General features: G+C 39.8%; 2 protein-coding genes across 4 annotated transcripts; one reads left to right on the top strand and one right to left on the bottom strand.

Annotated features, from left to right (window-relative positions):
• Positions 1-25,412: 25,412 nt before the first annotated feature.
• ivns1abpa (influenza virus NS1A binding protein a) lies at positions 25,413-37,789 on the top strand. Of its 2 annotated transcripts, none has more exons than XM_030082886.1 (15): positions 25,413-25,590; positions 29,478-29,762; positions 29,941-30,071; positions 30,168-30,337; positions 30,428-30,503; positions 30,615-30,788; positions 31,749-31,874; positions 33,587-33,697; positions 34,269-34,410; positions 34,601-34,825; positions 34,914-35,035; positions 35,378-35,504; positions 35,612-35,743; positions 35,835-36,008; positions 36,115-37,789. In XM_030082886.1, the coding sequence occupies exons 3-15, from the start codon at positions 29,961-29,963 to the stop codon at positions 36,372-36,374; spliced, it is 1,950 nt and encodes a 649-aa protein (XP_029938746.1). In that variant the 5' UTR covers positions 25,413-25,590; positions 29,478-29,762; positions 29,941-29,960; the 3' UTR covers positions 36,375-37,789. The 2 variants fall into 2 exon arrangements, with proteins under 2 accessions (XP_029938746.1, XP_029938747.1); XM_030082887.1 differs by lacking the exon at positions 25,413-25,590 and adding an exon at positions 29,098-29,206.
• A 2,812-nt stretch (positions 37,790-40,601) lies between these two features.
• On the bottom strand, positions 40,602-64,231 carry swt1 (SWT1 RNA endoribonuclease homolog). Of its 2 annotated transcripts, none has more exons than XM_030083725.1 (17): positions 64,130-64,231; positions 63,606-63,669; positions 63,143-63,216; positions 61,984-63,019; positions 61,691-61,820; positions 61,412-61,510; positions 61,086-61,274; positions 58,476-58,569; positions 57,785-58,026; positions 57,228-57,376; positions 56,837-56,975; positions 54,965-55,104; positions 54,527-54,711; positions 54,181-54,327; positions 49,737-49,803; positions 49,576-49,643; positions 40,602-42,308 (listed from the first exon to the last, which is right to left on the bottom strand). In XM_030083725.1, the coding sequence occupies exons 2-17, from the start codon at positions 63,663-63,665 to the stop codon at positions 42,215-42,217; spliced, it is 2,913 nt and encodes a 970-aa protein (XP_029939585.1). In that variant the 5' UTR covers positions 63,666-63,669; positions 64,130-64,231; the 3' UTR covers positions 40,602-42,214. The 2 variants fall into 2 exon arrangements, with proteins under 2 accessions (XP_029939585.1, XP_029939586.1); XM_030083726.1 differs by having other exon boundaries at positions 64,097-64,189.
• Between the last annotated feature and the right edge of the window lie 3,177 nt (positions 64,232-67,408).

Here is a 67,408-nt window from a genome sequence, read left to right as displayed (position 1 = left end):
CAGGAAATCACCGTCTGCCCCCTGCCATCAGGAAGACACAGAATGCAATCAGAGAACCCTCCCACCTCGGACATGGCCTATTTGAAGACTTAGGCAGACGTTACAGAGCACTGAAATCAAAAACAGATAGAATCAGAAGAAGATTCTTTATACTGAATTCAGTTGAAATAATAATGAAATAATGTTTCTTTATTGATTGTTCCAGAAAAAAATCCACTCAGTCAAAAATAACTTACAAAAACAATAACTGTGTCAACTGAAACATACATCAAATATAAATCAAACAATTAAAAAATACTTTGGTTCTTCACTGACCAATCTTTCCACTTGGTCTGCCTTGACTATGTTGGTGACAATAAGGATATTTCAACACTAGAGGGCGCTACTCTATAACTGACATAACATTGCAGTTCAACACATCTATTGAATAAACATCTATTGGCAAAAAATACGAAAAAGAAAACACATTTGACGTTCATTTGAATTTCATTCATGTTTTTAAAGGACATTTGCTTTGTAACTTCAACTCAGATTTTTTTTTTTTTTTTTTTTTTTTTTTTTGCTGGGTTTGTTTGTTTATTCGACATGGACGGTGTGGATGGAAACATTCAAATAAGAGTCCAAACCTCACAAACCCAGATTTGCTCCGATGATGTAGGGAGGTTGCATCTGCGCCAGACGATTTTGCATAGTAAACAAATAAAGCTGCTCTTGCTTATTGTAAATGCACATGGTAAATTAATCCAGACAGGCAATGATTGCACAACATGTTCCTCGTTATAAAGAAATAATAAGTGACAACAGGAGTACGAGATATATCCTGCTCAGAAGAAGTACATAAAGGGGAAAAGAAGGAAGAATACAGATAAAACTGTTCCATCATTCATTCACTCACATTTTCATGACAGCTGTCTTTTGCCAGGAGGCACTGCATGTCCCACATGTGCTATTATTTAACAGATACACAATCTCAATCTGGTGCAGCCAAGAACTGTTTTTTTAAGATAATCACCTGATAAAATTCTGACAAGGTTAAGATTTTCATTGTCAAAGATTTATTGTCTATTTCACTTGAATTTATCTCTGTCAACAAGTTCAGATCAGCTAAACCATTAAAAAAAGCAACAACTTTCATGACCTTGTAGACAACAACACTGAAAATGATTAAAGGGATGGGACAATTAATTATTCAAGTATTATTTATGTATCAGTTTTTCTTCATATGGAAAATTGGTTTGAAAAACAAAATAGCTGCAAGTGAAAGATTTTCTTAATATTACACTAGAACAGATCATATCAAGTGACCTTTTGTACATTGGCACAACACAGTCCTGAGGTAACCATCCAGCCGCCACAACTCTAATCTGAAGAAAGGGAGTCAATGATTTACTCAGTGGAGATGGATGTTATGCTGTCTTTGCACCCGTTATACTTCTTGACCTCTCTGACCTCAGGTAACTTTTTCCAAGTGCATACTGCATGTTGCTGCAAGAAACATTAGACTTATTGTCTGTTAAAGATGGAAAAAACTGTTAACATCTGATTGAAACTTGTTATATTAAAAATTAAAATGCTGCAGGACACATTTTTGCAATGGGTTTGTTTGTTTGTTTGTTTGTTTATTTATTGGTTTGTTTGATTCTATCATACAAAGTTGAGGGACTTTACAGGAGCACATATTTCTGAGGCTGTCACATAAAAAATTAACCAACTGTGATGAAGCCTAACAATGAGGTTGCGTAATTCTCCACAAGTTCCCAACAAGTCAAACTTTAACAAGAAAACAAACTAACACTCATTTCCTCTCCTCCTACATATTTTTGGGATAATGTGGTTTATTGAGTGAAAGTATGGAGAAAAAAAGTCACGTCATGTATTTGCACCGTTGCTCTGTATTACAATATAATGATACAAATTATTAATCCTGCTCTACGAATATCATTGACATGTACAATTCATTTTATTGTCAGTGACTTATATTGTGACTGTTTAGGTCAATGAAGTGTCACCTTTCATAGATCATTCATAAATCAATCACAGAAACCACATCATGTCAAGGTGTTTCCTGTACGTACATGTGAGTTCATCCGTGGTATAATTCTCTGTGTTTGCCGGATGGATGTGAGCTGACGCTAAGCGCAGGCTCACAGGACAACCATAACTGTGGCGCATAAACAGCAACTCCACCGTCACCCAAACAACATCCACATGACACATATGCTCTGCCCTTCCAGCAATTCAACCAGAAAAGCCCCCCCTGGGGCCTTGTGCTCTGTTGGCCATCAGAACTAATCCCCAGGTTTACTGCCCCTCATCTCTGTAGAGTCCCTCTTTTGTTGCGAACGCAATTCACCCAGCCAATGAGGCTCACTGGTGTTGCACATACACACCTACGTACATACCCTTTTGTGATCCTGCTCCATTCGTTTTATCTCTTTATCTGACTCTGGGTCTCTCTCTTTCATAAACATACTCAGTACAGTAAAGACATGGGTAACCACGCGAATACAAGCATTTGTGTGAAGAAACAATAGCTCTCATTCCCTCACTCTCTCTGTTTTCCAGTCATGTCACTAGTGTGTCACTAGTGTGTAATGAGTGTAACGATAATACTTCTCAGACTTTTGTCAACCATCATTTCAAGTTTCATCTGGGGTTTATTTTGATCTGTGAAAAAGGTAAAATGTGGAAAGACAACACATCCAAAATGACATTATATTTTCTAACTTAAATATCGCTGGCTATAAATCTCTAAAGCCTGTACAACTCCAGGTCAATATTAAGTCATGTGACTCTGGAGAAGTGAAACAGTCTGCACTCTGGCACAATGGAAAAACAAATAAGTGAAGGAAGCTTTTCCATTAAAATAAAAAAAAAAAAAACCAAGTGCCAGCTGAAGCTGAAAGGTGCATGTCCAGAGGTTAAAATCCAGTTTAAATATTGTTGAAGTCACTGACTCATTTAAAATGTGCACTGCACTAAGAATCTGAGAAGGCAGCAGTAATCCCTATGTTCTTTTCAGAAATATGTTCTTACTACTGAAATCATGAGGTAAAATTCTGAGACCCTTTAGTAGTTGTTCTCTTTATGACCGAAGTCATGTAGAAACAAAAATGCACACAAGCTTCAAGTTTTCTGCTAGGGTTTTACAAGGGGAGGACTTTGGTGTTATGATAAACACACTAAAAATCAAACTTCAGAGTACATCAGATTTTGAGTCACTTGCAAAAACCAAAGAAGAATGAGTTCTACTTTCAGTTAGACATGTCAGTGCATTAAAATGGTGAATGCTGTGGCTGTGCACAATTAATTGTAGCTAAAAGAATGCTTTCTAAACATGAATCACTTTGGCTGTGCAATCCAAACTAAACAGCCAAAAACAGTGTTAAACATCATCTGTGAGGCCACATCAACAGTGTGCCAGTGTGCCTTTTTTTTAAAATGGAGTTAAGTTATTTAGGTGCTTAAATCATTATCACCCCCCCCCCCCCCCCCCCCCCCCCCCCCAAAGAAAAAAAAAGCCACCACGACCACCACCACCAAAAATTAAATGCATTACAGGTTTCCGTAACAGCTGTCTCAGCTGAGCAGAAATTCCATGTAGGCACAAGTGACTGATAACTATGGAATTTACCTGAAAAAACCCCTCCAGCAACTTTTCATATCCAACAGACTAAAAAACCAGTGTGCAGTTTTGTTCACTGATTTCTTTGTTGGATGTTCCTCTCCAGGTCTCTGGTGCTTTTCAGTCTGCACATTCCTCCCTTCAATAACCGCAGTTAATGCTGATTGCATAGTTAAGGCCTCATTCAGGGTGTTTTTTTCACAGGCGGGAACACAGACTCTGCGAGAACACTGTGAGTACGTGCTGCTGTGCATGTGAGTATAGGGGTGTGCCAGAACGTGAACAGCGATGCAAACAACAAAACAAGGTTGAGAGAAGTCACAGACAAGGACAAGTGCTTATTGTGACCGTGTTACTGCAGCACAAAGTTTATGTTTGTCAGGAACGGAATTAGTCCACTCAGTGTGGAGTTTGTATAGAGTTGAACTGAAAATAATATCTTCAGTAGGTATTGTTTTCATCATTCAAAAAATGACATCTCACTTAGTAATCAAATATATTACTGAAGTGATTTTGTTAAAAAAAAAAAAAAAAAAAAATCTCAGTTCTACCACTCTGTTTCATTGCTGATTCAAACTATCAAACTAAAAATAAGACGTTTATATAAAGTACATTTTTGGACAGAAAAATGAAGCATTTACGTAAAGTCTGTGAACAGTGGCAGCTTGACCTAATGAATCAGGGAAATGTGCTTACAAGTGTTGGTGGACTTGTAAAAAGGAAAAAAACAAACAAAAAACATCAATTCAATAAATCTCAAAGAAAAATCTGCAAAGCAGGGAAGCTTATGCAAGTGTGACTCCAAAACTTTGAGGGCATCTAAATACTGACGCTGCACTCAGGTCAGTGTAGGAGATTTGTGTTAGTTGTTGTTGTACCTCGGTAATTACCAGTGTTTCAACACTGAAAAATGGACTGGTCCAACTCAAATAACCAACTTCTCTGTGTCTGCTGCACATATTGGAGATGAAGGGAACAGAAACACAAGAAATACAGTGATTTTATTTTGTTCATTATTCGGTGCATCTTTATTTCCTTCCCCTTTACCTGTTTATCACATACTCTGCTTTATGCGGTGCTTATTTTTCCCATCAACAGTGAGCCAACATGACAATAACAATGTTATGAGTGAGAGAGCTGGTGGAATGAATGATTTGATGATAGTGGCAAATGAGACATTTGGGTTAAAGAAAAAACTGTTCTAGATAGAGAATAGTGTGGGAACAGGGAAGTCTTGGTATCTGTTATTCTTCCTTTATCGCTTTTTTAGTAAATCCAAATAACGGCATTGAAATGTCCCTCACTTTTTCACAACCACAGTAAATGAGACCGATCCAAACGTGCACCAGCATATTGTGAGAAAAGTAGGTTATTTAGTTTCCAGTACATTTCCTCTCTCAAAGCATTTCCCTTGTCTTATCCATGAGCAACAACTTTAAGGTTATCTCAGGTCATTTCTAGAATTTTTTTTTTTCACACAACACCCTCAAGCATGGTACATCTAGCTACGTGTTTGGGAAAGGTTTGTGGACAATCATGAAAATAGTTAATATCAATAACAATACTGTCAAAATAGTTAATCTCATCATGTGAGCTTCACATTTATTCCTATTCATTCTAACAGTGTGCTATGTAATGCTTCTTGTGTTTTCCCCTCTAAGTATTTCAGTCGAAGTCTTTACTGAATTTGCTTATGGGGACAAACTTTGCTATGGACTTGCACATAAAACTGTGAGGAACATTTATGGACAGCAACAACAATCTAGAAAGACTATTATGGATAACAAAGCAGGGAGTTAAAAAAAAAGCTGTCATTTGGCACTGTTATGTCCCCAAACTAGTTTTGCTTTTTCATCAAATCTGTGGCTTCATGAACAACTATTGGACTGTAAGTTCAGTTACAGCAGTTTTAAATGTGCTTTCCTCTTCTGAAGGCTACTCATGTAAGGTAAGAAAGGCACCTGAACGTGGTTTTCTAAACTATAGCTTAACATAAGTAGAATAGCGTCTGTAGATGCAACAAAATTCTAGATACTGAACATTTAATCTATCCAGTTGACATGGATGAAAAATAAATCACATTTACTTTTAAGTAATCAATCAATTCATGTCTAATAAATACAAAAGATGTAAGTAAAGAGCAGTGAGCAGAAAAACCAGTACATCAAACAGGAAACAAACTAAATTATTTAAAGGTTGAAAAGCATATGCCACCCACACAGTAATGTAGTGGTTGGCACGCTCACAGCAGAACACTTGATAAATCAATCAATCAAACTTTATTTATAATGCACTTTTCATATAAAAAAAACACAAAGCATGTTACAGTATTAAAAACAACAAACAGTATATTAATAAAATAACACATAACCACACCTTCACCCTTCACTCTAGGCTAATTTGTGCTCGTGAATTGCCCATATGTGTGAATGTGAGTGTGCGTTTATCTGTCTATCTGTGTTTGTTTTCTGATGGACTAGTGACCTGTCCTAAATGTACCCTGCCGTCACATGTGGTCAGCTGGGATCGGCTCTAGCTCCTGGACCAGAAAGACCAGTTTACAGGATGGGTCAATGAATTTTAAGCATGTGACCTGCAGTAAATGTAAAACTTGTTCCATGATAAAATGTTTTGTCTCTTGGTGTTCAGAGAGCTGGTCTCCACACAGGTTAAATATACTGCTCCAAAACTGCATTTAGGTTGAGAAAGAAGTTCACAAAACCACATCAGTTACAAAAAAGCAAATAATAAAAAAAAATACATTCATGAATGGAAAAAAAACCCCCATCACAGCAAAAACTGGTGTTCTGTCCAGCATGGCCTTCCTGTCAGGTGATAAAGCTGTTTTATGTCTGCGCTGTGTCTTTGACACCATAACCTAGTTTATTCACACAAAAATAGCTAGACCCGCTTTATGGTATTTATCTCTGGAAAACTATTAACTCAGTGACTAGTTAAATATTGCTGCCCTGAAATGCTCTCAGAACTCTGTCAAACAATATAAAGTTAATAGAAAATCCCAGTGTGGCCTATTTAGGTTTGTTTGTGTGTGTGTGTGTGTGTGTGTGTGTGTGTGTGTGTGGGGGGGGGGGGGGGGGGGGGGGGGGGGGGGGGAACGCGCTACTTTCTGTTAACAAGTGTGGTACATGCCCAACTTTCCACAGTTTGGAAAATCCCAACCTTTGGCAGTTCTGTCTCTTCTTCATTCACCTCTTCAACAACAGATTCTTCAGTTCTGTAAGCATTTCAAACCAGATCAGCGTCACTCTTTTATTACAGTGTGTGGCATTTATTACTGTCACACTTTGTCAATTCATCTGAAATAGGATGAAATATTGAAAAATTAACTTATTTTTCAAGAATAAAATTTTTTCTGTCATATGACTTCTCAGCGCTCCACACCGAACTTATTACTTCTATTTAGTTTCTGATGCGGGGAATCAGGAATCAGGGAAGATCAGGGAAAAAAACATGCACAACAAACTTCTGTCACAATTATTCTTAAAAATGTTTTTAGGAATCTTAAATCAAGAAAAACACTCAAACACTTTGGAGGTGATCACGAACAAGAAACTGCCTGGGTTAAGAATACCGAACCTTTTCACAAGAAGGGCCAAGGTCATCTCTATTTTTCGAGGCAGATGAGGTCCTTCAACATCTGCAGAACTATACTGCAGGTGTTCCTTGAGTCTGTGGTGGCAAGCACAATTTCCTTAGCTGTTGCTTGCTGGGGCAGCAGGGTGAAGGTGGCTGACACCAACAGGTTCAAAGATCTCGATAAAACAGGCCAGTAAGATGCTGGGGTGGAGACGGACTCTGTTCAGGTGGTCTCAGAAAGGAGCATCTGTTCCAAACCGAGGTCCGTCCTGAACAATGACTCCGATCTCCTCCATGATGTCCTGGTCGACATCAGGAGCTCCTTCAGCGGCAGACTCAAAGCACCCAAAATAATATTTAATATTAGTTTCATTTTTGTCCTGTCTTTAAATTTTATATAATAAATTTTCTTTTCCTTTTATTTTGTGTGATGTTTTTTGTTATGGACGCTTGAAGGAATTTGTTTTCTGGGATTATTGGATCCAGGGAAATGCACCTGTCCAGACCTCACATTTATAATGTATGAGAGGTGTATCAACAAGGTCACTGCAGGCTTTTCCAATCCCACTGCCTCTGTAGGTCAGCCAGCGTGCATGTGCCACTGTTTGTATTCACTGTGTGTGCGTATGCAGGCTGTTTTGAGAGGGATGCTTAACATGGTGATGATGGGTAGGATGGGTGACCTAAATCATGTTTTTTTTTTTTTTTAATATTGTTGTTCTTGAAAGAAGGAAATCTACTGAAAACTACAAGCAGTGCAAGGAATTGTTGACACAAGTTATGTCTGTTGCAATAACACAGGCTATGCTGCCTTTCAGCTCTGTGACCTTGGTCATCGAATGGAGGAAAGGATTTATTTGTAGGTGTATGTGTGTGTGTGTGTGTGTGTGTGTGTGTGTGTGTGTGTGTGTGTGTGTGTGTGTGTGTGTGTGTGTGTGTGTGTGTGTGTGTGTGTGTGTGTGTGTGTGTGCGCGCATGAAATACGTTACTAGACATGTGATAAAAGGACCTCTTAAAGGTAGAGTACCCGTATTATGCATGGTCACATTTGATGTAATTCCCCTTGTTATCTCTGTGACACATTTTTCGCAGCTTTATGTGAAACTTCTTGGAGTTGTTAGTGTCTGCACTGCCTTGAAATTATTTAAACCGCAGTCTTCTTAAAAAAAAATAGAGCATTGCAAATACATGAAGCTCAAATTCCATGAAAATTCTTCAGACAATGATTTTAATAGAAAATTAAGTGACCTCAAATCTGTGAACAAATGACTACAACAGCAATATGATTCATTACCTTCAGGTAACCTCATGCCTGTTGACTTTTTTGTTTCTATAATACATATTTCCCTTGTGCTAATTCAGTGTGACAGAAGTGAATTGTGTTGCTGTGGTTAGCGCTCTCACCTCGCAAGCTGCAGTTTGACTTTGAGCCATACAATGTGTCGTTTGCATGCTTTACCTGTGCAACCAGCTTTGTTTTTCTTGTTGTTGGTTTTTGTTTGTTTTGTGTTTTGTAAAGTCATCATTATTATAGTGATGAATTTACAGTTGAAAAAAAGCATACATTTTCATCTAAAACTTCTGTAAAAGTTGAACTGATGTGAAAAGTGTGAACTGGTCTCATTTAAGTTTTTTGCTGTCAAATTCATCAGACTGTATCGATCTATAAAACCTCCTTTGGATCTAATTCTTTGATTTTTCTCTTTGTAACGAACAGGTCGTTCATTATGGGCAACACGACACTGCACTTTACACTGAGCACTTTTTCTCAGATTTTAGATATGGTTTAGAATTCAGTTTATTTATTTGGGTGATTTGTTCAGTTGGGTTTTGTTTTTCTTTAGATTATTACCATGGGTTTTGGAGTGGATGATTTGAACATAGTTTTAGGGAGCTAATATAATGTTTCTTTACACTTATGGAGTTTTTATGGTTTTGCACTTAAGGTGAATGTATTTAAAGTGCCTGAAGACATTCACTCAGTAGTTGTAGTTGGTCATTGCTGGGTTCTGCGCTACTGCTGGAGAAGCCAAGCGCCTTTGAAATCCTCCAAGGCACTTTTGTCACTTTTGTCACTTTATATTTTTTTGGCACGTGAAAATAAAAAAAGAAGTGGACCACTCAACCTTGGCCCATCTCCTCCTGCTGCTCTCCACCCTTCGCGCTCCTGCTTACACTCTTTAAATGAGAAATGCAATTAAATCTCCAGGTGTATTTTCAAAGTTTTGCCTCCACTGGGAGATAACACCTTCAATAACATTTGAGTTTGTTTACAGGCACAGAATACCTGTTTGAACTGGATGCAAATTAGATGAGTGGAATACTTCATTGCTTCTATTTATTGTTGTATTGTCAGAAGCAATATTATCTTTCCACTTATCAGACTCCATCATACACATACACAATCCAAATTATTGAACTTGGAATGATAATCAATAATTACAATTAATATAATAAGTAGATATAACAGTGTGAGGGGCTTTAATTGCTTTTGTTCACAATCATTATTAATTTGTTGCAAACTATCTACATACTGCATAGCCTCTTGTACACAGCCAATTTGTTTCAGGTCTGTTTGTGCCTGAACTTCTTTTTGAGGTGTATTCTAAAGCCAACATACAGAGAGAAAAAGTTTGCTGTGACATTGTGAAGTCTGGGAGTGGATGCTGCTGAGGAGACTAGTATCAGAGACGATGAAACGGTTTAATTATGCGTATCACTCTGTGGGATTCGGATCAACAACACCCAGTGCAACTGAACTGGTATACAGTGGTCAGCTTTCCCATGAAAAACAGTGGAACATTGATTTGTACTGAAAAATCAAAATGTGGTGGTGATAAAGCAGCTAATAATTTGACCTCACATAAATTAGAAACTTATTATTTTGGAAGCATCTACAGAGAAGAGATTACAGGTTTCATGGACTGCGGACTGCACTGACGTCAAAAGATATCAGCTCAGAAACTGCAACGTGTCCTCAGCCGCACAGTGTTTATCAATTCAACATGAAAACTGCTTGTTTAGGGCTTCAGAAAGGGCAAGAAAAGGAATCCAAGGAGTGAAATGAATTTGTTTTTAGCCAAAACACAGGATCACTGTTAAAATATCAACATTGCCCTTCATTCCTGGAACGTGACAATGAGATAAACATTCAAGGAATTTAACCAGAACGAGGCTGTTTTTTCAAGGAAACCGTTCTATTCATCGATGACTTTTTCTTTTGTATCACACATGGTATTGAAATGTAATTTCATTGTTGGTGTTCTGCTAACACACACACAGATGCATACATTTGTAATGATTCCATTTCTAAAGTGAATATCATCCTCTTTCATGGCAGAATAGAACTGCTGTGAGAAATGGTTAACAAAACAACCCCACATATCACAGAAATAACACAAAAGTAGCTTCAAAAACACAATAACACAATTTTCACAAGACAGACCCACTCTCTTTCCTGTCTTCATATACTAAATGTTAGGGGAGGAATATCATCAGTGATGATTTGGCTGTCTAATTCAAACAGGAAACATCAATGTCAATTTGTATCTCTTCAGTTAATATGACTGAATGTCAGGCATCTCTTAAGAGCTCCAGCTGAGCTGAAGGGGGAAAACGTGTGTTGTTTTACTGTAATGCTCACATTTTGCTGAACGTTAGGCAACAAACAAACAAACACATCCATGCATTCACGTTGCAGTCTCTGCAAATTTGCTCGTTTTTATCCATGCACTAAATGTCATGGCCCTTCCTGCTCTGGTGGAGTATTTATCTTATCAGCTGCTTGTTCAGTTAATCATCATGTCACTTAAAATTAACACCAAGTTACGAAAAAGCTTTACAATTATTAAGACATAAAAGCCAATGTTATAATGTTTAGCTATTGTCTTTTACAAATACAAAAAGATTACAAATACAAAGACATACAAAGAGATAACAATAAATAACAAGTCTGGGCAATAACAACTGAAATGTATTATTTACTCCAGGGAGCTAAACATGATTCATTCAACACCTCCATATCACTATTCTTCTCCACATTTTTCAATTGTTTTTCCACAACAGAATTCAAAATTCACACATAAATGTCTCCCTAAATCTGCAACTGCAGTAGATCTCTCTACCTGCATTTAGAAAACAGAGCCACATCACAACATCGAGCAAAAACTGTGACTCTGCATGTAACAATGCAGCTGCTGCTCAGTCTGAAATTTACCATTCTACGTATATAGCTCAAATGTGACTGTGCTGCTTGTGTCATATAGATAAATACAGATATGAGAAATAACAATAATGAAGTTTTAGTGGTGCAATTAAGTTGTAAAATATAGTGCAATCAAGAGTTCTTAAACATTAACAGCTTTTTAACAGCTTTGTAATTTTAGAGAAGTTGCTCTTATGAAATTGAGGAAGCAGTATTGCTTCTGATGGTGTAATCTATGGACAGCTCCCAAAGCTGGTTTGAGTCGTCAGCAGCTTTGGCTGTGTCTGTGAGTGTGACTGGGGTCAAAATGATGTCTGAGTTCCTTTCTGAAGTGTGCTGGTTAAAGGTTTACTGGTAAACTTAATGACTGCCAACAGCCACCGTGTGCTTGCATGCAGATGTGTGTGATTGTGTTTGCCGTCCACTCACATGTGACCATTTTGACTGCTTGGAGTTTGATCCTTTGCGTTATCTAGGTCACATTGCATGTTAACCCGTTTTAGGGTCAAACCCTCAAAAGAGCAAACAACAAAGAAATCCAATTGCAACATCGGTATCTCTGCGTTAAGCCCCAGCAGTTCAGTATAAACTTGCTCACTTAAACAAAGGGAAATTTACTTTGCACAACTCTCTGTGTGACTAACTGTGTATATGCTGCAATCTTAATTCTTTTGTAAATGTGTTAAGTCTGTCTTCACAGTCACTGAATTGTATTGGTCAAGCAGATTATATGTATAGACAGATTTTAAGTGAACCATTGACGAGGCAACTCAGATAAGAGCAAATGTTCAGTACTGACGACAAGAAAAGTTCAAATGTCAAGGTGTTTGGAAACAGCCATGTGATGATGATGGTACTGTCAACCACATTCTGAAAAAACAACAATCATAATAACAAAAAGATTACAAATGTGAATACTTGTACTTTTTAATAAACAGAATATTTACTGAAACTTTGAGTACTAAGCTTGTTAGAGCTCAACATGTAAATCACAGGGTGTGAGACTAGTAATTGATATGCAACTATAAAAATATTTCTTGCAGCATTTTACCACATGCCACTGTCACCATGTGATCTAATTATTAGATATTATAGTCTCTTAAGTGCAACCACAGGAGAAAAGGACAAAACTGGTTTCTCAGTTGTTGGAGTTTAAAATGACATACCACAGTGAAGCTCAGTAGTTTAAAATAAACCAAAAATAGTAAGACAGCTAAAGTAATAATAATGTACACTTCACAATTTGATACCTTGAGAAGAATAGGACTGGATACTGTATGTTCAGATTTTGTACAGTTCCAAAAGAATTATGTGCACTAGAATCCCAAATGCTCACAAAAGTTGCTGTTCATATGAGAACTGGAGTCCTTTTGTTTCTACTGCATTTAAAAAAGAAGAAGATTCATTCTTGTTCATAAATATGTATTTCATTGGTCATATTTGGGACCACATTATGGTGAAGTTGTTGACAGTCTTACTTCACTGCAGGATGACCCTAGTTTGATTCTGAGCCCAGGCTGTTTATGCCTACAATTTGCATTTTCTCCCTGCGTACATTTTACGTTCCTCCAAACACTCTGAGTTCCTCTCACAGTCCGAACATGTTTTTAGATCACTGGTGGCTCTAAACTGTTGATAGAAGTAAGTGTGTTTGTCTTACTGTGTCCAGCATGTATTCTACTGTTTACTCATCTTATAGTGTTCAGCTTCCCCGCAACCTTGTGTTGAAAATAATGCACAATTGATGGATAGATTGATGGGCGCTTTGGCGCTGTTCCAGTATTGAGTTGAACCTCCTTGGTGACATCTGATATCATGCAAAATTAAGTATTTGTTTTAAATTACATTTTTCTTTTATTTGATTGCGTGTATCACAGGAACACTTGCTCCTGGCTTTGAATAATATGCATAGGGTATGAGTTCAGTTGAAATAATACCACCTGAACTGTGATGACGTAAAGAGAGAGGAGCTTGGATGGAGACAGCATTGGCGCAAAATACTACCTGACAAAGTACAGACTAAGCGGAATGCCTGGTGTTTTTATATGTGGTTCAGTGTTTTGGCCAATGTGAGAAGACAAAAAAATAGAGTTAAGTAGTTGCAGCATGTCAAATATGCCATCATGAGTAAATAAATAGATTTGAATGTGCTCAAACTGGTTTCTGCAGTAATAAGATCGACAAGGTGACATGCCAATGTGCTTGCTTCTGCACTGTTACAAGCAAAACTCTGCAAACAGATTTCTCCTGCTGCAACAATTATGTTATACTTCCACTGTAGCAAACCACAGTGTGCTACAGCGGAAGTACCCACCCCAAAGCTACCACCACCAAAATAGCTGTCTCGGAGTTATGCCATGCTCTGAGACAGCTATTTATATATAACACCATGACTTGTGAGTTTTGTATTCTTGAGAACAAATATATGTGCTGAAACTGCTCTTAATTTTAAGAATATCTATATATGAAGACTCAATAATGTTGAAAATTTCCTTAGCTGGAAACTGAACAGACTATTGACTGAGTCACAGATCCTGCAGAGTTTTCACATTCAGTTCAAAAAACACATTTTTTAAGCAACACGTAAAGAGTTCATCTTCCTGACAGCCTGATGGTTTGCAGAGCTGGTTCATGGCTCTGCTATCTTCTACTGGATAGCAGAAGTTGGGGTGGTTGGGGCCTGTGGCCACGGTGACAGCTTTCTAGGTGAGCTGGATGCTGTTCAGGTCTGTTGAGGAGGGGAGACGGGTGCCACCCCATAACACCACATGCAAAAAAGACAACCAGGGTTGCAGAAGTAGTCCCAAAAATACAATGAATCTGAGGGCCTGGAGAAAGGTGAGAAAGCAACAAGCTTCTTTATTAGACGAGACAAGTCATACTCTCTTTTGTTTGAGAACTCCATCACCAGGCAATTCTGAGTGGGAAGGACTAAAAACTTTACTGTTTTTACTTTACTGTTACTTCACTGTCACTGTCACAGTGACATTGCGAACTATTTTGTCTACACATTCCAGCAAAATGAATATCATCCTTCATACAGGCTCCTTTGACATATAGAGGAAGACTGGTTCTGAGGTCCTGAATAACAACTTTTGAGAGCTAATGGAAACACTGAAGTACTGTAAGTCTCAAAATGTTTTCATTCAGCCCCCATTCCACCGTGGGGAAAGGACACAGTTGCTTTTGACACAGGTGTACTTAATATAATTCTTGACATACTTGAAAAATGGCTGGGAAATTATAGTGCATGAAAATATTTTCTAAGTCTTACTTTCAAGATGAAGATTATCCTGTGTGAAAAGATAATTTTAAATCTGAATGTATGTAATTCGCTTGTGGGGTTCCTCAAGGTTCCATCTTCGGGTGTCATTTATTTAACATCTACATGCTCCCTCTGGCTCAGATCATCTAACATTACACCTTCTCCTATCATAATTATGCAGATGACACACAGCTCTATGTATCAGTGTCAGTGAATGATCACAGCCCCTCATACCTGCTGAGTAAGTGCTTAAATAGTAAATACTGAATGACTGTGTCATTCAATGAACGTTTTCAACCTGAATTCAGAGGTAATGGAATTAGCTGTTTTTGGCCACAGAGACAAAAGGTTAAAGGTCAGCTCTAACCTTAACTCAGTGTTACTTAAGGCAAGAAATCAAGCCAGAAACCTGGGCATAATTATGGAGTCAGATATAATATTGAACAACCACATTAAGACAATCACAATATCAGCTTACTGTGATCTGAAAAATACTGCAAGAATTAAATTATATCTGTCTGTACAAGATGCCAAGAAATGTGTCATTGTGTTTATTTTCAGTAGGTTGGATTTTATTGTAATATGTGTGCTTACATGTCCCATTTAAAAACAGTCTGCTTCCAAACTGTAACTCATTCAAAAATGACTCCAAAAATTTACTTCTTACGTATAAATCTTTGAATGGTCCTGAGCCTAAATAAATATTAGAAACATCCTGGCCCCTCAGGTCTTCCAGAAGAGATTTACTAGTGCATTGCGAGTCAAAAGCAAACAAGATGGAGAAAACTTTTAGTTCCTACACTCCTGTGGAACAAACTTCTTGAACACCGAATGACTGCTAACACACTCACATCTTTAAAAACCTAATTTAACACACTATTATTTGGTCATTCTTTTCAAAAAGTAATAAAAGTTACTCATTTTTTACCTTTATTTCAGTACAAGTTTTACTTTATTGATCCTCCTACATTTCTATGGATTTATTTATTTTGTTTTAATGTATTTTTTGTTTTAATGTATTTTCAGCCTTTGTGATTTGCCTTATGTCTGAATGGTGCCGTATAAATAAACTTGCCTTGCCTTTAATAATACCTTTCACCTGAGGCAAAATAATGTGGTAATATGCGGTAAAGAAAATCTTACTCTATTTGAATGCAGAGGTCAAAAGACAAAACGATGCAAATTAATATAAAAAAGAAAAAGGCTTGACAGTTTCAGGTGAGGGTCAGAAGGAGAGTTGTGTAATGTGACTTGGCTAATGGTTCACACCCTAAAGCTTTTGTAAGCCAATATAACACATTAAAATTTAACATTAATAATAATAATTTCAAACATTTACAACAGTGAATTTGTGACCATATGACCTGTAAATAATCATTATTTGGGGTATTCTGGTTAAAATAAAAATTCAGGTTTTTCTTCTTTTTGTAGATCCTAATAAACTGAGGCTAATGAAAAAAACATTGCTCACTGCATAGAGAACGTTTTGGGTTTTTTTTTTACATATAACCAGCGCCTTTAAATGTGTCATGTAGAGAGCTATAAAGCTAAAGTGATTTTTTTAATTAACTGTTTTTACTTTTTTGCGTTGTTCCACAATCCACATACCTTAATTACACAATTTAGAAATGTGGAGGAACTTTAAGATGTATCTGTTTGAAATACGCATCTCCATGCATTGAAATGCATTGTGCAATAGAGCTAAATTCAGATTTCAACAGTATAAAAGAAATCCTCTGGTATGAACATTTGTTCAAAGTAATTAGAATTCATTACTGACTGCATTCAGAAATTACTTCATTGAATATGTACTGGAGTTACTTCACTAATTATTGCAAACATAACTAGACAGAGGACAGACACAGTAGCTCTGCAAGCAGAATCCCTACCAATACCACTCCCAAACAAACCTGAATCATTTTTAATACCATACTAATTTCATAATGTGCGGTATGGTAACCTTCAATAAGGTCACTGATTACTTTACAATACACTGTCGGAAGATTATTTATGCACAACTTTTAGTATGTTATCAGTTACAAAAATAACACTGAATATTTTTCATTAAATGTTGAAAAAATGGAACTGAAGTGTTGGGTATATACTTTAACACATATATGAAATAAAGAATAATCAGGATTCTTAGAGTTGAGGACAGTCCAAGTTGATTAAAAAAAAAGAAAAAAAAAAGTGATTCCCCACAGGCAAAAAAGTAGGTCACAGAATGTGTGCCAATCACCCCAGCTTTTCAGCCGGCCCCAGCGCGCTCTTTAATCTAACTTTTTTTTTTTTTACTTACTGACTTTTGTCATCAGACTGTCACACACATGACAAGGTTAACTTTAAGAGATTATCTGCATGTAATCTTATCAGAGGACTGTGCAACTCTACACTTGCTTGGCTCTGTTCCCTCTACTCCCCCCCCCCCCTCCAGTATCCCAAAGGGTAAGTAAGCATTGTGTTGATAGCAAGAAAACAGTTTGCTCACTGAACAATCATACTTTTGATGCTTTAACTATGATTTCTCAGGCTGCCACAAAGATCAGAAGGAAGTGAGAGTGTAGTAAGAAGACATGTCATGAAAGCTGTATTGAAGAATAAAGTTCTTCTAACTTCTGATGGTTAATTAATGCAGCCTAAAGAAGATCTTTTTTACAGGCTTACTTTACAGGTTTTTAAAACAAGACAGTGCAACTTTATTTGTGTACCACGTTTCATTAACAAAGCAAAGTGTTTTACATCGTCAAACAGGAAGAGCAAATATTGACCAAAGATAACAACAACTGAGAATAAAGGCAATAAAATTTGAAAACATAAACTCAGTACTAAAAACATTAAAATATTGAAAAAAAAAACCCCTGGAAAACAGACTAAGAAGCCAATGTAATACAACAACTAAAGATCCAGTACAGCTTAAAATGAGTGATTGTTTTACTGCAGCAAAATGAAAGGTCATCAGCCTAGTTTAAAAAGCCCTCAGAGCTAAAGGTTTCTGCAGAGTTTGTTTCAAATATTTGGTGCATAAAAGCAGCCCCTGCTTGTTTTGTTCTGACTATGAGAACAGAAAACAGGTTCAAACAGACCTAAGAGGTCTGTATGATTTGCACCATGCCAGAAGATCAGACACAGATTTATAAGGCCTAAACCATTCACAGCTTCACACAGTATTTTGAAATCCATTTTCTGACTGACAGCAGCCAGCACAAGTACATGAGAACTGGAGTCATATGATCAATGGATGTAAACAATGAAGTGGCAAGTTTGTCATGTGTGTCGCTTGTTTATTCAAAAGTGCACAGGACCTTTACACAACTCAAAATTGTGTAAAGTAGAGCTCAATGAATACAGAATAATATTGACTTAAATACCATCTAAAGGTCATAACTACAACTACAGGACGGTACATGTAAATGAAAAAGGAATACACACAGTGCAGTAACACAAATGTTCTCATTAATTTTCCATCCATCCATCCATCCATCTTCTATACTGCTTTATACAGGGCTGCAGGGTCCGCAGTCCAATCACAGCTACCAGCTAGTGACGGCGAGGACAGAGCACAAACTGGACAGGTTCTCATTAATAACCAAGTAATAGTTTACAATCAAGACTAATACATAATTTTAGCAAACAGGCAATTCATCCAACTCCATGGAGCTCATGCTCATGTGGTACTGTGTCCACAGAGTAAGGGTTGTGGTGATAACAAAAAAATAGTTTGCTCAGTTAAGTACAGCCCACCAGTCAAATTGTCAGAAGAATCAGGAAGTTAAACAGATGTACTGTTGAAACAAGTTATTTTATGTTACAGGATTACAAGTAATCAAGACAACAAGAGCTAATTTGACGTAGATATTGAAAAAATAAATAGAATTAAATAGTTTGTTGAGCTATATGTCCATATGTTTCCACCACTGGATACATTGCAGCATCAACACTCACTTTTTATATCACTTAAACCTTCTGCTTCCATCCAAGCGCGTTCACACAGCAGATCCAGCAGCAGTGAAAGCCACGTGCTACTGCAAGGCCCAGATACCTAAAATATTCATAGTGTCCTTGTCGGAACACATTCATGCAGCTTCACTGAACAAATCTTTGTAAAATGAGGGGGATGCCAGAGTCTACAAGATGACTCATCCAAACGATGGCTACTGCCTTTGTGCTGGAATTAGAGGAAGGCAGCACCCAATCAGACAATCCTTAAACTTTGATTAAAAAAACATCTCAAAACAAAATATACATTTCACATGAGCATTTCATGTGTGATGCATCTATCACTACACATGTTATTTACAAGCACAGAAAGAAAAGAAACCACACTGACTAGAAGAATAGAAAACTGAGGAAAATATGAATATTACACACAATAAATTATGATATACAAATTCAGTTTTCCCTTTTTTAGTGACGCTCTGAATGTTACAAAATGCCAGATGTTAACACAGGTATACAATTTTCAATTGAAACAAGTTGACCATTGTCTTAAAAAGTAAAAATAAAGTGTGATTTTTAGCACTGGTGCTAATGTTGTGATATCCATTCCTTTTAAAATATGTGTGTAGCCCAGTGCAAAATATAAAAATACAGCACCTCAGCACCTAATGTGAATCAAGACTTCAAACAAAACCAAGACCAAATGACAGATTCGTCCCAAAAGGAGAATGAAATCATTTGTTAGGTTAATCTATGATGAGCCACGAATATCCAGAGATCAGCCGATACTTTGAGGCGTTATGATAAAAAACCGAAAGGGCTTGGAAGCTTGAAGATAGATCAATTTCTTCTTCCTGTCACAAAGTTAAACGGTTCGATAGTCTGCTGAGAACATAAGACATTTAAAAGGGGGAGGGTGTGCTCATTCTGGGATTTTTTTTTGAGAACTTTATTGATCAAAGAACAAAGAAGGAACAAACTGTTCAATCATAAATAACATCATGATGAAATTTGACAGAGAAGTCCTCACAATCATAATAAAGCTCTATAAGCTTTTTCAAACTTCTTTAAAAAGATTAACTAAAAAGGAATTAGAATAATATGTATACAGATATTTGTAAAAAAAATTCTAAAATGAAAAATGTTTAATATTTTTTGTCACTAATTTCAGAAAGTTAAACCCATTTATGATATCGGCTCATGAAAACTTGGACCCAGTACCCAGGAAATCTTTCATTTCTTGATGTTTTGATGATGATGGCTTACAGATAATGAAAACCCAAAGTTCAGCATCTCAGAAAATTAGAATATCTCATAAGACCAAAAAAAAAAAAAAAAAAAAAAAAATGTAAGGCTTCTGAAAAATATGTTAATTTCTAAATGTCCAATGCTGTAAGGTGGCACAGTGATTAGCATTCTTGTCTCACAACAAGGAGGTCCTGGGTTCAAGTACTAGTTGGGTTCCAAGGGACTTTCTGTGTGGAGTTTACATGTTCGTGTGTATGTGTGTGGGTATGCTGGCTTCCTCCCACGGTCCAAAAACATACATGTGAGGTTAAATGGTGGCCCTAAATTACCCCTTGGTGTGAGCATGTGCCTGTGCCTGTCTCTCTGTGTGTTGGCCCTGTGATGGCCTGGTGGCCTGTCTAGGGCGTGCCCTTCCCCACGAGGAACTGGGATTGTCTCCAGCAGCACCTCATGATCCTGAAAAGCACTGTCAAGCAGACAAAGTTTCCAGAACTCTAGCAGAGTTTTGAGGACTTTGGGACTGAATCATTGAAGAGAAATGGATGACATGCCGCAGCCAGTTAACCCAACTCTTTGCAGCTTCGTCCACTCTGAGCCACCATGGAAGCTCAGAGTTCCTCTAACAGCGCTAGATACCACTGGGACCTTACAACTCCACCTGCATCCTGCATCAGCTGAATACAGCTCCACCTACCTGGATGAGTAATATCTTAACACCACAGGACTCTGGATTTTTGTTGGTTGCTCATTTAGACATCCAGTGAAGTCCCCCCCCCCCCCCCCCCCCCCCCCCCCCCGCCCATACTCAAATGATCAGGCATTGAAGAAACTTAATTCATAATATTTTATTCTGCGGGCTTGGTGTTAAGTGCTGTGTTAACATTGTTTACACACACAACAACACTGCGGCTTCCGTAGCTCTCGTCACACTACTGCCGAGACATATAGACATAGATATCTAGATGTAGGTGTCTAGATACGCGTGGACGCATCTGCATATATGACATATCTCACGACACCGGGCTGTCGTGGAGGAGAGGTGTGAGCGGACTAAATATTGGTGAAACTAATGAGTTTTTGGACGATTAAAGCCGTTTTAGGAGCGGCTATATACATGCCCAATTGGCTAACAGTATATGGATGTGCGCCACTCGATATTGGATCTAACTTTCTCCCGAAGCACTATTTGGATCAGAAAAGCCTTCTGGGTGAGTATATTGTTGTACTTCATTCCATAAACAACGTGAAAACTGTTTAAACCGAACTTATCCTTTAAATCTGAGTTTCTCTATTAAATTAATTAACAACAGTTAAAGGATTCAAGGCCTTTTAATCCATGGCAGAGGGGATACATGGGCTACATTATAAATATGAACATACCAGTATACAGAAAATATTAAAAATATTTCTTGTTGCTGCCCCACAAGTTTCAAAGAAGTGTTTGTTTGAATGCAATGACACTTGCTTTCAGTTTTTCACTTTCTTTTTGAAAGACATGACTGACAGTCTTGTGCAAGTTCAAGAAGGAATGCATCGGTGTTTGCATGCTGCAACTAGCTGGACTTGTTTTGTTTAAAAGCTCCTTGGTAATATGACCCTCCATCAGTTGTTTGTTTTTGGTTTTTCTCTGTGCTTATGTTTCCTCTACAGTCCATGCAAATGTGTACTCAGCTACACAAAAAATAAAATAGAGGCAAAATATGATGCAGTTTTCGTACTTGGCACAAAGCCATACATTTTTCTTCATCATGAGCCTGCAATAACTTCTTTCACCTTGCCAGGAATGTCATCCACTCATGGTTGGAAGCACAATGTGTTGTGACAACAATACCAGCACAAGAGTTGTTATGAAGAGATTACTTTGTGTTAATAAAACTTAATCTGTGTTTATTGGACCTCTGGCTGCTATTTTCAACATGGCTTCCAACTCAGAGGTCACTAAGCATTCAGGGCCTTATAAATCATGATATATCAACAGGTGTCACTGAGTTACATCTGTTTTCATAATTTCCCATTCAGTACAACTTCACACATTGATTAATCGACACTCACAATGCAGACACTAAGACACGACCATGTTAGCACTGAGTCAAGTCTTATCCTTCCTAATCTAATTACTGACGTGCAGAGGTAGTATTAAGCTTCATTCAATCCCAGCAAATGAATGGGTTGTTCCCTCCCCTCTGTGACGTCGGTGGAGTAGTAGAGAGGGTTTATCTTGGATGTACCTTCTTAATGGACCGCGTATGACTTACGTATTGGTACCGGTTCCAACTTGCTGTCATGACTCATGAGTAGAACATGAACAATTGCAATGAAATCGGGCAGAGGTGGAGACTGAATGGGTGAATTATTTAGAAAGTCAGAGAATGTAAACCAGAAAAATTGGATATCTATTCTAATGTCACAAGCAAAGGACAAAGTAAAAATGCTGGCGGCACATTGGAGCAATGTCTGAAAGGACTCATGTTAGCCTTTTTGTCAATAAGTACCCAGCCTGCTGAGATGTCCCAAACAAGTGACTGAGTTGTACATTACTCTTTAGTAGTCCTGCTCTGCAGTATAGACTTTGAACCCAGTAAGTGTACTATATGTCATTTGATACAATGCTTATAATATCATCTTTCCATTTTTAGATTTTGCCCCTGATGTTTTCATTATTGAACTGCATTTTTTTAATATGCACAGACCATAGAAAATATAAAAAAAATGCATTAATTTTTTAATTAAGCATTACATTTTCTGTGGAGGGACTACAGTTTTTTTTTATTTAATATTAATTAATTATTGTCAGATTAATGCATTTAACATGGAATGTATCATTCTGTGTAAGTGTTCATCCATTACAGTGAAACCATTAAAAAAACTGAAAAACAACAGCTGTTGAAAACCTCATCAGTATATCATCTTAGTGCAAAAATACAGTGCCTGGTGAAGAGCTGTCACACAATCACAAGAATCAGTCTTTACTAAAAAATGCTCAACACTGAAACAATATACCACTTCACTTAACACTTGATATTATCACTCTTGGCAGATTAAGGACTTGAGGGACAAGGTGGGTACAGTCACAACAATTCTCATGTTGTCCTTTAATTTTTAAAGGGATTTCGTGTGTTGAGATGGGCCACAGCATATCCGTTGTATGACCCATGAGCTTGCCCCCTGTGAACCAGATTTTCCCTTGGATTTTGTCCCTTGGCCCTGCATCACTTGTTCGATCACTTGTGAAATCTGCCACTGCTGCCTTGGGTGTTACTGGGTCTGAAAGCCCTGGCTTTTCTTTCAGCTCTTGTGGGGCTTGTGTGTGTGTTCCTTGGGGTGTACGGTACTTGCAATGGGTTTGTGGTGGAAATCGGAAGGCAGTGCTTTCTGCCTCTTTCGTTTCCCTTTCCTCAAGACCACAATGCTTCTGTTGCTGGATATCAGTGGTGGTTAGCACCTTTGATTATCCAGTGACTTATCCGAACGAACGCTATCTGTGGACCCCAACTGAAGTAACCTACGCATGCATATCCATTGAATGTTCACATTCATGCTTCACATGATGAGAGGGTTTTTTTCAATATACGTAGTATACCTCACCAGAAAGAGCTGTGTCAGTCTTCACACCCGACACATTGCTGATGGCCACAGTTTGTGCACTTTCTGTTCCTCCTCTCTGCCAGACTACTTTCTATTGTTAGAACACCTACATATTTGGTGACCAGGGCAGTGCCATTCACACTCCCACTACACCACTGCACTCTACGCTGTTTGTGATTTTACTCCCCTCTTGTTGTGTTGTGATCTTTCAATCCCTTGTCCAGCTCCATTCACACTAGAATGACGAGGTTTTGTGTCTGTCAGCCTTGTCTAATCTAGTATATGTAAGTGTTTTTTGTACATTCTAGAATGTTCTCTGTCTTTCTGACCTGTCCTATTTTACACATTGTTGTCACAGTTGTCAGTTGTTGCTTTTGTTAGAAAAGATAAAAGACGCTAATGATAACCTTGGTTGTTCTGAGACATAAACTTCAGGAGACGTGAAACTGAAATGTCTTTTGAAAAAAATGTCCCATGTCGCCATTGGGGTGGGCAACAAACAGCTCACATGAGAATGTGTTGCACAGTTTCATAAGTTATATATTGGGGGTTATAATTATCTGCTATGAGTAAATTAAGGTGATGGAGTACAGTGGAAAAGTCAACGTCAAGTCAAGTCAAAGTCAGTCTCCAATAATTTTGTACTGATAGTGGCACAGATTTACCAAAAGTATCATATTTCGAGCTTTACTTTATGTCAGTATTTCAGCATATTGGCCAATTGGCACTTTAGAGCCATCTACGCTTGAGAACCTTTCAATGTGGAGATTCCATGTTCTCCTTGTGGGTTCCTCAGGAAGGTCAGCTGTAACCAGATTTAATGACTTATACCGGATAAACCACTACAGAAAAAAAGATGCACGGAAACGAACAGGTGCGCCAAAAATGTTCCTAAGCAACCCAGTCCATGGAGTGACTTTTTTTCCAAAAGTGTAAATATGACCAAGAAAGATTAGTTTTTATCCCACAGTGCGATTACTTTCTGTGCCTATTTTAGTCATTGGGATCACACTGTTTGATTTGTGGACAAAACAAAAAACTGAGACAAATCAGAGAGATCAGTGAAAGCTACCGAAATAAGTACCATGTACATTCACATCCATAAATTTTCATTACAACTTTATGAGGTGCTGCAACTGATGCCAGCTTGGGCCCACACTGACTGTATTACTACGTTATGGCTTCAATAGTGCTTTATTCAACTCAAGCTTGGTTGAAGCCAATTCCATCTAACTATGGATAAATAGGCAGGGTGAAACCTTGGACAAGAGTGACAGTGAGAGAGATCCATCCATCCATAGCCCTGTTTGTAATGTCAAAATCATGTTTTTGGACTGTGGGAGCAAATGAACAGACACGGAGAACATGCAAATTCCTCACAGAGAGGCCCCCAACAGGCCACTGATCTGGGAGGGACTCAAGAGAAGGACTGGTAACTGCTACCACTGTGCATCAGACCGTAATTATCACAATGGAGCAAATACATTCAACTTTTTAGTTTATCAAAAGTCTATTTTTGTATTAGTAAGGTCATTGGTGGCCTCCAGGTTAAAGAAGCAGACCTGGGACTGGACATTTACAAGTTTGAATCCCACAGCGGACAGGCTCCATGAGCCCAAATGCTGCTGGGGACTGAATCAGGAATGACAGGGATCTCAAGCATTCCACAGAAGATCCTTTTTCATTACTTTCGCTTTATTTGGTTTCTAATTTCCGCCCTGGCATGTATCACGGGCTGCAACTGCACAATTCCTGGAATACGTTTGATTAACCTGTTCTTCTGACTCTCTCACCATGACTCAATCACACTGTGTCTGCCACACAAGCTCACGCTCATCACGTTTATTAGACACGCCATGGCCACGCCCAGCGTGACGTCAGCAGCAGCGTGGCGCTCTCGCGGCTTTTTGTCGGTCGCGCGCCGCCCATTGGCAGCCTCCTCCTCCTCCGTCCACTAGTCAGAGCTGGTCCAGACTGACTGGAGAGAGGACGTGCCGATCCTACTCACTGAGAACAGCTCTCCTCCCCCCACAAGCCGTGCCTGTAGCCGCGTCTTTTTTCTTACCCGAACCAACCAACTCTGAATTCGCACTAAATATGTCTAATATCATCTGTTGTCAAACGCCTCAGGTAAGATGTTTTTTCGATGTCTTATTGGCAATTTTACAGTGCGGGAGATGCTGCCTGGTAGCTTTATCGAGTGATGAGGCGCCAACGTGTGTGGAAGCCATAAAATCAGTTGAAGTGGATGGTCGTGTATTTAACTCTCCCGTTATATTGATTATTTGGTTTACAGGGTGAATGGGCGCTATTGTGTTTGCTTAGCTCTAGTAGAGACCGCTGGAAATGTCTAGGCTGCTTTCTTGTCTTGACATTCCCGCGGACAATATCTAACCTCTGGGCCGTTTCCCTCGTCACATTACAACAAATCAACATCCATGCCGGCAGTGCACGGAACTCCTCTTTTTCCACTTTCGGATTGGACTCAGGCTGATGAGTGCGTCCACGTTGCGTCGGTAGTAAGTGAATAAGCCGGAATGACTAGTCTCATGGCTCCCGCTAAGCAGCAGGTTGTCTAGCTATGGGGCTAACAGGCGCTAGCTTCCGATCCATCTCTGCTTCGTTTCCTCAAATCTTCACTGTTGGGATGAGACGGTATTGTTTTCAAGCCGTGGCGGGAGCTGGGTGAAGCCGATTATATGCTTTTTAGATGGGTGTTTCTTGTGATCTCCTGACCTACTTTCTACTGACTGGGGGTGCACAGTCTCGATATGGCTTACTGGCACATAGCCAGACATAATGGTATCCGCTATGTATCTCTCACCAGAGGAGGCGACATGGAGAGGAACGACATGGCATTGCAGCGAATAGGCGTACATAAAATACCCTAACTGACTTACCAGCTGGGGGATGGTAGTGTGGGTACATGCTGTCCTCTACTAACCCCACATTAAGGTGACATATTTTCCATTGTTGGTCAAAGATGAATAGATGGGATACTGCTGTCCACTTTCTTTTTTTTTCCCCCCCATCTGTACATGATGATTTTATGCAGCCGATCCACAGCTATGTAGATTTCTTGAAGGCGCTTGAGCGTGTGGAGTCTCCTACATGGCTTAATTCCCTGGTGTTTGACCTACTGTACTGTTAATCCTAGTCTGAAGCCGACAACCACGTGGAAATTTTTCCGGTTCACACATTGTAGCCCGATCGAATAGAAATGACAATAGAAATAAATAAATAAAGATTCAAGAGCCTCTTTACGTCGTGTCCTTGGATTATCTCTGAAGGTTGTCATCGGATTGCTATGTAAAAAAAAAAAAAAAAATCCGAAAACGTTCCTTCATTAATTGGTATATTTCTTGCTTGACAGAGAGAAAGAGGTGTCGCCTTGATTTTCATTTTGTGGAGTATGTCTTATAAGGCTTCTGTGATATTATGTTCGTAGGGTGAATCTTTGTATATTTGTGGCGCTAGTGTCAGTGTCCTTCTTTACTGACCATTTTTAATTGTCACACCCTTCACAAGGTGTTGAATTTGAGCTGTAAATTTCCATCCAGCTAAACTGTGTAAAATACTCAGCAGTGCCTTTCTTCGCCACTGGAGGGGTGTCTACCAAGCATTGATTGTTCAGACCTGCTCATTTGTGCCAGTTTAATCAGATGGAAAATTGTGAGAGAGAATACATTCAGAGCCACACTCTGTGAAAAAGTTGTGAAGAGCCTCAGCCTTTGTCTATTAAGGCATTGTTCTCTCCTCTTTGTTCGCTGTTGTCAAGTGCATGCCCATACATCCACATTCACATTCCTTTCAGACTCCCTAGGCTTTTGTCAATACACGAAAGGAGTACTATTTCTACGTGGATCTAGATTCTGGACACATATGTTTTCTTATTGTCAATCCAGGCTTTATTAGAGATGACTGCTAACCATAGCCACAAATCATGTGATATGATTCATGTGTCCACTATCTATAGATTTTTTTTTTTTTTTTTTGCCTCGTTAATGTACAGGATGAAGTGGTATTTAATATGGATGGATGGTTGTGATGGCACACAGAGCATATCTGGGTCTAAAGGTGTGGTTTCCCAGACATTGCTTTTGGTTAATTGGAGAAAACGAGGGAATGAGGCAATGGGCCAGTGTGGTGGGCCCACTCATGAGGAGGAGTGGAGCATTTGAGCATCCACAAGAAGTCTTCTGCCAGATGTTGCATAATGTCTTGAAACTGGGTCAGTGTTCCCTCGGTCCTTACGCAGACAGGGTGAATTGAAGCTTTGTTGTATGTATTCTGGCATGTGGTATTGTGCTTGTGAGTTCAGCAGTAAAAATCCCTGGCACACTTCCTGCCTGTCTTGTCTTGGTAGTTTTTTATAATTTGTTAATTTCTTTATAACTGAAATCCAGTTCATCACATCTTATGTTCAATCTTTAACTTTTATATGTCTGCACGCTTTGGCCCATGTTCAAAAAGTTAATGGTTAAAAACTGAAACTGAAATTCCTTTTATTTTTTTATTCCCCAACAACTGTGCTTACAGTAAATCACTGTATTTGAGTAGTATTATGTTAGAATGCTGAATACATGGGGTGTTTTTTATTTGAAGAGTGAATATAATGTTGGATAGCAGTTTGACATTTCATAAGTGCAATTTAAACCCTTTAAAAATGTTGTTTACTGTGAAAGAGTGAACTCAGATAGCTGGTGTTATGATTTTGTTGTTCGGCCATGTATTTGACATAGTTTGTTTTGGTCATAAGATAATCTGTGGTAGAGGGTAACAGAAAGTGCATGCGGTCTTCAAAGAATACTTTCTCTGGATTCTTTCCGTGATAGAAATAAATAAACCAATTGAATAAACTTGAGCTAAAATCATTACCTTTAGCTTTGAACATGCTTGTCTATGCTTCTCTCAAACTACCTGATAGTGGACAGTCTTATTTTTTCACAAATTCTCAAAGACTAGTCTATAGTTACAGCTTGAAATGCATTTGCACCTGGTGTATCAAATCTGGGCAAGCATCCGTCACCAAGAGGAACACAGTCTTCAAAATCTTGTAATAAAATCTTTGTTGCCTTGTGGCTTAAAGTGTGGATACAATTACAGAGAATGGGACAGCTGCTGTGGCTTGTCTTGTTTCTAACCATGTGGGCGAATCATAAAACTGCTGGAGTAGCAGTGCCATTTATTTACTGAGCGCTGGTCCACACATGGGACCGTAGTGTTGTGGTCCTTCATGGGATAACACCAGGTTTGCTGATTTCATACTTTTGGAATTTGTGAAAATAAGTGAGATTTGTGATGTTGTAAGAGTGAATTTATGTCATAGTTGCTTTGTTCTGCAAAGTGTTCTTTTTTTTGGTGCAGAATACATTATCTGTAATAGGGGGACAACAGCTATAATATAGGCTTCATAGCATGAATAATTGTCCAATCACAAGTTCGTAGTTTAGTTATATAAGAAAACTAGACCCTCAACAAGTCCCACCCACAGGCTGGCTTTGGAAGACTACTACCAGTTGTTCCCTCCTGCATTTCCCTTATAGGTCAGTGCTTGAATGAAAGGCTTCCCAAAGGGAGGAGCCAGCTGAAGAGGCTTTTCACATAAGAGAGTTGAAGTGGCCTTACTTCAACAGTGAGTAGAGTTGGTGCTGGAGGCATGACATGGATTAGACTCTTGTTTGGCCTTGTGGAATATAGCAGCAGAAGCAGGTGTGGAGACTTAACGAGCTAAAAGAAGAGTGTTGTAAGTCAGCTCCACCAGTGACATGGGCATGGGTGATACTATTTCTTTTTCTTCTTCTGATTTTGCTCATCAGTTCCATCGGAATAATGCAGTTATAAATATAAAGACCTGTCTCTTTGAATTTTGTATTACGTTTACATATTTAACATACTGCAGTTAGTAACTGTTGGTGTGTGTCAGTACTCGGGCTAACATGTGCTAAAAGTAATCACAGTTAAAGTGTGTACTCAAATTAACATCTTGTTTTCCTTTTCTCCTTTTGTCTTTTTAGATTATGATGTCTGATCAAGACAGAATAAGTACAACTCTATAGCCAACGGGATCCCGAGGACTTGATTACAGTCGCTTCAAGCCTGATAGTTTGTCCGTGCGGCTGCTCCCCAACTCCCTTCCGATCACGCCACAGTAGTCAACTGGCATTTCTTCTGACAACTTCCCATCCTTTACCTGGGCGAAGAAGGCTTAGTTCCATTGTGACCTCTGTCTGCTTTGCCTGCTGCCAACATTTGATTCCACTTCTACAGCAATTTTGCTATCTTGGATTATACACTATTAGGTAAGTCTATGACTGATGCACAACATCTATTATAATACACTGTCCATCATATGCATAATCTCTTCTTTTGGTTATGAATGAACGTAAACTGTTTTCACAGTCGCAGTTGAAAACATGCTGGACAGTGAGCAGAAGATGTGTGATATTAATTCACTTGAAATTGCTGTCTTTTTTTTAGAAAAAATCAAACCTACTAAGATGATTCCAAACGGTTATTTGATCTTCGAGGATGAAAGTTTCCTTGATTCCACTGTGGCCAAAATGAATGCTCTGAGAAAGAGTGGTCAGTTCTGCGATGTTCGACTGCAGGTACAGACTTCTGAGATACATTTTCCACCAATCAGGGACAGACCTTCCAACTCTGACCAATCAATTCGATTGACTTTTTTTGTTTTATTTGCACAGGTTTGTGGGCATGAGCTGATGGCTCACCGTGCTGTTCTGGCTTGCTGCAGTCCCTACTTGTTTGAGATCTTCAGCAGTGATATCGAGCCTCATGGGGTCTCGCATGTCACTTTTGAGGACTTGGACCCAGAGGCTGTGGAGATCTTGCTCAACTATGCCTATACTGCACAGTCAGTAGCTTTCAACCTTTGGACAATGATCTGATCTGTAAAATTGTGTTGTGAACATGCCTGACGGTCTCTTTCTTTTATGTAATTCAGACTGAAAGCAGACAAGGAGTTAGTGAAGGAAGTTTACTCTGCAGCCAAAAGGTTCAAGATGGAGAGAGTGAAGCAGGTATGTTTTGAAACATTGTTCATTTTGTCCCACTGAACTTCAAAGTCTTGCTCAACAGTCAGGAGTGTTGTTATGGTTGACAAGGTTCATTCTTTTCCTTTCACTTCTCAGATTTGCGGTGACTATCTGCTGTCTAAAATGGATTCCCAGAATGCCATCTCCTTTCGAAACTTTGCAAGTTCCATGGGAGATGGCAGAGTTTTGGCCAAAGTCGATTTGTTCATCCAAGATCATCTGCTGGAAGTTTCTGAACAGGAGGACTTCCTTAAACTTCCCCGCCTTAAGGTATGTGCTAAAATTTCCTCGTCCATCATACTATCTTTAAATATCTCTGAAGTATTGATTGTATGAAAGCCAAAAATTGTACTTATCCAAATGAGTTTAAGACCTTAAGGAAAAACTGACAGCACGAAATGATTTGTGAGGACTGAAGCAAGTTATTGAGATTAAATAGCACACTGGATTAGTTTGTATTTTTACTTTACTGACTTGGCAGTGAGATTAAGCATACTTACCTAAGTATGAAGGCTTCTTCTAGCCCCTTTTAGATTTCCTTGCAGTTAAAGCCTGCTGAGAATGTATTTATGGCAGAGGACTTAAATCATAGTAATAGCAGTGGCGAGGGTTCAGCAGGTCACAGTGTGGAGTTGCTTCCACAGACTGACATACCCTCTGCACTGAAGTACCCTCTAAGGTTTCACAAGCATTGGATTATCTGTTTTCGTGCTGGGGTGAAATAAATTGCATGATCTGCTTGATTTGAGATTCTGTATAAGCTCAAAAAAGTGCTAACATGAGTAAAGTGCATGTTTCAGTCATCTGATAGCATTACATTCAAATCAACTCAAATTTTATGTACATTAATTAAAGTTTCCTAAATGTATGGCCTTTGCAGTTGAAGTTAACCTATTAAAGCCTTTGTTCTTTGGAGAAGCTTGTAGTTTGTATTTTTAAGGTGTTTTAATATGCAAAAGATCTTTTTAATTATTAATTTGCCTTCATTTGATTAAAAATATCAAGTAATTTAACTTTTCTTGACTTGTTTTGATGCCACATAATGACTCCGGCCTGCCAAATGGCAAAATAAGTATTTGTACAAAAACAAATTAATGACTCAAATGCCCCTGAAATACAGGCATATTAGTAATCAACCACTAAAAACAAGTTTGCCATGGAAGCATTAAATGCAATTCTATTCGTGCTGTGCTTGAATCTAACCATGGTTTTTACTCTTTGTGTTTACAGTTAGAAGTAATGCTAGAAGACAACCTGACCCTGCCCAGCAACGGCAGACTTTACTCCAAGGTGCTCAACTGGGTGCAGCGAAGCCTGTGGGAGAATGGAGACCAACTGGAACGATTGATGGAGGAGGTCAGTACCAGGGCATGGATTCTGAACTCCTAGGCCAATCTTCATTCTCATGACACCCCTTCCCCACCCTCTAACTCCTCCTGTTTTTGACATTAAGAAGTCGCTAAGGGGGTTGAAGTAGAAATGGCATGCCATTGTCATGCTTCTGTGTCAGGATTGTACTTTTTTTTTTCCTCTGTGTTGAAGTTTTTGCAGTAAGAAACTCTGTACCCCTGACCCATACTACAAATTAGAGGTGAGCCAACATGAGCTTCTGTTTGCGCTCGTTTTTGTTTCCACTGCTCTCTTTGGGTATGTGATTGGTTTACTTGAGCCCCATCAGAGCACTACAGTGGTCCTCTTCTCTGAAACAGAAAACACTGAGGGTTCTCAAAGGTCTGACTCTTGATTCTGCTTTCTCATTGCCGCTTTGCTATTTGAACAGGTGCATATTTGTCGCTCCAGCACTAACAGGCACCCCTCCCCATTGATTTATCTCTCCTGTAGGTTTATTAGCAGCAGCAGGAGACCAGACTGAGGAGCCAGGACTGAGCCACCAGGGTAATGAGTCAGAGAAAAGAGAGGAGAGGAGCACTACTGCCTCTCAGCAGCCCCCCTTTGCAGCCAACCAACACTGTGCCCCCATCTGTCTTTGCCACTCATAAACATAAACATCATATTTGCATTCACCAAAGTTCATTGCTCCCAAAAATTAAGAGATCGAGTTAAATTCCTTGTTGCAGCATAAAGTACAATCTCATACATGCCCACCTAACTATTTGCACACCCAGCAATTTATCAGATTAGACATCTGATTGAATTTGTATTTGCTGGGAGTAGCTTACTATCCAGACACTTTGGTGTCCTGTCGCTCTTTTGCTGGGAGCCACAACAAAAATCAATGCATTTTCTCAACGTGTTTGATTAGATTTAATCTAATTTATAACAACATAGATATATATACTCGCATCACCCACTCAGACAAATTTGTGGTAATTTACTTGAGACTAGCTGTCCCAAACAACCAATTGGGTTTTTTTTTCCCCCTTATGCAGCAGTCCAAGAATCGCAGAGACTTACCAGTTTGCGATTTTCCAATCCTACAATTTAGGAATGACATTTTTACTTACTACATTTTATTTGATAGTTTATTGAATGGTGAAGAAACCAGGAGGAGAAACATGGTGCCAATGTATCTTGCTGGATGCAGTCCATTACGTGATGACTTTTCAAGCCTTAGCTGGTTGTTGGTATAACAGCATTGCTGTTGTCATCTGGATCTGACTGCCACCACGATGACCAGCTTCTTCAGCTAGAGGACTGTTTCCAAGCAGCAGCAGCAGCAGCAGCAGAGAAGACAAGGGGGCCAAACGCAGCTCCACCTCCTCTTCATTCTTCACAGAAGATCTTTCCAGATGCAGCCTCTCAATTTTCAACAGCTCCCTCTTTTCACTGAAGCAAATTAAGGAGACTCTCGGCGGATTCTGCCTTTTTGGGCTCAAATGCTTAACCCACTCTACGCAGCAGCGGCGGTTGCAGGAGCAGCATGCGTCTTTTGAAGGAAGCTGTCCATATTATTCAAGAGGAGATCCAGGCCTTCGTCCCCTCCCCCTCTTCCTCTTCACAGCACTGCCTCCCCCTTCCTCCCCTCCTCCTCTTCCCCATTATGCTGGGGCTCTGTGTGTTGCCATGGAGACAGCCACATGGGTGTGTTGTTGCTGTTTGTCTTTCAGGTGCAAACGCTGTACTACTCACCTGACCATAAGCTGGTGGATGGAGGGCTGGTGATTGAGGGGCACAATGAGGTGTTTGGTGGCGAGGAAGACCACCTTCAGTTTGTGCAGGTACTCAGCAGCTTGTGCCTGGCTTCATTTGTAGCTTCTCTTTTCTTCATTTTTTTTTTTTTTTTGGTCCTTTAGACTGAGCCTGGCCTTGCATAGAAATCCAGAATCTCACAGCCTGGCTAGACTTCCATGAAGTGCATCCGCCTCTTTCAATACCATAACGTAACCACACTATGAAGACTCATGTCGGGTGGTTAGCAAGACATGGGTTATTTGCCTGACATTGCTGTTGAGTGTACGTTAACCCTCTCGTTTTGAGTTAAACTTCTCCAGCCACGTGGGCAGTGATGCTGCCTCTGCTTTTTTTGCCTCCGTTTTGAGCTGTGACTGAATTGTGTGCCGTCAGATCTGATCGCATCTCAGTCTCTGACCACAGTTTGCGGTGCTGTGTTTTTGGCTTTGTACGGCGTGACATGTCAGTACATGTTTGAACAAGATGAGAGTTCATTGTGTCGTGTGCCCACTAGATCAGTTGGATTGCCACATAGGTTGAGATTTATTTGGTTGCTGTTGGCCATCGGTGGGCCTGTGGTGCAAGCTTGGCTCCTGCAGCTGCGCTATGCTCTTGCAGAAGAAACCTGTACGCGAGAGCACCCAGCGACAGATGAGCTGCAGCTCTTCAGGGAGCCTATCGCCCTCCAACCAAGCAGCAAATGCCCCAAAGCACACTGCCAGGAGGGAATGGAAGTACATCGCCTCTGAAAAGACCACAAGTAAGTGATAAGAAGGTGCTGAAAAAAAAAATCTTTTCAGGGTGTCATGGGAAGTAGAACTAATTGGATATTAACCATGGATATGGCCACTATCCATTTTTTTTTAGTTTAAGGGTGACATATGTAGTTTCATTTTAATGTTTCGACAATTTTATCCCATGTGACCAACAACGTCTAATTTTAACTCCAGACAACACCTACCTGTGTCTGGCTGTCCTGGACGGTGTGCTGTGTGTGATCTTCCTGCATGGACGCAGCAGCCCCCAGACCTCTCCCTCTGCTACACCTTGTCTGATGAAGAGCCTCAGCTTCGAGGCCCAGCCAGAAGAGCTTGAAGAGCAGCCGCTGTCACCCATGCACTACGCTCGCTCTGGCTTGGGCACTGCAGCCCTGAATGGGAGGCTCATTGCAGCAGGTTAGCATCAAGCAGGACTATAACGGATACATGTTAATGGATACATGTTGATTTCTGTAATCTAATCCTGAGCCTTCGAATCTTGTAGGTGGCTACAACAGAGAGGAGTGTCTGAGGACTGTGGAGTGTTACAACCCCAATGAGGACCACTGGACCTTCATTGCACCCATGCGGACTCCAAGGGCTCGTTTCCAGATGGCTGTGCTTATGGTGAACTTGACTAGTCAGATTTATTCACTCTGCATTAAACGAACACTCAGAATTTTAGAATTTGCGTAATCCAGCACTTGTTTGAACAGGTCTTCCTGTTTAAATAGTTGGTTGTAAAAATTCTGTTCTTTTAAGCAGGACGTGATACTTTCAAATTTGCATGAAAATGAAAATAATTTGCTAGTGATGTTGCATTGACAGATATTTGTTGGTTTAAGACTGTTGTTACAGAAAGAAGGCACTCAGTAAATCCATAAATATAAGTGTTTATACATTTTTGAGTTTGAAGCAAGGTTTTCCTGTTTTCTTTTTTTAAATTTTCTTGTTTTCTACCCTCGTCAGGGTCAGCTGTACGTGATTGGAGGTTCGAATGGTCATTCTGACGAGCTGAGCTGTGGAGAGATGTACGATCCACACGCTGATGAGTGGGTTCAAGTGCCAGAGCTGAGGACCAACCGCTGCAACGCAGGTCAGTCCGTCCACCCTTTGCAATGGAAGCCAGCACTTGATGGACAAATGTAATAATCGTCTCATGAAAGAGTTGGCTTACTCAGTCTCGCCATCTTTATTTTTCAGGTGTCTGCTCCTTGAACAACAAACTCTACGTTGTGGGAGGGTCGGACCCCTGTGGGCAGAAGGGCCTGAAGAACTGTGATGCTTTTGACCCTGTGACCAAAACCTGGGCCAACTGTGCCTCCCTAAACATCAGTATGTGTCCAGTTTAAAATGACTATAAACACAGTGTTCGCAGCCTGAAAGGAATCACAAAAGCTTTATTTGTTACTTGAATTGTTTTCAGGGAGGCACCAGGCAGCAGTGTGCGAGTTGGATGGCTTCATGTACGTGATTGGAGGGGCGGAGCTGTGGAACTGCCTGAACACTGTGGAGCGCTACAACCCTGAAAACAACACCTGGACTCTCATTGCCCCCATGAATGTGGCTCGCAGAGGCGCCGCGGTAACTGTCCATGCAGGTGAGTCCAGAGGAAGGTTCGGTGTGTTGATGAGTTCAAATTGCTGATTTGCAGAATGTGACGTCAACGTTATTTACGTCACCGTCTGTCTCTCACTGTTTTGCAGGAAAACTGTTTGTTGTTGGCGGTTTCGATGGATCCCACGCTCTCCGCTGCGTGGAGGTCTACGACCCCGCCCGCAACGAGTGGCGAATGCTGGGCAGCATGACATCATCACGGAGCAACGCGGGCGTGGCCATGCTGGACGGTACCATCTACGCAGTGGGCGGCTTCGACGGCAATGAGTTTCTGAACACCGTGGAGGTCTACAACCCCGAGACAGACGAGTGGAACGACTGCAGCAAGGCCTCCCCCCTCTCCGACTGAGGCTGAAGACGGGGGAGGGCGCAGGAGGGAGCGTGGGAAGGGTGTTGGGGAGTTTCACAGTGCTTCACCATTTTCCAAACTAACAGGCTTAGTGACGTAATCGTGTTTCGTGATGTTCTGTGTGTGTATGAGCGGATACGTGTGGGTGGGGACTGGGCTACGACGGGCTGAGGGGTCTTCAGTGAAGACTGGCTTATCTTTGGAGGGGTGGGTAGGGACGAGTTGCCCAAAGCAACATGACGCCTTTGCATATTGCATACAATTTTTCCCCCCCCCCCCCGTGCTGTACATATTTTGTTTCTTCTTTCTTTTTTTGTCATATGCCAACATTTACGACACATTTAGTGCTTTTCATTTAGAGTTTTGAAGTTTGTCATTTGAAGGGGTTTCTAGCGTTGACTGTAAATAAAGGACGGACTAACGTCGCCCATAGCGTTCTGAAATCTTGTTTTGCTTCCAGCAGGACGTCTCCATATTGAACACTTGAAACCAGGTGTAAATGAGATCGATCAAACCTGTCACGTGACCGCATCACGTGGACAGAGGAGGCGCTGCGATAGGGTGATTTATGCAAAACTTTAACTCGTAAAATAAAATCACACACGACTTATATGAAATCGGTGTCTGGTCAAGCCGGCATGGTTGTGAAAACTAGTGACAGAGACCAAAACGTGTTTTGAAACCAGGCTTTAATATGTTCATTTGCACTCTCAAATTTGGCATTTTTGACTGGGTTCCGATGGGACTCGGGTTCATTTTTGAAACCAAATTCATCCCTCCCTTCCTCCTTCCCGCTGGAATTTCCCTGGAATTGCAGCTTTTCTGCACTTCCACACTGACTTCACTTTTTACCACAGGAGGTTGGCGCCTGGTTTCTAGATGAGCTGCCACTACTGGTCACTGGAATAGTGGCAATATGAAGTGCTGATAATTAAAATGTTTAAGGATATTTCTGAGGTGGAAATTTCTTTTGCTCACAAATTTAAGGTCAATGGATTAAAGCCTTACTCAGTGTTAGAGTTGATTCATGGCGTTTTCTTTTTCACACACTGGATTGCTTATTGAATCCTAAACGATGGCCTTTTTTATATTTTTATACACTGCTGGTTTACCAGCAAAAAGAAAAGTAGTAGCAGAAAGCTTAAGTCAATGAATATAACCAGTGCCAGATTTAGGTTTTTTTTGTTTTGTTTTATTTTTTGGTGCACAAATCACACACGCACAACCATGCTTCTGCTAACCAAACTTTTATTGTGATTTAACTACTTGATGTATGTAGAAATGCAGTTTTCTGAAGATCCTTTTTTTTGTGTGTGTTTTAAAGTGTCAGGCATTGGCAGACTGGAAGGAATGTAGAGCAAGATAATTATCACATTTGTTACATTTCTTTTGATTATTAAATCATTTAAATCTGACTTGTGTTCTGTGTTCTCTGTGGGAGCGTTCAGTAAGTTACACTGGGAAATAAAGTCATACTTAGTATTTGATAAAAGTTCAGATTGCAGTAATGGTAGGTCATCAGTAGCTAAAATGATCGATCTTTCTCATTTGACCCTTGACACACACTTGGTTTTTGTAGTCGTTGTATTCAAATAGACTAACATGTGCCCCATGAATCATATTTATGAACTGTAAACAGATGCAGCACACTACTGAGATAAAAGCCACAAAGATGCAAAGAAGCCTTACGAAAAGGAGGCCAGCAAGTATCACGCAGGAAATGCCACAACAAAAAATGCAAAGGCCACAGTGGGTGTGTAGTGTGCAGCAGTCGCAAGAACAGGCAGTTTCAACACGCTGACCAACAGTGCTGAATTCTGAAAGCATATTATTCACAATCATCAAAAAACACAGTTTTACCTGCATTTCAATAAAGTCTCCCATGATCAAAATAGTCCGCCAGAAAATACCGTCCCCTAGAAACAAGCCTCTCAACACCTGTTGAAACGATCTCAACTCTAAGTCTCTCCAGATTTAACCCCAAAATGCTCAACCTCAACTTTCAGTCTTGTTCAAACCTCATTCAGGGTGACTTGAATTATAAAGAGAAGTAAAAGCTTATGTCCAGGCACATTTCAGGAAGAGCAGAACCAGGCCAAACGACACTCAAAATCATTCACCGCCAACTCATGCTGACTCTGCTGCGGCAGTGAAGTCAGCTCTGCATGCTGGCCGCTGCTAAGCTTTCATTACCACCATTTTCCTCAGGGACTTCCCACTAATCCAGAGTTGTTTTTTCTCTCTCTCTCTCCGTGCTCCTCTAAGTGTCTTTTCGAGCAGATTAAACTAAGCTGGTTAACAGACCTCACCAGGAAGGGAGGTCGACAGTCACTAAGGGCTCTGCTAGTGTTGAATGGACGGGCAGACTAAGCAGGCTGCATCTGCATGACCTCAGGTACCAGTGACTGTCTGCCCACACTCATTCACAAGTTAGACTCGAATAATCTCCGCTGACACACCTGACAGGAGCCACTTCAAAATAAATTAATCATAATAGCACTTATGAGCCCCACTGTGGTGTAGTGGTTCGTTGTCTCATCTGTATATTCAGCTTGTATGACTGTTCAAGGAGCACGTGAAAATTCAGAGCTCCTTCGAGTTGACAAGGGAAGCACTTGGAGGAAAAATGCAGATCTTGATCTTATGTCTCTGTAGTGGTTAAACCAGCCCTTCCTGTGAGGGAGCATGCTGAGCTTAAAGAACAAAAGTGAAAACATTTATTGAAGCTCGAGAATGAACGGAACAGTTGGTAGTCACGCCAGAACACAACAATTATTTTTTCAGTTGGAATCCTTAAAAAACTACTTTGGTGGAGTTCTAGCTTTAACAAAATGGTAAGAGAAATAGTTTGCTGGTTTCTTTTTAGCTTTAAGTACATGTGTCTGTGCAGTCTCGTGTCAGGTCCCCTGTGATTGGCAAGGGACAAAAACCTGTATAAACAAACAAAGAAACAATCAAACAAACAAAAAAAAAAACACCCAAAAAAACAACCTAGAGATATGCTTTAAACATTTTGGACTTCCTGTTCACGTGCACAAATAACCAACATAGCCTGAATTTAAATGAAATGGGTCCATTTCATCTTCGGGGGGAATGAAGGACACCAGGATTAAAAGCTGCTTCACATTACTTGATTATTAGAAGAAAGGATTCCTGGTGATCAAAGTAACAACTTCTGTTTTTAGAAGGCAGATGGCAAATGAAAAAAAAAAAAATCTAAATTTAATAATGGAAACAATGAATATTCAGTGCTCACTTCCATATAGTCTTTGATAAGTTTCACTGTAAGCACAGGAGTTACATCTGCAACAGAAAGTTGGCATCTGGATACAACAACAAAGCTGCATGTGCACAAGACAGGAAGTTGTGCTCATGCTGGGTGTTGGATATCTGTCACTTGGGGGACGTCTGATGCCTCAATCTGTCTGTGTCACACCAGCAGCAGGTGTAGGTTCATCCTGTCTGCTGGCGTCACCTGCGTTTAATCTCTTTAATCACACACACACACACACACAATCAGGCCATCCAACATAGCACACAGAGCAGCTTCTCCTGATAACCGGAAGATCCATGGAGGCCAAACAAATACTTTATTCCTGAAACTTTTGATTGCACTTGAACTCAGAAAATCTGAAAACTTTACTTCAACAGTTTTCAACTGTACTGTCAGTGTTTCCAGTTGCTGATATGATGAATGTGGATATAAAAAAAAGGCTGGTGAGAGAATATTCCTGAAAATTCCACAATCATTTGACTTAACCCAATCTTGACTGAACAGCATGAAAATTAGTGAATTAGCAAGACAGTTTCTGATGCCATCAGTGAAACCCTATCTTGAGGATTTAATAAACCTGCAGTGACATTGTGTAACATGTTTCTGACTGCAGCAGACTGGGGAAAAAAAGAAATGTGACTTACTGTAAGCTGAATTTAGATCATTAAATACCTGTGACAAACCTGAAATTGGTGTTAAAGACTTTGCCACAAATATTGGATATACTGAGAGGTGTCACTGAAGTTTTGTTTCAATGAAGGAAAAAAAATCATCTGCATGTGTTTAGAAAGTCTGAGCTTCATTTTCCACCTTGAGGTTTTTGTCAGGAACATTTTTGATTAAAGAAAAAACAAACATGAGGATAGCGATTGTCTAAAAGGGTCTGAGCTGATTGGATCGACTCCTTGGAGTCTTTCTGGTGTTTTCGTCACAATAAGTCAACACAACCCACAGCTGGTTGATCTCACACTTTATTTTTGCAGGATAAGAAACAAAATGGGTGTGATGTGTTAAATAAGGAGCTTTTTAATCAAGTAATTTTTAATTCTATTGCACATTTTTGCTAATAAATTACCTGAAAAACAATGCTTGTCCAATGTGCAATTAAGAAAACACAATAGTAAAAGGGCATCAAACTGAAATGTGTTCATCCCCTTTTGACAGAGCTGGGCTTTATGTTCACAGACACGTGAACATCATTGTTTGTTTACATGGCCTTCACCCACAAGTAAATACATACCAATGTCACCAACACCCTGCTGCTGCTCAGAACTGAACTGAGGCCAAACCATCAATGAATCTCAAACAATGGTAACTAAAAAAACACAGACAAGCAAAACAAACAAAACAAAACTGCCAGTCACCAACCTGTGATTTGAGGCATTAATGAAGTGCTACACATTCATCTGGTCCAAAATATTATTAGGAAAATATCAGAAACTCTGTTTCTTAAGATAATATACATGTTCAAATATTGAAAACCACCTCCAGCTGTTCAATGTGATTCAAACAAATGATAATATAACATTTATGAACATAAATTTCTAACAATGAATACCACCTCAGGTATAAAAATGAAGTATCCCTGCTCATCTGTTTTTATTCTCAAAACAAACAAATAACTGTTTAAGTGATTCTTGTTGAATACGACATACTATAAAACATCAACTGTTCCATAGTTTCTGAATGGTAGATGATATGTGCAAGCAGGTCAACAGACTTTATGAACATCCTTCAACCCACATGTCAGTCACATAAGAAAGTTGTCAAACTTTGACATTTCAACTTCAAACTGCAATTAAATAATGAAAAATCAATATTCATCCTTTTCCCCCCCATGTTTTAACCCAAATATATATCAAATATATCATCACTATTAGAACTTAGGTGCCGTATTTGTTCATATATAATGAACTACTATTTTTTTTAACTGTTGAAAAATACAGTATAACTTAAAATGGAGACACAAAATTGATCACAAATCGCATCACCAACTGACCCTCCTGAATATGAAGTGAGAGGTTTGAGGGGCATAAAAGGTAACGTACCAATGTCAAACTGAAATATAAAAAAAGCTGTGTTGGAACTGTTAAATATGCCATTTATATAACTTCCATCACAATCTTTTTTTTTGGTTTGTTTTTTTCACCTAATCCCATTTTATCATAAATTATTACAAAATAATGCCAAATTTCTGAAAAGAGTCGTCACCGAGGTAAGTTTTACTAAACTTAAATCAGCTGTCATCGTGAAGTCTATGGTAGAAATTGTGTAAACAGTCAATGTTCCAAACGTAGCAAAAACATGTCCAACAAAGAAAATGCCACAGATATGGATGAATCTGAGGAACTTCAACATTTTCTCAATAAACACAGGCACGCGCACACATGCTCCCCTTTTAGAACCTGGAGAAAGAAACGCAGCTTAAGTCGTCTCAATGTAGCCTACAACTAAACAAATATAATTTATGGAACATAAGGGTTAACTGTATGCTTTTATTTCAGTTGTAGGATCGCTTATTTCAAAGCATCTGTGAAGACGAGCAGAGCTGATGCTGCAGTTAGTGCTACGTGGTGAAGGTGAGCGCGTTGGCCTGGATGCAGCAGTTCAGGGCGTCCTGTAGATCCATCAGCTGCCTCCCTCCGAGCTGGAGCTTCTCCCTGTCAACACAACAAAAGATCAATCTAGGACCGGAGGGGGAGAACAACAGAAGGAGCACAACTGTATATAGACTTAAAGCAGTCTGAAGTTCGCTTAAGGCTCTGTCAACACAGACTCTTTGTTAAATATTATCCTGCTGGTGGAAATATTTCAACTAAACAAGCACCACAGGCAAGTCAAACTAAATGTAGTCTCAAACTGAAAGGTTTTTTTTTTCCTTCAAAAAGATAAAAACTAGGTACAGTTGAATTAGAAATTGTACATCTATATGCACCTAATATGTTGCAGATCACAGGAATTAAATTAGTCAATATCCACTGAGGCAGAAAGGGGATGTACCATTCTCCAGTGCACGGGGGGGGGGGGGGGGGGGGGTTCCATGATGTGTCTGACACAAAGTGCAGCAGTGTAAAGACAATGTCCACACATGGACAGAAATGTGGTTTGACACTAAGCACCTTTTAACTATTTCCTTGATAACTGCTGTTTGCTCTGCACTCTCCAGAAAAATGGTAGAAAAAAAAGTGGTATGCAGTAAAACACATGTTGGAGGGTTTAAACAAATGTCAAAGTCATTGCTCCTAAGGGCAATTTAGGCTCAGCAATTAACCTCATCTGCATGTTTTTGGACCGAGGAGGAAACCGGAGTACCCGGAACAAACCCGCGCACACACGGGGAGACAAAGTGCACTGTTATTCTGGAGAAGAAATCCTCACAGCACTAATACAGTTTTTGTTTTCTCAAGTGTTTGTATTTACCACAAACTATAGCATTATCACAACATCTAATGTATGGGACAAAATCATGCTGTCTTAGTGGGAGTTTATAACGTAATTGCACCATATTTTGTGGATGAGCCCAGACTTTTCCACACAGATGTGTTAACTGCACTTATGTGCAGAATATATTCAGCAGACATTCACAGAAAACAAAAGAGCCTCTGTCTAAACGGCAGCCTGGTTTTCAATGGCTGCTATTTATGCAAACCCTGCTGAACTATATTTTTCTCTCAAAACCACCACATACATTCTGACAGATACAAATGCACAGGAACAAATTTAAACAAAAGCCTTCAGTGTCAGCACAAACTGCCAACCGTCACCACTCCACCCCCCTCCACCCCCACCACACCATTTTCCAAACCCCAAACTTAACCCTGGGAGTAACCACAAATTAATCTAAAAACAAGGTTTTCTTTTTCCACAGGAACCCCCACAAAATTCGACTGAAATGTAATAACTATTTTTTTTTTCTATTACGACTTGCATATCACTGTCAGAAAGAGAAGTTCCTATACTGTTAAAGTGCGTACAGATTTAAACCACACTCCAGTAAAACACACATCAACAGACACACACACACACACAAATTAGAACTGGTGTTGATTTGGCAACAGCTGCTTAGCAGTGGAGACACTGAGGGAGCTTGTTGCTTGTTTGTTTCCTCTGCTTTGTTTCCACTGAATTGTTACGTAACAGCAGGAAGAAGCGAGGGAGAAGAATCTGCTTGTTGTCGATGCTGCTTGTTTTCACCCGACATCTATCCATCCACTTCCTGTTCCCCAGTCGGGCACACAGCTGCGTGTTTTTAATACTTGTGGAGACGGCGAGTTGCATCACTCAGTGTTCTTTCATGCCGGGTTCAGGCTCTTTTCAGGATGTGTTGGTCTGTCACAACTGACCTGTTTTTACATTCCTACCCTGTGCACAGAGGGACTCTGAACCTCTTTCCTGTCAAACTCGGGACTCGGTAGAGCAACATGCTCATCACGTCACGGAGCAACAAACTCTTGTGTGAAGATTCAAACTAGTCACAAAGTCGGTGACGCACTTGAGTCGTGCCCTGAATGACACCAGACTGACGGTGTGTACACAAAGAGTTAGGGCTGGCGCGCAGCTTGGTTACATAACAGCCTACATATGTTTGACAGGTAATTAATGACTTTCCCCAGAGAACCCTAACGATTTGCATTCGTCTAAATATCGGGTCACATGAAGTGGACGGATGACATAATTGATCACCGCTCTCCACCGGCCAATCATGCCATTAGCTTTAAGAGGCGGCTGAGCAAAAATGTTGCTGCAGGCATGGCATCATGTGAAGCAAATAATGGAAAAACATGTGCAGGAGGGATATTATCTACTGAGGAAGAGAAAGTATGAGGAAGCAGAGGAATCCCAGGTGACCTGTGAGCAGTCAGACAACATCAAGGCCACAGAGTCAGAGGTGGAGGAAGCCAGAAGTCAGAAGGCAGTGCAACCTGCACACTTCTCATGGTGAAAAAGTTAGTCAGTATCATCCAGTCAATGATCACGTCAAACTTTGCACGGAAATACTACTGTGAGGAGGAGGCTTTGCTTGAACGCCAAAGGCTTTAGTCAGTCCGCTTTTCTCCTTTAAAAAAAAAAAAAAAAAAAAACATCTGGAGGCAAAACACTGACCATTAAGAGTGTGCTGACTGGGTCGTGACAGAACGCCAGATAATTCTGTGTTTGCACAAAAACACTTTGTTTTTTAAAAGCTTTGAGATATTACCACAGAATCAAAAATTAAAGAAAATAGTTCATATGACTTCCCCTCCAGTGAGTGGCTAGTTTAGTGTCAGTTTGTCTTATGATTGGATGAGAAAGATCCGTTTTTCCACATGTAATGCAGTATTTTCATCAGTTCAGCTTTGGAATACAATGAACAGAAACTCAACAAATGTACGGCCTCTGGCTTTCTTTCATTAGATAACATGTCCTCTCCTCTGGATTTATAAAATAGTGGAGTCATGCTTACCACTAATCATTCTATTTCACTGAGTTACATAAAATTTTCTGTTAATATGACATCTAAAACTGCCAAAACGAGTGAGTACTAAATATAATCAGCTCGTGTTTCAGACAAGTGACTCAGTCAGTGAATTATGCAGGAGCTGATATGCAAGTTAAACATTGAAGCCAACGTGAACCCACATTCACATATATAAAATATAAGAGACAAGTCATCAGAACTACCTTGGAAGCTTCCTCACCGACTGTCCCATGTGAAAATAGCCCAGGAGCAGTAAAAACCACAAACTCGCATAAATAAACTGATTTTGTTATTTATAAAAACAAGGACGCCGATGTTTTGAAACAGCCTCTGGGAAATCACAAACAATTAGAGAGGCACAGATAGTTTTTCCACACTGATGGATAACACTGTTTGGAGTGTGTGTTTTCAGAATTTCTTGCACCCAAAAGTAATCTAGCAGAAGAAAAGGCTTCATGGAGCCAAGAGCCATCACTAAAAGAGGGCAATATGACTTGTGTTTTGTACTTTTCGCACTCACTGTTTGGAAAAAAAAAAAAAAAAAAAAAAACTGAATCACGGCCATCAGACAGGAACCTCTGTAAAAATACACCTTAAATCTGTCTCTGTTCACCCTGTATGCATACATATAGAAATCACAATATTTGAATATTAAAACCTGACTGTTGAAGAAATAATTCATGTCAATTATTTTCCTACATAGGAGATGACACAGACCATCAGTACAATACGCTCTTAGGTAACTGTTTTAAGAATGGTAAGTCATGGAGAAAACATTTATCTAACTGAATGCAGCCTGCTCATGACGAACATGCTCTTATATAACACATGACATCATGCCGCCGGTGTAGAAATCAAATATTTAACAACACACAGATAATGCACTCACTAAGTAAAAGGCCTGGATTACTTCACAGCCTATGTAACAGATAAAAAATTTACACTCACAACAGAGTCCGCTTAACAGAGCCTGTCAGTGGCAACCTGCTGTAACAAGAGATGGATTGTGCGACTGATAAGAGCTCGCAAAGCTTTCCTGCAAGTGGCAAAGCAGATGATGCCTTTAATACCACATAAGCCATCACTTTCAGTATAGCTGCAAATTATTACTCCATGCAACTAAGTGACTCTTTGGAAAACATTAAGAGGGGGGTCAATAATGTCTGGAAATGAATAACCGAGTAAGTACATTTAGCTGTGGCTTGTTTCCATGGCAGCTGCTGAGTTCAACCTGCAGGCATGTATGTGGCGGCAGTTTATCGTCAGAGCTGTACAATAATGCTACAATGGCCTCATTTGTGTTGTGTGTCACTGCGAGTGTGCAGTCTTCTGCTGCTTTCTCAGGGATTGAGCATCAAGCTATTTTTCTTCATGACATAAAGATAAACAAAAGGAGGAGTTAGAAAAAAAAATACTATTTTTACTGAAAAAACGTGTGCTACTTTTTGAGCATCAAAAATTGTGGATCTAAAGACTTACCAGTACTTTTTGTTGCTGCTATATATACAGATTTTCTGTAATACACGAAAGCATTGTCTATTATAGTGCAGAATGAATTAATTTTCAGAATAGTTCAAGCATCCCAGCATGTCTCCACTGAGTTTGCAACCACTAAAATCCTGAAATTAGTGAAGTAACAATATAAAGATACAACATAATTCTAATAAAAAAGCCTTAATGCAGTGGACTGAATATGCAAAATATAAGTGGAAGTTGCCATAACACATTTAACAACAGACAGACAGACAATTATTTATGCAAAATTCACTTTTTGTATGTTTTTACCTTGTGATATAGTTATGTACGCATCAAAAACGCACTCAATTGCCGTATTTTGTATCTCCGATTACGGAGATAAACTTTAACCATCGTCGGAAAGCAACAATCAACCAAGAGCAAGAGTCTGAAGGGTCTGCGCTTGGTGAGTTTCTAACAGAAAAAGAAGTTTTCACGTGTCATTGCGTGTAGAGAAGCTAGAGCTAAAGAGCTAAAGCTAACCCTCAGAGACGCTAACGCATGACGTATTTGTTTTGAAGCTCCGATTGGTTGAAGTACGCTGTCAAAGTTCACAGGGGGAGAGGCGGGATTTTTAGTGAACCAGAGCATTTTCTCTTCTGAGTTTCAGAATTAGCCCAAGAAAGTCTTTTATTTCACACAAAATTACTTTTCCTTAGCGCTAAAAATAAACTATTACCATGTTAATGCCTATAATAGGGTTTGTAGTATAATAGTAATCAGCCAACACCAAGCTTCAGCTCATTCAACAGCAAAACTGTAGCCAAAAGGCTCTAAGATGAATCCAACACTGGCCATCTATGGCTCCATATGGTAAAATGGCAATTTTATTTAACAAAGGGCATCAAATGGTGAGTTCCTGGTCTCAATTTATTAAGTTACGCAGCAGAGAAATCACACTGTCACTAGAGTAACAGGGTGAGTTCTGCCCTCGCAGGGGGGTGCAAGTTTATAAACACTGTCTGCCAGGTACACTTCCACAGGCCTTGACTGCACCCAACCTAGACTGGACACAGGAAGACTCCCACGAGTGCCCACACCTGCTAAGCTAAGATTATCAGGATAAGAAAATTCTAGACAAAGCATTCGCGGTTTCTCACACATTTCAGTGTGTGAGAGCTACGGTTATTTATAACAACTAAATCTAAGCACGACAAATCAATTAAACATGCACTCATGAGAAATTTCCATCACAACGTTCTTGAGTCAAAGGAAGGCAGGGTTTTTTGGCACAACTACAGCATCTTTATAGGCTTAGGCACAAATTTGTGTGAACCCTACAAATTCCAGACAGGGAGAAACAGCAAGGGGCCTACACAAACTCAAGAGCACGATCAAAGGTGTATGCCGTCAAAGAGGTGCAACGCAATATAGGTCTATGTTCTCAATGCTGCGATAGGTTGTCCACTACTCCAGACAAGACGGAATTTAAGGATGGACAGACCAGACATTGTAACCTAGCATTTGACAAGGTGGCAGCGTCACCAGGAGAAACCTGGGCAGACACTGACAAAAAAAGAAAGTTCTGATGGAAAGATGACAGCTGCAACAACAAATCTCAGTGGATGGGACAGACCAAGGCTCATAGTTCTGAAACAGAAGAAGTCAAATCGCAAACTGCTGCACATAACAACAACAGCACACAGAGTCTCTCAGAAGGCAGAGAATGTCACATTGAGGAACTCAAAGAAACTGCTCAACAAATATGAAACAGCTGATGACTGGGCTCAGAGGTGTCCTGCATAGGTTGAAATCAGAAGCAAGATTTATTTCCTAAGAAAACTATTTAAAACAAATTAATAAAGATACTCATACACTATCATGCTGTAATACTCAAAGCGGGCACATCAGACCAAGGATAATCGCAGGTGAAGGAAATCTTGTGAAAAGTGAAGTAAATGACAGAGAGGTCACTTGATTCAGCACTTCAGGTATCACTTCACCAAGCTGCCCACAAATCCTCACACAACTACCACCAGCGCCTCGAGAAGCAACACATCTCACCTGAGATGTCATCCTGGCCAAGTTCATGAAGACTCCCTATACTTTATATATTTTTTTTGTTTTTTTTTTGGGGGGGGGGGGGATCAATCTCTGTGATTCAAATAAAGACTGCCAATATAAATCTTCCAGTCAAGTTCAGCTTGAGAACAAAAACCAGTGTTGAGAACCCCCAATGAAAACAATAAATTCTCATCCTGCAAGACAATGTTTGATTATATATTGTTACCTTACAACAGTATAAGCAGATCATTTAAGTACAAAGAACTATAACATCCCTTGGAACAAACATGCTAATCATGTTTAGAAATGTCGGCATGGACACAGTCATTGTAAAGTCACTGCTGGGGACATCATTGAGAAGGCGTTCTATGACACAGACTTGTCCAGGCAAGTTGCTTCAATGAGCGTGACCCTCCTGAGACGTGGTAAGTAGTTGCTAAGTACCTCTATCACTTGAGCACACGTACAATCAAGTCAACACATATCTTTGCACCACAGAGGTTATGGTGTCCTCTCTCTGTACTGCAGGATCTTTGACAGTGGAACTGGATGTCTGTAATCTGTGCCTCTTTCCCCCATCCGCGCTGTATCAGAGCGTTAGCTTGCTGTCTGATGTCAACTTGTTTGCAGTGCATTTGTTCTCTGTCCCCGTCTTATTCTTCAATTTGTTACTATCCCTGCAGGCTCACTCAGTGTAGCAGACAGCCACCATATTTTAGTCCACTTTTCCTGAGGTTTCTTCCAAGGCAGTTATATCTCTCCAATGGTGCATATATGTATGTTCATGGGTTTTTCTCGAGTGAAATGCCATGAGATTAACTATGACGTAACAGGTGGATATATCAATAAAATTTAATTTAATTCGACAGTAGAACAATGAGCAGCGAAACATGTTCATTATAGCAAGCTTTTGTTGTCTGTCACTGTTATATGTTTCCATGTTTTCCTACCTGTACTCTGGTTGTAAGAAACAATCAAGAAGATGTTTGGTTGTCACGCTGGAATTCCCCCCAGCAATCTGAAAGACAGGATATGAAAAATTAAATGACACCATGAGACGATGAAATGAAAAAGTCAAATTAACTTTGAGCAGACTTATAACCATACCAACCTTGTAGGAATGGATGATACTGAGCAGGATCTGAACTTCTTCCATATCGGGGTTCAAGGACAGCACACTAGAGATGACAGTTGACAGAAAAGACAGTTTGTCAGGAAATATTTATCTGACTACGTAAGTGCTTGAAGTTACTAGTAAGAAAATGAAAGCATTTGTTTGTTTCATAATTCCTAAAACTGTCAAGAATTTGGGATACACCAATACCAGTATCGGGTATTGAGTTCGATAGTCCACAGAATACTCGTACTTGGGAAAAGCCTTCCGATAAAACCCGGAGAGTGCTATGTGGCTTCATGCGTCAGCAACATCGCCCTCAGGTGAGCATGTCAAGCTATTTGGCTCTTCAAAATTAATGAGAATGAAAATCTTAAGGCAAACTGTTAACTCCAATCTACCAACATATCAAGAGATACTTCGTAAATTACCAAGATCTCTACTCTTCGACCGAAGACATGCTTGGTGGGTTTAATGGCTTATCTAAATTATTCTTAAGTAACAGATTATGTTAGCGGACTGACAACTCATCAAAACCAGCTTTGAGAAAATGCTTTGCCTCCCATATAAAATTGTTTAATTTTTATAACATAATATTTCTAATGGCTGTTGGGATATAAAAGTTACAAAAAGCATCTATTTGCTTTTAATATCTTTACCTTGAAATATCTGGACTTTTTTTTTTTAATTTACATATAGGCCACAGTAGCAATAGCAGTTACACTAAAGAACATTTTATAATGGTACAAAATAGACTGCAACACACACAGGCAAATGAATGTTTTTCAAGCTTATTATCACAATCTTTGCATACACATTATACATATTACAGAAGGCAGACAAAAACCATACCACAATCACAATACTCAACATCATTGCATGTTCGCCCAATAATGAAACCGTAGCACACGTACGAACACACCGCCTCTAATAGCATTACTGGGAGCTGCACTCAAGGAGTGTGTATTGTGTGGACACAAAGACAGCCACATAGATAGAGGTAAAGAATGAAGGGCAGAAATTTGTAATTTGAGCAGAGTCTTGAATTATCCATGTGCATTGTCCACAGAATGAGAAAAATGAGTGAGACGAGACAAGGAGCGATAGTCAGAGTGAGTCATGGCTCAGCTCAAACACATGAAAATGAGTCTGACCGTCTCCTAGGCAACGGCACTTGAGAAACCCTATGTGCACAGATGAGTGGAGAGGTGTAAAAACACACACATGAAGCTAGAAAGAGAAAGAGAAAATGTAACATTGCAGTAACCTAACATTAACAAATAACATTTGATTAGTGTCACATTTCTGAAGCTATTAGATTATTCATGTACATAGCATAGAGCAATATATATAATTTTAGATAATGACAGTTATTTGATAAATATCTAGGGATAAATCAGAAAATACACATCTGGGTTTGTCACAATACTTGAATGTCTTCAGTCTTCTACATCCCGTCTGGCCTCATGTTGATGGATAGAGTGCCTTACGTGGCAGACACCCTCGTGTGTGTGAATGGCTGAATGTGACTGACAATGCAAAATGCTCTGGGGCTGCTCAAGCAGCTGAAAAGCACTATGTAAGTTAAATGCATTTACAGTATGTAAAGCTCTGTGAGCACCACTGTAGAGCAGTGGCGGCTTGCAGCCAGAAGCTTCCTGGTTTGCACGATAGGGTTACCACTGTTGACCCCAGAGACCCCTTAATTTTCTGCTCTTGGTTTCTTTCAGGCAGCCAACCAGTGCATGAGGACTGACCTTGGGCCAAACCTTTAAATAACACCACTAAACGCAGCTCTCAACTCACAGCACTACAGCACACTTCTTTTCTGTTTGTTTTAATTATGATTAATCATGTCCACATTGATGAATTTGCATACAACAATAACTACACCAGCTACAGATATAGGTCACAGAGGCTTATGTGTGTTTTTTAAACCTAAATATGCTAAAACAAAAACCAAAAAAATAATCATAATAATAATCTTCCCCGTATTCGTCTGTTTCCCTGCATTTTTTTGCATTGAGCCAGTTGTAAGAATGCCACTCTGAAAAATGCCCAACTAAATCTTAAATAAGGCACGAGTTGAGATTCAATAAATATATAAATAAATAAATAAGCTCAAGAAAAAAAGGGCTGTAATTCCCTTGTCATGAAAATCCTTCAAGAAGATATTTCTCATGCTCTTGTTTAGTCATCTCATGGTCTGTGCATAAAACAGTCAAAAACCAATCGAGCTAAAACGTATTTATTTTGTTACATCAGATTCTTAGTCCAATAGAATGGCGTGTAAATTGATGATTTTGCTAGTTATATAGGGGCTTCAGCAATTCTCCATTAAATGAAAATGCATCTGCAGTGTTGTGAAATCTCCTTTGCGACCATGGCACAGTTAAGAGTTTGAAAGGGGTGCCATAACACTGCACCTTCTACATGAAATCATAAACATAATGATACATTGATTATATGCCAAGAAATCAAAAACATACAGGTGACATGGTACATGTACAGGTAGCAAGAGTGGGTATGCTTGATACCATGAAGCATGTGGTGAACTAGAACTACACTAGTCGTGTGTGAAGTGGAAACCTTTACATGCCTTCAAGATTTAAGAGGTAATAAAAAACAAAGGAGGCATATTTATAGCTTTGGTCATTTGTGAGGCCTCCTGTGCTGTAACTCATACAACATGATCACTTCTAACTACAGAAAAAGAGATCTGTAATACCATGGCCCAAAAAGCTGTATTTGATAGCTGAGACTACATATCCCCAGGATTGTTGTGTATGAAACGAAGCACTGCGTAGGAGTGGTTAAGAGCTAAATGAACACTCAGCACAGGAAACAAAATCAGTCAGCCAACATACTATTGCAAACAATATGACCACTTGAAAAATGTGTGGCTTGGTGTAGTATTCCACATGAGGTGAGCCAATTCAAATAAATATCAAATAAAATTCTGAATTTCAAGCTCCACATGGGGAAATACCAAAGTGCACACACGTATGCACAAAAACAAAAGAGAATAATCATAAAAAAGCCATTTCCAGGAAGGTATAATGATCAAATAAAAGGGTGAGTGATTTAGTAAACCTCCTGTGTAGTAGGGGCGCAGGTGGTGACGTGGATCAACTGAGCACACACAGCTACTTGCCCTCAAAGAGCCTCAAATGTCACATGAATCCCTTTCAGGATTTGAACTGTGCAGTGACTCTGACAAAAGAAAGAGTGTGTGTGATGTTGAAATGCAGTCTGTCTGTTGGAGAAAGACTGAAATGTGGTACCACTATGTTAAAAAGAGGCATACTGTGAATATTAACTTGATATTGGGCATGTTTATAGACATTTTTTCGCAGGTCAAATAAAACCATATTAATCAAATCAAATTTCACTTTAACTTTTTTTTTTGTCAGAAAGGCCAATTGTTAACTACTTTTAACTCATCCTGCAATCATATGAGCCGAAACTGAACAATGGCAAAAAGGCTTAAAGAACATGAAGGAAAACTGGTGCAGTAAGTTGGAGCAGAGGATAAACTGGAATTAAATGATCTGAACTTATAACAACAAGCAGGTATTGTGTCTACAGTGGGTGACAGAAGTCCTTCTGGTATAACCTTTTCACTGTTTTGAGAAACGACTACCACAGTGTAGCACCCAACACTGCATCAAGGTCATCCAGATTACAGTCTGACCAACATCACGTGCCAAACAGGAGCTGAGAGAATGAGGGCAAAGAACACCCCTGATCCTATGTAGGAAATAGGAAGGAGATGGCAGGCCAAAAACACTCCAAGGACATGTCAAAAGAGGCTACAAGCACAGACTCGGTTTTGAAACCACAACCATAAGGTATGAGGGAAACAAAGTCGGAGTTTAAATGAGGACACACTGTGTCAATGATGGGGAGAGACAGCAAGTTATGAGGAACTGTGGAGGGAAGCGCAGCAGAGTGGTAAACTGACACAACAATGAATCTAATGCCATCAGTTTGTTGTATAAGGGCGTACACTTCTGAGAATTGAAAAGAAGTGTTGCTTCAAGCTGAGACTGAATTAATATCTTTTCAAAAATTAAATTCAGTGACGCGTCAATGTTATGTTTAAACTGACTCTTGTTATAGGTTTTGTAGACAGATTGACCCCCAATGCAGACTTCAGGGGCAAACTCAAAAGAGACACTTTGATAACAGGAAAAACAAAATACACAGATGAGGGAGACATGACAGAGCAGCACAAAACCAACTAACAAATCACAAATGACCGAGGGTAATCAGAGAGGAGCAGGAGAAAGGACAGAACATGAGACGGAGCAAACAGAGACCAAACAGCCGGGGTGTGTAAATTCAGACTTCAGGAAACATGAGGGAAAACCAAAACATGAATAGAGGGCAAACCACAAGACAAAAACAAAACTCCAGTGAGCTGAGTCAGCTGACATACCTGCTGAAGCCTTGGAGCAGCTGTGAGACCATGGTGGATAGTTTGTGCAAACAGACCAGAGCGTCCTGCGGCGGCATGCAGCCTCCTGCTGGCTGAACGCTCTGCATGGTGCGAGTGTCAAAGCCCAAAGCTTTGAACACCTCCATGCTGAAATGTGATGGGAAAAAAAAAAAAAATCTCAGAGGTCAGTGGAAAAGAAAAATAACAAAATGCTGCTAGCTATGTTCTGGAATATCACTTAATGTAGCTGTCTACTGTCATTTTTATTAAGAAATAATGTAAGATTTGATCTGCTGTAGAACCACAAATCTAACAAGCCTTCATTAAAAGTCCCTGTCACACACACCTTGTCTGAACCACGATGGTCCAGATACTGTCAAACATTGCCCACACCTCCTGGTGGGAGACCTGAGGACTCGAAGACTGTTTCACTTCTTTCTCTTCGTTGTCGTCACGACCAACACCACCATCATCATCAGTCATAACAACATCAAAATTAGATGATTCTCCTTCCACCGACTGATCAGTTTCCTGAACAAATAAAAAAAAACAATCCAAAAACGTAAAGTAAATATGATGTCCAAAGCAACACCAAGTTAACTGTATTTTTAAGGATTCAAGCTCTGCGTATGTGCTCTCAGTCTGAACAAAAATACAAAACAAAAGCAGGAAGATGACAATCAATTCAGACAGTGCAGGGATCAAGTTTTCAGAGTATCAAAAATGAAAATCTGAACATTTGGAGAATCAAATGCACAAATATTGCAATTGTGTTCCAGCTTACCTGACGGTGTAGCTTTGTGGAAATCTTGTCCATTACAGACAACACTTGTGGAACCTGGTTCGACCGGTCCTTTAACAGTTCCACAAGGTCCCGCGCTTCTTCAAGGACTTTTACTGTCGTGATGTGGTCCTCATCGTTACCTGTCACAGACAGACAGTTGATGAACTAACGGAATGCCACACAGAAAACACTTACCCACATGTGGCATAAAGACAAAGATAACATAACTGTAGATATTAGCTATTAACTCATGCAAAACCCAATACGTCATTTTAAAAGATTACAACAGGATGGATTATCGTTGTTTCATCAGAAAATGTGAAGGGGGGGGGAACTTTTCTTGCTAAAAATAAATGACTCATTGGAATTTAAGCAGGTTCTGTTCTGTCAGTATAACTTCAGAAGAAGTTAAGATTAAAACTGAGCAGTGGGACAAAAAACATGTTACCTTTAATTTGTTGAGAGGTTGTGTTCCCTAAATCTTATGTTAAACTGTTTTGAGATGTTAAAAATAGATGCATGACTTATGGAGAAACATGCATGGTGACAAATCTGAGGGGACAGAGCACTTGTGCATCCATGAGGAATACGTTAACCAAATCAGTTCTTCTAGAACTGAATTTTGGCTTTTTTTTTTTTTTTTTGTGTCCTCACAACTATAGGCACTAGTGACTGCACACACACACACAGACAGCCCGTTTAGGGGAGGCTTGAGAACGGCATGCAGTACTTTTCCACTGCTAGATTTCTTTTTTGTATCACATACAGTTTATTCCTCCTCCTCCTCCTCCTCCTCCTCATCCACCTCATCCTCCTCTCCCCACCCCCACAGAGCAAAGCTGCATGGTACCAACAATTACAGAATCATGTACACAGACAAAAAACATACTAAACTGCATTGTTTAAACTATTAACATTCTTACGGGGATTAACATTTATTGTGCCACTGGTGCTGTGGTCACCCCCACACCTCTGGACACAGAGCTGAGCTGAGAGGCTGACACACACTCAAGCAATCAACTCTGTAAGCATTAAGGATGTGGAGCCAGCAGTGGCATCCAGACCAAGAGCTGCAGTAGACAACTCAGCATCTTCCTGACACACATTCGAGTCGCCCACTTTAGCAGATGACCTGATTCCGAATGTAGTTCTGTAGGGTTCTAGCGCAGTGCAGGGCAGACCACGTCATATCCCCTGAGTGTGAAGCGTTTTATCAGAGGGATGACTCAGTATCCTAAAACAAGAGTCTGCCGAGGGATAAAAGCCTTTCTGAAAAATGATTGGGAGTTTTTGTACATTGGTGATTACAGCAATGTGGATTTTTTGACATCCTGCCTTCACCGATTGTTAGCCAAGATCAACTCCAGCATCCCAAGAGCCTGAATCCATAAACACTGAAGGCACTGGGTTGAATTTGCAGTTCACTGAACATGTGACATTGCTCAGTTTGGCCACTTAGCATCTTCCAGTGATAGTGTTTTGTTTTGTTTTGTTTTTATCTGCAGCTAATATTCATAGAAAGAAATTGGCCATGTGGAAATCAGCATCAGTGGTAATGATGTGCAGAGAAATAACATCAAATTCTCCTCAATTCCAACAACAGTGGCCAAGATTGCAAAAAAAACAAAAAAAAAACAAAAAACAAAACAAACAAAAAAAAAACTTTAGCATGAGGTTCACTTTTGCAGGCTTGATGTGCAGACAAATCAAAATGGTCCAAGGACAAACAGGATTTTGGGCAATTTGAAACTGCTGAGAATGTAACCACTGTAACCTGCAAATAATTAAACGCACTGTTGCCGACATAAGAGAGCTATATAACTAAATCAAATAAAAGTCATTATTAACACAGGAAGTTTCTCTCTTCCTTACCTGAGCTGAAGAAGTTGATGAGGTTCACAACAGTTTGCAGAGACGACTCTGGGAGAAGGTACCGAAAGACAGCAATCCAGTGCTTTCTGAAACACTTCAGGACATCCAGAAGAGTCCAGGGTGGTTTTCGACAAACTATCTGTAATTTGTAATAGACAGTAAGTGAAAAGAAGAACATGATGCATCTAGATATGTTCATGTATTGTTCTCATAATACATGTGAATTAACAACTTAAATCTAGGAAATGTTGAAGTACATTTTGCATGCTTCACTTCATTGTTTTCTGGTTGCACATAATAAAGAAATAAAACACTCAAATGTCTTTGCAATTAAAAAACATTCTGAAAAATGTAATTTCAATTATTAGAAATTTCAAAACAAAAGTTTCACCTCTGTCCAGAGGTTGTCATAAATGGACTTCATCTCAGCCTCTAAGACATCAGACAGGACTTCACGCAGACAGTCTTCCAGTTCAGAAATGCATCGACTGAGGTCCCATGCTGTCCCGTCCTTATCAGCTTTACAGAGTGGTGTGTTGTCTGTAGATATAAACATAGACTGTTTAGCACTTTGTGTCGTTTAATTTTTTCTGAATATGAAAAGTGCTGTAGAAATAAAGTTTGAAAGTTGATTTTGAAAGTAGACAAAAACGTTCGTGTAATATCAAGTACCTAAAGTGCTTGCTTCCTTTAATACATGAGGTTGGAATTCACACAACAGAAAATATAAAAGCATTTTTACCAGAAATTACATCTCTGAAACAAAACACATGTAGTGTGTATTTGCGATTTATCACTTCTGACCTGTTGTGCTCTGTTCTGTTGAACTCCTCTAGATTCATAGCGATATAAAATTAAAAGCAATGCAATTGAGAAGCAAAAATGGAAGGATTGACAAGGTTCGCATACAGTATACCTGTTAATGGACCTTGTATTATCTCGTCTCACCTTTTTTTAAAAATCCAGCAGAAAAGCCTCCACTCTCCTGAACATTTGGATGGACTTTTGAGCAGCTCCCTTTCAGCAAAGATGATGAGACTTCAGATTTAACATAAGGTGGCATGAGACCTTGAACACGATGCTGTTTATGAACACCATGGTGGGATCTCTCCGCCTCGGTCTTCAAATCATTCTTGGTGAGAGCCTTCACTCCACTCAGAAGGGCTTTACTGCACAGATTCTTATCATTACTGAAAGAAAAACATGAACGTATGGGTTTAAATATGAGGCCGTAAAACCATAACTATCATTAATACAGGGTGCAACCTTCCACAATTAAAGCTCTGAAAACCTAAACCTGTGTTTTGTGCCACACTTTATATTTAGCAGCAATCAATTTTTAACAATCGATGGCAGTCACTGGAAATGGTAGCATTAGGAAATTTAGGTCAACAGGCCCAGGAACTTGAAATAATATGACAGCAACAGCAAATGTAAGTCAAAAAATGGTGAACTAAACAAAAAATTCCATGCTCAGCATATCTATTCTTTGCCAACAGCTGTCGAGCCTTCTCTTTCTCTCATCCCAACTGGAACTATCTGGCTGGACCCACTCACAGTCACATGCATGTGCATTATTAGCAGAGGACACACACTCTGCAGCAGCAGCAGTATACTGTTGGGGGGAGGGGGAACTCACGTGCAGAGGATGAGAGCACTCTCTGGGTACAGACTCCGGTATTGCAGACAGCACTGCAACACTCTGTCATCATTATTTTCAGCATTCAGACCATCTGGGACAAAAACAACAGGGAGAGAGACAGAAGGACAGGACATGAAGAGGCATTTGGACAAACAAGTCCTCAGAAGAAGCAAGGGACATGATTACTTAATGACACACAATGTCTATGGTTAATGTGTTACACAGTGCGATAGAGCAAAATACAAGTTTTTCTTCTGTCAAAACAAGGAAGAACAGCCAAAACATAAAGTAAACAACTTACTGCTACTGTTAATAAAAAAGTAAATTATTACAGATATGAAAATGGAGAGGTAAGCTGCCCTTGAGATGCACACAATATAAGCCACAATGGTGATGATGAAGAATTCTTGTGCCACCTAGTTTCCATGCAGGGAACAGTCAAGTACTAAGTACTTGATTCAAAGACTGGCCGTAACCTCGTACAGCTTTCGCTATAGGCCAGTGTGTCCAATTATGGTCCTTGAGGGCAACAGTTCTGCATGTTCCAGAAGTCTACCAGCTTCAACACACCTGACGGTAACGAATGGCTCATTAAAGGGGCTTTATGCAAAGCTTTCTGATGACACCCGCATCGGATTCAGGTGAGATTTAAGAGGGAGACGTTTATAACATGCAATACGGTGGTGCTCCATGGCCGAGATTGGACATCACTGCTGTAAAGAAGCCTAAGCATAAAAACTAAGGAAATTTGAGTTTATTGAATTATTTCTTTGTTGTACCAATGCTTTTTACATGTATAACTTATCCCACTATAAAATGTGATTGCTCTAATTTCAAATCTGTGAAATGAGCAGTACAGCTGATCATGTAGATGACATCCATGAAAAATATACCAGATCTTCTATGCCAGTCCCAAGCAGTTTTTCTTTGTGTTGTTTGGTAGAGTGCACAATTGAAGTCTAACGATAAAACACAAATTAGCTATAATACAATAAGCATCCAATAAGCCTTTCCAACCAACAAACAGGAACCTCTGGATGAAGTAATACACTCCTCCCTCCTCTCCAATGGCTGTAGGTAGTCTTGGATAAATCCTGCTCTGTGAGGAATTGTGCTTTTTTATATGTGTATATAAATTTCACTTTGAAATGTGGAGATATGAAATTGCCACAGGTTGTATAAATTCATTCTAATATCTCCCTGCGCTGAGAATGTCAACATTGAGGACAAGCTTCATGTTTCCCTCATGCAGAAAGCACCCAATAAACAGCAGCTGGCTTCATCAGAAGCTCAAAATAAAAGTTAATATCAAAAGCAAAGAAAGCCGTTTGGCATTGGAAGAGAATATCTGGCAACATACTCAGCTCTGTTGCCCATTTCATGAATCTATATTCCTTATAAATGAGATATCATACAAAAGTGTAATCAGATGACCCATTCCTATACAATTTTTTTACAAAGAGCATTGTCACAACAAAGTACCTACAATCTACAAATCGCAAATTTCCCGATTATCTTTCCATTGTACAATAACTGTAGAATGATAACTCTCTTTGTAGACTATCACACTAATGGCACTGTGATTTAACGCACACATTTTATGTGCTCCAGTGCAACCAAACGTGACATTTATTTTAACCAGCTAAATACTCGCAGTGGTAGCGCAGAATGCATGCCTGGTGGTGGACCTTTTCCACTATTGGCCGGCACCTGGTCAGGGCCTGTCCTGTGCTGGGCTGACGCCTTCTCGTGGGCTCACTTGCTTCTCCTCCCATCCTGGCTGGAGCGCTTGGGTGGTGCCAGTTGTTCCCCTTCCAGACGTTTGTACTCATGGTGCCCTGGTGGCTGGGTTGGTATATGTAGCATGGTGGCTCGAGGGCTCCGGCATTCCGCAGTAGTAGCTGGAATACCTGGTTCCACTATCCTGGTTCCCTTGCATGTCTGGTGCTCCCAGGCAAGCTTCACCTGGCTGGGCTGATTTTATTTGGACACCTTTACAGGAACTGATGGATCCCACCAGAAGGAGATGTGTCATTCTTCTGCATCCTTCAGGTTGCTAATGTCCACGGTTGTTGAGGTCTTGCTTCCATTCTCTTGCTAGATCACTCTCTACTGGGACCCCCCCTCGCACGTCTTGTTAATACTCTTATTTTGTCATGTCCTGCTTCTCCCCTTTCCTCAACTTTCCTCATGTCGACTGGTTTTATGTTAGTGGATGTGCGTCTGCAGGTACCTATTCACACATCCTTGTAAGTAGTTTTTTTCTTTTCTAGAGTATATATACACTCCTCTTCTGTCCCTCTCCTCTCTGTACTCCATTCTTTTGTCCTCGCACTAGTACACACACATTTGTCACTTTGCATCAGGAACAAAATGCACCGTCAATGATCACTCTTTGCTCTGAGGTCAAATTTCAAGAGGATGTGAAAACTGACATTTCAAAGAATAAAAAGAAGAAATCTAAATTCTCTAAATATATTTAAATAATATTTTCATAAAAATCTATTAAAAGATTCATGGGCAGTTTAAGTCAGGCATTGACTTCCTGCTATGTCGTGTTTTCTCCCCTTGATTGTCATCTCTAATTTTCTTTAAATCAACACTCACTCCTTTCAGCAGCCTGCTGCATAGACTGCCCCCAGATGTGAGGTTTCCGGCTCCTCAGGGAGTCGAAAATGAAGGAGATGGCTGGAATTGCCAGATGAGCCACAGAACCTGACAGACCTCTTCCCTTTTTGAGAGAGTCCAGCTCTTGAAGTACCACCCAGGGTATCAGGATGCAAGGAAATCCTAGGGCTAAGGGCACAGTAAGCAGAAATACAGAGGGCTCTGATGAACCAGACTTGATGTGAGAAACAATAAATTCCAAGCAAAAACAAAAACAAACAAAAAATTGACTGATGACTACAAAAGAGGTCTATAATATCACATACCTTTTAGGCCCTTAGAACTGATCTTTTTCACATAATCCAGATGACTGAGGAGAATGTTGGTGTCCAAGACAAGGATTAGGTCTTGCTGAGGTTGTTTGTCTGCAAATACAAGTTTACAGTTAGTTAAATTATTAAACCTGAAGTGTTTAGCTGCAAAGTAAAATAGAATATCTCCACAGTCATCTCAAAATGCTTTTCACCATTTATGAAAAGGAGTACATAAAGAAGATATACTGAGTGAAATACCTGCAAAAACTCGAGAAAAAAAAAAAAGCTTACATTGTGTGTTTGTAGACCCTTCTTCGGGAGGATCTATATCCATGCAAGTGAGTTCCCCATAGCTCTCCAAGACGTTCACTTCGAGTCTCCTCTCTGAGCGAGCTAGATAAAGCTGTTCAACTACATGCATCTAAATCACAAAATAATGCATTGAAACACAGTGTTATTGATACTGAAAACCAAAAGAAGAAATAAGTTAACTGTTACTGCTTTACCAAAAACTATATGTGTTCTTCATAAAACCATTGTGAAACACTTTTTTTCCAAAGAAAATGTTTTATGCTTTCCATTACCTGGTCATCACACATGTCCGTGTTGGTATCGACTGCAGATTGGACACCGGAGAATGAGGCTGGTCTTCTATCATGTCTTTCAAATGAACAATGAGGGGTAGCATCCACACAGCTTTGCACTTGTTCCACAGTTTCTTCATTAGAGTCAATTACTACAACCTCAGAGTCTGTAAGTTTAGTGTCATGTTTGAGATTTGTGTTTGTAGAAACACCACAATCGTTCTCATCTATTGTTTCTACTGACTTCTGAGGGATCTTTTTTGGTATCTTAAAATGGAGAGGTGCAGGCATGAGAGAACAGATTTGTTTCTGGGTAGACAATGAATCAGATTTCTTTTGTTGATCTGATTCAACAATGCCTGAGACTGAAGTGTGCTTCTTCAATCGCTCTGAGGCAGTGTGCTTTTCAACAACAGGCGGTATCTTTGTTGAAAAGTAGGAGGCATGTTTTCTATCTGTGCGGGAACTTTTCTTGTCCTCTGGAAACTTTGTGTGATGCCTTCCACAATTCTTTTTAATCAAGTCCTCTCTATTCTGCTGTGCAGCATCCTCTGAAGAAGTAGAGGAAGAGCCTTTTGTCTTGATAGCACTGGTGTAATTTCCAGTCCATAACGGCTCCACAGCATTGCATTTCGTCTTCTTTGCTTGCTGCCTCTGTTCTTCCTGCTCAGCAGGATCAAAACTACAAGTGCCTTTCTGCTTTTGTGATGTGGATGGGTTGTGCCTAGAGGAGTCTTTTTTTGATCTGGCTTTAGAAGTTTTCATTGATGGGGGGCCAGAACATGCATGTTTAGTGTACATGACTTTTGGAGGAGTTTGTTCCGTGGTCTTATGTCCTTTGATCGTTTTTTCATTTTTTGAAAGCCATTTTTCAGCTTTACTGGAGTAGACAGGTGCACAGTCACCTCTTGATTCTGTGTAGCATATTCCTTCATCAGCAGCACTCTGCTTAGTTACTTTTTTTTTTGTTTTTTGCTTTTTGACCTGGCGAGGACTTTGGGAATCAGAAGAAGCTGCCTTTTCTCTTTTATCTGAACTGCAGGTTAAAGGGAACAAAAAGGGAAAAGAAAAATCCAAAACATTAAATAACAGATTCAGAGTTTATAAAACAAGCATGAATAAGATATTGTTAAGAAGAGTCATATCTCCTCTTTCTAACCTCTCTTGGCTGTTTCCAACACACTTCTTCCGGACACTTTTGTGACTGCTGATAACATCTTGCCCTGGCAATACCTGAAACATATAAATTAAATGAAGCCTTGGTAAAATCAGTAAATGTACCACACATGGAATAGTTTAAACACATGACATTTTTGACGTGAGAAGATTAACTACCAAAAATTTAACTGAAACTTATCAAGCAGAGTTTCTGCTTCTACTGAAGTGTTTCAACTTTCACTTTATGCTGGCACTGAACACAAACACTTCAGGCTGGATATTGTAATACTGCCATTTTTTAAGCATGAGTGTTTGGTAAGTAAGTGCGGGCTCAAACCACAGGAGAAATTCTCTGCAGCTTTTTGTTATAACAATAAATTCTAATACATGAAATTGCTTGTGTGACGCTTTACGCTCAACGTATCTTCAATAACAGTTAAAAAAACATCGTAACTTCTCCTCACCTCCCCATCTTCTTCACTTGAGGATGACAATCGTCTCCGGTGCTTTCTCTTTTTTGACATGACCCTGTTGAAGTAAATTTGAAAAGTTCAGCATGTAGTTTGTTCAAGTCAACAAATGAATTATTTCCAGTAAGATCCGCATCTTCTCCGTTTGGTCTTCAGATCAATAACACCCAATATTTCACTATTTAGCCGATTAAAAACAATTCACTGACGATAGGGGCTCAATCGATGTTCAATAAGTTTGAAAACTGTCACCTCAGGCAAATTCTCATAACTAGACACACATTATAAACACAGCCCGTTTTCAACTCATACTATAGTGTCCTACTTTACTTATGTGAAGTGTGAAGGACAGGAATAGATATACAACACAAGTCTGAAATTACATGTAGCCATTAGCTCATTGAAGCTAGCCCATTAAAAACAAGTAGCAGCACCGCGTAGCTACACGCAAGCTGTCTTCAATGTGGTATAAAGTTAACGCGTACCGAAATACAGTGAATTAAGGTGGCTGTACTCACAAACGTATGTTTTTTAACAGCTAAATTAAAACCCCAGCACCGATGGCTATCAAAACATCGAGCGAACTTCCTGTGTTTCTTCTTCTACAGCGTCGTCCTCTTCTTTTTCTTCTTCTTCTTCTTCTCTTTCGGCTGGCCACCATCTCGGGGCATTACCGCCACCAACTGGGCTGGAGTGTTAAGACAGGTCAGATGGAAGCTCTCTGCCTTAGATAAGGTTTTGCTGCGCACCTAAATGCGACTATACAACTCAGTTTCCGGAAAAAATCCAAATAGAGCTCTTTGTTTTTCCCTAGAAGAATCTGCCAGCAGCATCTCTATTTTTAACAGACTTTTTTTCTTTTGCTATAGCAGCACTAAGTATTGCTCTTTCCTTTTCATATTGCTCACATTGTAGCAGCATATGCTCAACCGTCTCTGGCCGATCACAATACATACATGTTCCAGTTTGATGCTTTCCTATTTTAGCAAGAGAGTAATTTCAACCTGGATGGCCAATTCTCATTCTTGACAATATTATTTCTTCTCTGCTTTTTCCATTTGTTATTCTTTTCATTGCAACTTTCTTCTGTATGTTATACAAATGTTGTCCAGTGTCACTAATATCCCAGCATTCCTGCCACAGCTCTAGTACTTTTGCATTGATGAGTGATTTTCCTTCTGCTCAACCCAGCGGTACCTGAATGCTCTCTATTTCTGATCTAAGTGTTTGCTTTGCCAGAATATTGGCTTCGTTCGTTCGGCTATGTAAGTGGCGTGAGCGGCGGAGGAACAGTGAGCACCAAGGGATGAGTCGAAGTTGAGTGGTCCACTTCTTTTGTATTTTCTTGTGCAAAAATCAACAATAAAGTGCAGAAGTGCAAAAAGGTGCATTGAAGGATTTCTGGAGTCAGGCTTCACCACAATCACAGTCTCTCTGCTGAGTGTCTTTTGGGCCCTTAAATACACCCAGCTTAATAGGGTAAAACCATAAAAACTCCAGGAGGTATAAAACATAATATCAGATCTCTAAAACTATGTTAAAATCCTCCACTACAAACTCATAAGATTAACCTAACAAAAACAAAACCCATACTTAAGAAGAAACCAAACTAACAACCCAAATAAATACATGAAATCCTAAACCATATCTAAAATCCGTGAAACCACCCCCCACCCATTTCCACTCTTGGTCCAGCCCAGAACTTTCTTTAGTGGTGTCTGTCCCGGGGAATCTTTTGCCCGGACACCACTCCTGGACACAAGAGCAGAAAGGTGAGTTAAAATCACACACACACTTCACTACATTCACACACCCAACACCTTCTCCACACTCACTGCATGCATGCCAACACCTAAAAGAAAAGCTAATTAAAAACAGGCACATATATTGCACATTCCCCAATCTTGATTTGTCATTTGTCTTGCAGGTCCGCCGCCACGGCCGACCAGACCCACAGACAAACATCCTTAATAAATAAATAAATAATTTAAAATGACAATCGTTGTGCAAATTCTTTATGTTATGTGCAAATTAGCTTCTTTAAAGTGCTGTGCATTAGTGCAATGTGAATGAGAGAAAGTGTCTCTGTGCAAAGTGCAGTGCATTTCACCACGTGACGAACGGCCTGTTCGTCACAGGCTACCTTCAACACCAGCATGGGTGGGAACCCAAAATCAATGTCACACTTATTTTTCTGGCAGATATCTGTAACAGCAAGTGAATTACCTTATACAGCAAGTCAATTCTACAAGTTTTTCTTGTTTTTATACCCAACAAGATGGCTTGACAGCTTTGTTTAGGCCTTCCTTCCAGCCTACTAAAAGATCCAGTTGAGGGCAAGAGCAACTGCTATCAATTCAGCTGTATATACAGCAATATGATCAGATAATCTTTTCTTAATACTAACCCCACGAGAGGGTATGTTCACTGCTGCACCTGTTCTTCCATTGTTTGGATTGTTGGATCTGTCTGAATATATAAACAAACAATCACGGAATCCAGCTTTTTCTGAACAATAAACCATTCAGGGGTATGTTTACTTCTATTTTCCAGAGTCTGTTTTAATGACAAATCTACCTTTGGAGCAATAAATAACCATAGAGGAACAGGTGCATTTGGAACAGTAGAACTGTGCTTCACCTGGGTCAAGCCAAATTGGTGCGCTTTGATATCACTTACCCATCCAAAGCTGAAAGAGGCAGTTTGTTGATGCTCCCAGCAATCTTTCAATACCGCCTTAGTGGGGTGTGAAACATCATGTCCCTGAAGGTTGATCCAGTAGGCCAGCATAAGCTTTATCCTCCTCAATCGTAGAGGCAGTTCCCCCACCTCCACCTGCAGAGCATCTACAGGCAATGATCTAACCGCTCCACAACAGGTCCTAAACCCTGATCTTGCTCCCGGTCCAGCTTTTCAAGTGTGTCTCTGCGGCTGCCATGAATGCAACACATCCATAGTCTAAAGAAGACCTCATGAGAGCCTGATACACCCTTACCAGGGCCCCCCGTGCTGCTCCCCACTCTTGACCAGCCGGACATCTTAGCAGATTATTTACTTTCTTACACTTCTTTTCAACTGATTATATATATGGTTTCCAAGTCAAGTTTTCATCAACAAGACATCCCAAAAATCTCACTGTGTTCATTTGTTCCAATTTGTGCCCGTACAGGCTTAATGTTACTTCTCTCTGCCTACTTGAAAAACAAATAACTTGGGTTTTTGATACCAACATTTTAACAGCCCATGCATTTGCCCATTCCTCCACCACTTGGATTGCTTGCTGTATTTTCCTTTGGAGATACTTAAGGTTGTGACCCTGCATCCAAAGAGCCCCATCATCTGCATATAATGATTTCCCAATGCTTTCCTCAACATTACCAAATATGTCATTTATCATGACATCAAATAGAACCGGACTACACACACTGCCCTGCGGCATTCCATTTTCCACTACATGCATGCTGGAGACCACTGACCCAGCTCTCACCTGAATTTTAAGGCCAAATAAAAAAATCCTTCACCCAATTATACATTTTCCCTTGGACTCCAAGTTTCGGTAGCTTAATTAGCAACCCTTCTTTCCATAGCATATCATATGCTTTTTCTATGTCAAAGAAGACTGCCACTACTATTTCCTTATTTGTTTGTGCTTTTCTTATCTCTGATTCTAAACATAAAATTGCATCCATTGTACTTCTTCCCTTGCGAAATCCACTTTGAAAAGGACTAAACAATCCTCTGCTCTCAAGCGAGTAGGCCAATCTCTCTCTGTGATGATTCTCTCCATTGTTTTCCCC

Source organism: Salarias fasciatus, chromosome 23 (genome assembly GCF_902148845.1).
Source record: "Salarias fasciatus chromosome 23, fSalaFa1.1, whole genome shotgun sequence".
Classification (NCBI taxonomy): domain Eukaryota; kingdom Metazoa; phylum Chordata; class Actinopteri; order Blenniiformes; family Blenniidae; genus Salarias; species Salarias fasciatus.
This window is presented reverse-complemented; position numbering and strand designations above follow the sequence as displayed.

Coding starts and splice junctions, on each gene's coding strand:
- swt1 (XM_030083725.1), bottom strand. CDS start 63,665: ATGTCAAAAAAGAGAAAGCACCGGAGACGATTGTCATCCTCAAGTGAA. Junction 61,511..61,690: donor AGGGTCTACAAACACACAAT/GTAAGCTTTTTT, acceptor TTGTATTTGCAG/ACAAACAACCTCAGCAAGAC. Junction 49,804..54,180: donor CTGCTCCAAGGCTTCAGCAG/GTATGTCAGCTG, acceptor TGTCATCTCTAG/TGTGCTGTCCTTGAACCCCG.
- ivns1abpa (XM_030082886.1), top strand. CDS start 29,961: ATGATTCCAAACGGTTATTTGATCTTCGAGGATGAAAGTTTCCTTGAT. Junction 30,789..31,748: donor TTAAACTTCCCCGCCTTAAG/GTATGTGCTAAA, acceptor TTGTGTTTACAG/TTAGAAGTAATGCTAGAAGA. Junction 35,505..35,611: donor GACCAACCGCTGCAACGCAG/GTCAGTCCGTCC, acceptor TTTATTTTTCAG/GTGTCTGCTCCTTGAACAAC.